The 72,089-nt window shown below is 36.4% G+C and overlaps 2 protein-coding genes and 1 long non-coding RNA gene across 3 annotated transcripts; all 3 read right to left on the bottom strand.

Annotated features, from left to right (window-relative positions):
* Window positions 1-39,061: 39,061 nt before the first annotated feature.
* On the bottom strand, window positions 39,062-46,862 carry LOC104884299 (cytochrome P450 78A7). The gene is made up of 2 exons (XM_010668924.4): window positions 40,913-46,862; window positions 39,062-39,949 (listed from the first exon to the last, which is right to left on the bottom strand). Exons 1-2 carry the CDS (start codon window positions 41,933-41,935, stop codon window positions 39,335-39,337), a joined length of 1,638 nt encoding a protein of 545 aa, XP_010667226.1. The 5' UTR covers window positions 41,936-46,862; the 3' UTR covers window positions 39,062-39,334.
* A 1,468-nt stretch (window positions 46,863-48,330) lies between these two features.
* Window positions 48,331-50,414, bottom strand: LOC125497582 (probable chlorophyll(ide) b reductase NYC1, chloroplastic). The gene is made up of 3 exons (XM_057392964.1): window positions 49,854-50,414; window positions 48,758-49,052; window positions 48,331-48,666 (listed from the first exon to the last, which is right to left on the bottom strand). The coding sequence occupies exons 2-3, from the start codon at window positions 48,991-48,993 to the stop codon at window positions 48,366-48,368; spliced, it is 537 nt and encodes a 178-aa protein (XP_057248947.1). The 5' UTR covers window positions 48,994-49,052; window positions 49,854-50,414; the 3' UTR covers window positions 48,331-48,365.
* A 5,073-nt stretch (window positions 50,415-55,487) lies between these two features.
* LOC130590497 (uncharacterized) lies at window positions 55,488-59,197 on the bottom strand. Its single transcript, XR_008968402.1, has 2 exons — window positions 58,825-59,197; window positions 55,488-55,643 (listed from the first exon to the last, which is right to left on the bottom strand). It is a non-coding gene; the product is annotated as an uncharacterized LOC130590497 (long non-coding RNA).
* Window positions 59,198-72,089: the final 12,892 nt, after the last annotated feature.

Below are 72,089 nucleotides of genomic sequence, written 5' to 3'. Positions count from 1 at the left end.
CATTCTCTGCGATACCTCACAAGCGCTTTATAGCCATGCGCATTCTTTGGGTCTAATAAGTGCTCTAGAAAGACAACCCAGTCATTCGTAGAAGGCGGCTTAACCTTCACATTTACGTAGGTAGTCCATAAAGTGTTTCTCAATAACACCACCCCGGAGGGTTATGGAACTATTAAGAGCAAAAGCTTAACCTCTCAATGTATATCCATCAAGTACGTCTCAGTAGCACCACCAATAGGCTATCGATAAAAAAGCACTACCATGCGTCATAAGGATGAGAGATGTAGTGCAAGTTAAGATTTTATGGCTTCGTTTGACCTCAAACGGGTATCCACCTTAAAATCTCAACTAATGGGCTTTAGCCCCATCCCTGCGACGACTCTAGGACAACTCTCCTAGATAACCCCTTAGTAAAGGGGTCAACAAGATTTCTTTCAGACCTCACGTAGTCCAAAGAAATTACCCCATTTTTCAGGAGTTGTTTGACGTCATGTCTGATTCATATGTGTCTCTTCTTACCTATTCTCCCCATAAAGGAACATCAGACAATAGATTTCTCAACCATTCAGCTTCTTGCCTTGCCAACTCGAGGGAAATGAACTCAGACTCCATGGTGGAACGTGCTATACAAGTCTGCTTCGAACACTTCCACGATATAGCACCACCACCAAAGGTAAACACATAGCCACTAGTTGAACTAATCTCATCATTACCTGTTACCCAATTTGCATCACAAAATCCCTCAAGAACAGCAGGAAATTTAGTGTAATGTAGACAAAAATCATAAGTTCCTTTTAGGTATCTTAGAAGACGATGAAGAGCACTTCAGTGTTCATTACTATGGTTATGGGTATATATACTGAGTCTACTCACCGCATAAGCTATGTCAGGTCGAGTACAATTCATGAGGTACATTAAACTACCTATGATTTTCGCATATTCACCTTGAGAGACACTTTAACCTAAGTTCTTGGTCAAATGAATACTAGAATCAGAGGGAGAACTCATTGGAACAACATCAAAGGAATTAACCTTTTTAAGCACCTTTTTCAAATAATGAGACTGACTAAGGGAAATGCGACTGAAGATTCTCTTAAGTCTTACTCCTAAAATCACACCAGCTTCTCCCAACTCTTTCATCTCAAACTTTGAAGACAAGAAAAGTTTAGTATCATTAACCACCTTTAAGTTGTTACCAAAAATCAGCATGTCATCCACATAAATACATATAATTACACAATCTGATCCTATCAATTTTGAATACACACAGGAATCAGAGTTGTTTACAATGAAGCCATTTGACACAACAGTACTATCAAATTTTCATACCATTGTTTTGGTGCTTGTTTGAGACCATATAAGGACTTCCTCAACTTACACACTTTATCTTCTTGACCTAGCACCACGAAACCCTCAGGCTGAGACATGTAAATCTCCTCCTCTAAGTCACCATTCAGGAAAGTAGTCTTAACATCCATCTGATGTATAACTAAGTCATGATTAGCAGCAAGAGCTAGCAGGGTGCTAATGGTGGCTATCTTAGTCACATGACAATAAGTGTCAAAGTAATTTAGTCATTTCCTCTGAGTGAAGCCCCTGATGACAAGCCTAGCTTTAAACCTCTCAATAGTCCCATCAAGTCTCAACTTGTTTTTATAGGATCCATTTACTATCTATGGTATTTGATCCCTTAGGTAAGTTAGTTAACTTCTAAGTAGACTTAGACACTATGGAATATAACTCGCTCTTAATGGCCTCTTTCCCAAAACTATCATCCATAGATCTCATTGCCTCTTCAAAGGTCTTTGGATCCTCTCCTATCATGAAAGTATAAACTAGTTCATCACTCAAAAAGTCAACACAAGAACTTTCAGACAGAAAAGCAGTAACAAAGTTAGAGCCAAAGTCTTTTGCTAGCCTAGGTCTTTTACTTCTCCTAGGCTCATCTACAACAGAGGAACTACTGGCATGCATGTCAAGTAAACTACTACTCAAAGTCAAATCAGCAGGAATATCACTAGTAGGCAGAACAACATCATGCATAGAGCAAGTAGATAAATCAAAAGCAGGAGAAGAACAAGAAGGAACATATGCAATATCACCCTTTTTCAAAGGAAAAACATGTTAAAAAAACTCAGCATCTCACAAATAGACCTATCACTCAAAGACATGTATCTATATGCAGCATGAGCATAGCCAATAAACACAACATCAAAAGTCTTGGGTCCAATGTTTGACTTCTTATAATCAAGCAGGCCAACTTTAGCTAGACACCCCCACACTCTAAAGAAACTCAAGTTCGGAGGATATCCCTTCCATAGTTCATAAGAGGTCTTATCTAACTTTCTGTGAGGTACTCGGTTAAGAACATGACTAGCTGAAAGAACAGCTTCTCCCCACATTTCATCAGGCAACCCAGAACTTACAAGCATATCATTCATCATATTTTTCAAGGACCTATTTTCCCGTTCAGTTATACCATTTTGTTGAGGTACATAGGGAGCACTAAGTTCATGAATGATACCCAATTTCTCACAATTGGTCATTCAAGAGAAGTTCTCATATCTCTACCCCTATCAGACCTAACCCTCTTGATTTTCCTATCAAGTTGGTTTTCTACCTCGGCCTTATACTTTATAAAAGCTTCCCTGCCTCACTTTTGGCCTTAAGAAGGTATAACTTAGTGAACCTCGAGTAATCATCAACAAAGGAAAGGTACTAGAATTTGCCTCCTATACTTCTAGTGTTATGAAAATCAGCTAAGTCCGTATGAACCAATTCTAGAAGTTGGCTGATCCTTTGAGTCATGGTTTTGCAAGGAATCTTAGTAAATTTTGCTTCAACACAAACCGGACACTTAGAGAACTCTATTGAGGATAGATTAGGAATAAGGTCCTTAGTCTCTTAATAGAAGCAACATTCACATGTCTTAATCTACCATGCCATAAAGTTAGAGACTCGGGAAAATATGCAGAACCACAAACAATTTTATTAATAGCAGAAATAACAGAAGAAGCAACATTCAAAATAAATAAACCCCCCACTTAAATACCCTTTCCCCACAAACTCCCCACCACGAGTCATTATAATCTTGTCAGCCTCAGAAACAATTTTCAAACCAACTTTGTTTAACAAGGCACCAAGCACTAGGTTACGACACATAGTGAGAACATACAAGACATTTGAAAGGGAGAGGGTTTTTCTAGAGGTAAGTTTTAGAGTGACCTTTCCTTGTCCAAGCACTCCAGTAGTTGTTGCATTGCCCATGTAGACGCACTCACCTTCTGTTGCATCCTGGAAATCATGGAGCAGCTCCTTATTCGAACAGAAATGCCTTGAAGCCCCGGTGTCCAGAATCCAATCAGAACTGTTTTTGATCAGGTTTGCTTCAACAACCACAACAGAAATGACATCATTAGATACATCAAGGTTAGCCTGAGGTGTTTCCTTTTGGACAGACCCTTGGCGTTGAGGACATGGATAAGCCTTATGATCAGGCTTGCCGCATACATAACAAAGGACAGTCCTCTTCTGAATATTACCATTCGGTTTGTTGAATTTCCCTTGCTTCTTACCTTTATTGATGACCTTCTTACCTTTACCTTTAAACTTATCAGAACCTGAAGAAGCAGCATCATATTCCACCAGATTAGCTTTGGTAACATTAATGAGAACCGAGTCTTGATTATCTTTGATCCGGTTTGCCTCTTCAATTCTCATATAACTTATTAGTTCCTGAAGAGACAAGAGCTCTTCCCTATGCTTAAGATTGTTACGGAACTCCCTCTAGGAAGGAGGAAATTTTTCCAGCAATAAATTAGCTTGAAAAACTTCGCAAATTTTCATGTCTTCATTTAAAACATCAGCACACAAATTTTCGTAGACATGAACTTGCTCCAGAATAGGTTTGTCATCAACCATCTGGAAAGCCAACCACATTCCGACAACATATTTTTGTTTCCCAGCATCATCAGCCCCATATTTTTTCTCAAGGGCCTCCCAAATCAGTTTAAATGACTTATACACCATAAATAAATAAATCAGATTATTTGTAAGGAGATGGAAACAAACAGTTTTATTATCTTTTTCATCTTTTAAAATTTGGCCCTCATTCTGCTTAATAACAATAGGAGAAGGAGAAGAAGATGAGTCACATGTAGCAGTAATAACAGTAGGACAATCCTTAAATAGAACATAGTCAATGTCCAACTGTTCGAAAAACATGAGCAGTTTATGAGCCAAGCATTTGTAATTGTTTCCACTAAGGGACTCAAGTTTGGACAGATGAGCCATGGAGTTGGTTGAACTTTCAGCCATTACGAATTATAGTAATTGCTTTCAAATTGTTAGAAACTGACAGTTCTCAATGGCAGAAGGGAAAGATTTCAAGGCTGTGACGTGGTAGAAGACCACTGACTTGTAAGCAATTACGACCTGACAACGGTGGTAATCGATCTGGCCGAAAAGCTCCCCAAGGTTTACACAGCAACCTAGACTGCCACCACTAGCAGGATAGACTTTGGAGAAAAGCAGGAAACCCAGGAAAGAGGGAGAAGAGAAGAGAATATTTTTGTGTGTCCCTTAAACTGATCAGAAACACTGATTTTATAGGAGAGAATCAGGTCAAAAAATGAAAGGCAGTAAATGGACGGATAAAAAGGGATTGCCATCAAACATGACATCGAACTACAAAAGCATCTCAAGTACCAACTCAATAATAGGAAGGATGGAGGGAATATAAAAACAAGGAGGCATTCACTCCCACAACCAATGTGGGACAAAAGAATAAAATAAGCTAAGGCTTTTCAAGCCTTAACTCCAACACCTAATCCTCACATACCCTTTGGAAGCTGAATATGAGTTTTCTTCTTCCAGTAAATAACTTTTGACTTATCTTGTTTGTAAATTTAGCTGGTATTTTAAAGACTGCTAGGACATGGTTGATTGAGGCCAAGAAAATCGAATTGATGATAATCATCTGGCTTGCTTATGAAAGTGGTCGTTGACTCCATGGTGTAATTCTTAACAAGATCACGTCTAGCAGGAAAGTGAATTGTTGGACCTTATTTACATATATGTCTATAGGCACTCCTATATAAGCTCTCATGTTTTCTTTTGAATCCTTTCTCAGAATTTTCTTAAAACTATTTTGTTGCTCGGTAGTAATATTAAGACTGAATCAGATGAAAGATTTTTTAAGTTAACACTTGTCCCAAGATCTTGCAAATCTGGAGATGATATTTTTGAGAGCCTGACAGGATTCGTTTTTTTTATATATTATTATTAGCATATTAAGTCAGCCCAAGGGCTAATCCCTTACAAGGCTACTAGCCTGTAGGAAACACCAACACATTGGCTGGTAAGGCATGCATAGTATGCTAAGGAAATACCCCAACATAATGCTGGGAGTAAGGATCGAATCCCTGACCTTAGGGGCCAAGGCGGAGCACTCTACCCACTTGAGCTAACTCCTATCCTTCGATTCATTGTTTACTTGGAAGTAGAATAATGCATCGTTTGCAAAGAAAAGATGTGTTACTAGTTACAACCCAGAATTTCAAAGCAGAAAAAAAGAAATAATAATAATAATAGTAGTATAGAATGATGGCGTACAAATCGTCTTATGGGAATGTCACTACTACAAGAAATGCGTTTCAATATTTAGGTGATAAAACCAACAAAAATTAAAAGTATAAATAAATTAAATTATAGATTAATAACCAAAAGAGAAAACTAACTCTTAAATTAAGAGTATAGGCCTAAAACATCTAACATTTTAGTGCTCACATCTCAAGCCAAGCCAAGAACCAAATCAAATTCTCATCAACATAAGCTACAAAAATATACAACAATTATCCACAATTAGTGGGGAGTAACTAACAACTCTCCCAGCTCAATTAGGATCCACATAGAAGTCATCAAGTATTAATAATTATGTCTCAATCAACATAAAATATCAAACTGAACCAAGTAACAACCAAAAGACAGTTGACAGTTTAACATGCATAAAGAAAGTAAATCATAAATAGTATATTTAATATAAGCATACAAGATCAATAACATAACTCTCCATAATTATAGAACAAAATAATATAAATAGCGTTTGAGAGTAAGCAGAACGCCACTGGATCGCAACCCACTTCCTAAGGTTTGTCAGATTGAAATCTCCACACAGCCTACAAGCTTACGTTCTCTACTCCATGTGTCTAAGAATAGCCAAACTCCTGATACAGGATAGTACCCAACTCAGTACTTCCCAATCTCTCGAACGACAACAATTAACCCAAGTGATACCCCTAAATTGCAACCTAGGTGGTTGACATGCTCTTCACCGGGGACTACATCTATCCTACTGGATATCTTAATCTCAATAAAATATTTCTACAGATAAATACTATAATTTATTTATCAAATATAAATAATAAGGATGCCATTCAGGCCTTACACCTAAAATCAGCAGAAACCAGGATCGCAATTCAAGAGTCTCAATTCAACAATATTTATTCTTCTCAAAGTAATAGAAATAATAATACTAATAAAAATCATTTCGGCTAACTAAGAAAAAAACTCTTTAAAACTAATTATACACCAAAACACAGTATAATCAAATACTCCAACTATTACACCCTCGTTGTCTGAGTTTCGGTACAAGGTTAATTACAATATTAGTTATAATACCCCTGGTACATAACTTTTGGCGAAACGGTACTAAAGACAGTGTTATTCTCCCTCAAGTTCTGTAACATCGACGACTTAGATATTGATTTATAAAAGTACAACATTATTATACTCCCAATTTCATACAAACAAACCAGACCATCATAAAAATATATAAGACAATCACAATATAACTATCAGTAAATATATCATTCAACTCATGTAAAAATATAACAATAGTAATATATATTTATATATATATACTAATCAACAAAGGTGGAAGTAATTCCCTCAAACAAATCATCTAACCATTCTACTAGAATTGAACTACTATAGGACAAAGATGTGTTATATCTATTATAATTAAATAAAGTAGGAGTAATTCTCACCACAAACAATTTGCCTAATTATAATTCAAGAAAGTTCAATGACAATATGGTACAGACCAAGGAATTCATCACAAAGAGAAAGGTATTAAGGACATCTAACCTATTGTGTGCAGACAAACAATACTACAATATAAGGAATAAATGAACTGAAATTCTCATGAATAATATATGCCATGAAGTAATCAAGTACAACTCACCAACAAGGAAAACAAAAATAAATATCAAGCACATCATACAGTGACATCAAGCACCAACACGCACAACACACAACATATATAACCCTCAAAATAATACACACCAAGTATCCAAGTTGGTGCAACCATGTTTCATGAGGCAACGACAATCATACAACTAAGCAAACTGCATATAATCATTACCCAACACCATGAAACAACATTCCACCACTAACTTGCTATGATCTTCACTAAGATCATGCTTAAATATAATTGTCAAAAATAAATCCATGATACAAAAGTTTCCTAACTATTTACTTACTTACATGTTTTTTAACACTAAAAACACAATATAAAAATTATCAATTTACACAACAACAACAACAACAAACTCGTATAGATTCATATAATTCCATGACATGAAATTTTATCGACCCCTTAAACTTAGCATAAGAACTACCCATCTTAGATATTAAAACTAAATAATTCCTAAACGGATACTAGTCGTGCAAGGTTCTCCATTAGTTACCTTTATTTTCGGTGGAAAATAATGCGAGATAACGGCGGAGAAAGATAAGAATAACATTGTTTCCAAAAACTTCAAGAAAACCGGATCACTCGTCTACTTAAAACGCAAACTATGAGCAATTCTTCTAGTATCTTCAGAAACTTATGACACCACAAGTAACATCTCTCCAAGTAGATGAATTTCAACTACTCAAACCCCCAATTACAATAAGAAACAAAGGAGACACGACGCAAACAAAACAGGTGTTCAGAAATGGCCGAAACTGGGAAAGAGAAAAGAAGAAGAGTTGTGAAGCACGTTTTTTCCTGATTGTTTACAACTTTTGGAGGGGGTTAAAGTGCAGAAAGTAATGATATTATTCACCTCACGAAGAAAATATTTAAGGGTGCATTAAGGTGAGTTAATGGAAGGTTAATGGTGGTAATTGATGGGGGGTTTATGAAGGCTAGACTCCTCATCTCTTGGTGATATGGTGTATAAAATGGAGATGTTCATCCAATATTTCTACAACCAAAATTTTGGACCATATGGTGTATAGAATGGGCTTGAAATTTCGTTACGTTGGTCGGTCCAAACTATATTTAAACGCTTAAAAAAATCACACACTAGTTATTATATAATTACTAACCATATGATAAAATAAATACACACATTATATATATAACTATTGAATTTACTAAAAAATATATATATACAATTTAAATTAATAATCATAACAATATAATACAATAATTAAATTATTACATACTTTCAAAATATTATTTAATAATAAAAAATTTCATTTTAACGAAAAACATCATTTTGATATAAACAACGCCAAAATATAGAGTGAAAATTATGGGGTGTTACATTATGTAATACCCCTCATGATTGCTTTGAAGGAATTTAGCATGCTACTCATTCCAACTGTTGACCCTTGAGTTTTGAAGATGACCTAACCACAAAAGACATAGTATATTTTATTTATGTTGTTGCAAGGTAATTCATGCTCGAGCTAAGAGAATACTTGATTGAAGATTAAAGCGGAGAATTAATCAAGATCGAAGTAAAGATGTTCGAGAAATGAAGAATCAAGCATGGAATGAAGATTAGAATACATTAGGGTATTTATTAATCTTCTTGTTAAGGTTGAGTAAAAGCTTTATTAAGTTCGTGGTGAATTCTCAAAGGAACTTGGTTCTGTTCCCATGAAAGGAACAGACCTGGCACTATAGGAACAAGACTTAATAATTAGGGAACAAGACTTTAAAACTAATTTAGGAACTTCTAAGTAACTAATATTGTGCGCCTAAGGTAATTGTGTGCCCAATATAGTTGTTAGAGTTTTTAGGGATATTTGACTAAGATCCATTATTTTAGGAAGTTAGTTTAAGTTTGTTAGGAAAAGATTTTAAAAGATTTTCTGATTTTAAATAACTGATTTTCAAATCTTATCTTTTTAAAATATATATTTTATCTTTTATATTTTATTTAAAAGATTTAGTTTTCGAAAATATATATTTCCGGTTTTAAATGTTTCGGATTTTTGAAATATAAAAATCTGTTTTCCGGTTTTTATAAAGATTTTGAAAAAGATTTTTTCCTAAAAACTAGCTAAAGGATTTTTATTTATTTATTTCCTAAATTCTAGCTTACACGCCTAAATGATTTACTGCTACAGTTTATGGAGTTAGTGGATTTAGTGGCTAAGTTAATTATCCTCCAAGTATTTAATTAAATTAAATAAGATTAATTATTCTCCAAGTTTGCAAAACCACGTACTTTGTTACTGCTTCTATGAAGTGAAGTAATGGATTAGTGGATGATGTACATGACATGAATAATTAATTTAATTTAATTAATTAATTAGAAATCATGGAGAACATGTGATAATGGTCTAAGTTAGTGGAAATCATGTCTTGTCTTAAATGTCTATAAATAGGCGCCTAATTCATTTGAGAAAAATTGTGTCTGACTTAGTTAATTTGTCTTAAGTTATCTAAAGTGTCAGTGCCTTTCCTTAAGAGAATTCATACTTACATTAATCGAGTTTTATTACTCTTCCATTGTTTTACAAAGTGTATTTTTGAGAAAAAGGGTTTGAGTGAACTCTTGTAAGTGTGAGAAAGCTTTGAGTGAAGCAAGAGAAAGAGAAAGAGAAAGAGAAAGAAAAAGGAACTTCGAGTGAAGTTTGAGAGAAAACGTCAGTTGTTGGGAACTGTCGTTGGGAACTTGAGTTGAGTGACTTAAGTTGAGAATCGAGAGAAAAGTAATAGGTTGTAATCAGAGTTGTTTTGGCCTATTATAGTGGAAAGTTGTTTAAAATCCCTTGTGGTCGAGGTTGTTTCTTCCTACTAGGCCTAGGAAGTTTTTCCTCGTAAAATCTCTCGTGTTCCCATTGTTTGTTCCCAAGTTTACTTTTAATTCCGCAAAAAGTAGTGCTTATTCTCTCACTATAATTCACCCCCCCTCTTATAGTGCTCATATTATACAACAGTATCTCTAATATTCAGGAAACCCTGTTGAGTTCAAGATCTTGAAAAATATGAATACTAGAGAGAAACTGGAAGAAGGGTACTCTACGCAGAGGCCACCAATGTTCAATGGTAAGTTTTACACTTACTGGAAGAACAGAATGGAGATCTTTATCAAAGCCGACAATTACCAGGTATGGAGAGTCATAGAGGTAGGTGATTTTGAAGTCACTACCACTAATGACAAGAATGAGGTAATTCCTAAATCTATATCTGATTTTGATAAAGCTGATTTCGAAAAGATGGAAATTAATGCTCTTGCTATAAAATTGCTTCATTGTGGTCTTGGTCCTCATGAACACAATCGTGTCATGGGATGTAAAACCGCAAAACAAATTTGGGATCTTCTTGAAGTCACTCATGAAGGTACGAGTGAAGTTAAGAGATCAAAAATAGATCTTTTGATGAACCAATATGAACTTTTTCAAATGAAATCAAAAGAGTCTATCCAAGACATGTTTACACGCTTTACTAATATAATTAATGAGCTAACATCTCTTGGTAAAGTGATTACATCTGAGGAACAGGTACGAAAGGTCCTAAGGAGCCTTCCTAGGGATCGTTGGATGGCTAAGGTAACTGCCTTCAGGAAACTAAGGACTTTACTAAGTTCAATTTGGAACAACTTGCTGGTTCCCTCATGACTCATGAGTTGCAATTGGACAATGAGAATGGAGACATGTCCAAGCAAAAGTCGATTGCCTTAAAAGCTGATGAAAGTGAAGGCTCAGAAACAGATGAAGAAGAATCTGCTCTCATGGTCCGAAAATTCAAAAGAATGTTTAGGAACATGAAGAAAGGTGATTACAAAGGTAAGAATAAGAAATATTCTAACAAACTTGTTTGTCATAAGTGTGGCAGTTCTGAGCACTTCATCAAGGATTGTCCCCAATGGGAACAAGAAAAAGGCAAAGGAAGGGAACAGAGCAGAGATAGGAACAAAGAATACAAAAACTCCTATACTCGATCTGACATGAAGAAAGCTATGGTTGCTGCATGGGGAGACTCTGACTCTGAGGAAGAAGATGATCCTCAACCAAATGAGGAGACTGCAAACTTCTGTCTTATGGCTCTTGACAATTCCGAATCTGATGAAGAGATTGAATCTCTTGAGGCAAGTCTAGACACCATCAAAACTCGTCTTAATTCTTTAAGTAAAGAAAAATTATTTGAGTTTATTGTTGACGCTGTAAATGATTGCAAAGATGAAACCATTAAACTAAAACAATGTCAAATGCTTTAAGTGTAGCAAAGGAACATACCTCTTGGCTTAAAAGTGTTCGATTGATATTGAGAAAAGATTTTTCGAATTTTTGACAAAAATCTTAAATTAAAAGAGGATTTCGAAAATCTTAAAAATGAGAACTACTTGTTAGCCTTGAGTTTCACAACTAAAAGAGTTTGTTCCTGAAGTAAGTTCATTTGACATTAAGTCAGTTCCCTTGCAAAGTTTCAAATCTGAAATAAACGAATTGAAAAATCATGTTTCATTTTTGGAAATTGAAAATAAGGAACTTTAGGGGAACTGCACCAAATGAGAAATGAAAAGAAAATGCTACCTATTCCAAACTGGATTAAGAACCCTCAAACAAAACGAACTGAAGGTCTTGGTTTTAATCACAAAAAGAAATTTGAAAAACCTAAAAAGAGAGTTGATTTACCAAGTGATAAAGTTTGTATGTTTTGTGGGAACACTGGTCATTTTAGGAACTCTTGTCCTAAAAGACTTGGTCGCATCAATGAGAACTTGGAAACAAGTAAAGTAATTTGGAAAAAGAAATCTATTGTTCCTGAAGGAAAGGAACCCAAGAAAGATTGGGTTCCTAACTCTAACAATTAGTTTTCTTGCAGGTTGGAGTGAGGGGGAACAACACATGGTACCTAGACAGTGGTTGTTCTAAGCATATGACTGGAGATAAATCAAGATTTCTCTCACTCTCAGCCTACAATGGTGGAAGTGTGACTTTTGGTGACAACAAGAAAGGTAACATAGTTGCCATGGGCAAAGTTGGTAAGTCATCGTCACATTCCATAGAAAATGTGTTTCTAGTTGATGGATTAAAGCATAACTTGTTAAGTATTTCCCAATTCTGTGATAGAGGGAACTGTGTGAAGTTTAATAGTGAAAAATGTTTGATAGTCAACAATAGCACAAAGGATATCATTTTGGAAGGAACAAGGAAAGGGAACACATATGTTGTGGATCTCAACCTTGTTCCCAAAAACAAATTCACATGCCTTAGTGTTATTGATGATGATTCATTCTTATGGCACAAGCGTCTAGGTCATGCTAGCTTTTCCTTGCTTGACAAACTGCGTTCTAAAGAACTAGTTTTAGGTTTACCCTCTACTAAGTTTCATTTAGATCATGTGTGTGATGCATGCGCAAAAGGCAAGCATGTTAGGTCCTCTTTCAAGTCCAAGAATGTGGTAGTACCACAAGACCTTTAGAGTTAATACATATGGATTTATGTGGACCTATGAGGATACAAAGGGAGTGGAAAGAAATATGTGTTAGTAATTGTAGATGACTTCTCTAGATTTACTTGGGTTATTTTTCTTTCTAGCAAGGACGAGACTTATGATGAGTTCCTTGTCTTTGCAAAGAAAGTACAAAATTTGAGTGGTCATAAGTTACTTCACCTTAGATCCGACCATGGTAAAGAGTTTGAAAATTATAAGTTCGATGACTTTAGCAGAGACAATGGATTAGATCACAATTTCTCAGCCCCTAGAACACCTCAACAAAATGGTGTTGTTGAAAGGAAGAATAGAACACTAGAAGAGATGGCTAGGACTATGTTGATAGCTAGTGGACTTCCTAAAAACTTTTGGGCAGAAGCTGTGAATACTGCTTGTCACATTATAAATCGAGCCATGGTAAGACCTTTATTAAATAAAACGCCCTATGAGCTGTATTTTGGTAAAAAGCCCAATATTACATATTTCAGAACATTTGGATGTAAATGTTTTGTTCATAATAATGGGAAACAAAATATTGGAAAATTTGATGCTAGAAGTGAAGAAGCTGATTCTTAGGATATTCTTCTAGTAGCAAGGCTTATAGAGTGTATAATAAAAGGTCTATGTGTGTAGAAGAAAGTGTGCATGTTATTTTTGATGAAACAGATAAATTTGATGCAAGCACACAGGTTGAAGATGACTTCGAAATAGGATTGACAAAAGACCTAAGTCTTATTGATGAGACTTTGGAAGACGAAGTCATGGGAACAAAGCCAAGGGAACAACATCCTGTTCCTGTTCCCAATGAGGAAGAAGAGGAACTAAGTGATGATGCACTAGTGAATGAATCCACTATTGTTGAACCTGGTTCCCAAGTACAGGAAATGAAGATGATCAAGGAAACCAAGTTTCCATCCAGGATTTCCAACCAAAGCCTTGGAAAACTCATCGTTCCCATCCTGTGGAACTAATAATCAGTGACATAAATAAGGGAACTCAAACGAGATCTCAATTGAAAAATTTTGTGCTTTTCATGCTTTTCTTTCTATGTTGGAACCTAGGAATCATGAAGAAGCTCTCACTGATGCTGATTGGATCGTAGCAATGCAGGATGAACTTCATCAATTTGAAAGAAACAAAGTTTGGCACCTTGAACCTAAGCCTAAACATAACAAGGTTATTGGTTTAAAGTGGGTGTTTCGAAACAAATTAGATGAGTTCGGAACTATCATAAGAAACAAGGCCAGGTTAGTTGTGAAAGGATACAATCAACAGGAAGGCATTGATTATGAAGAAACTTTTGCTCCAGTTGCAAGATTGGAAGCAATTAGAATCTTCATAGCTTTTGCTGCCTTCATGGGTTTCAAATTGTATCAAATGGATGTAAAATGTGCTTTTCTAAATGGTTATCTTAATGAGGAGGTATTTGTAGAACAACCTCCAGGTTTTGAAAATAAAGAATTTCCTAATCATGTCTTTAAGCTTGACAAAGCTCTTTATGGGTTAAAGCAAGCTCCAAGAGCATGGTATGAAAGACTTTCTAAGTTCCTTCTTGGATCGAACCTTGTTTTTAAAATCAAAAGGAAAACATTTATTAGTTGTTCAAATATATGTTGATGATATTATATTTGGTGCACTAATGAATCTTTGTGCAAGGACTTTGCTAATCTCATGAGTAAAGAATTTGAAATGAGTATGATGGGTGAGCTCAACTTCTTCTTGGGGTTGCAAATCAAGCAAACAGAAGAAGGAATCTACATCCATCAACAAAAGTACATAAAGGAACTATTGAAAAAGTATGGTTTGGAAGCATCCAAAGTTAATCATACACCTATGGGAATCTCAACCAGATTGGATGAAGATTCTATAGGAAAAGTGTGGATCAAACCAAATATCGAGGTATGATTGGCTCATTACTATATCTAACTGCAAGTCGTCCTGATATTGCTTTCAGTGTAGGATTATGTGCAAGGTTTCAAGCCAATCCAAAGGAATCTCATCTCACAGCTGTAAGAGAATCCTAAGATACCTCAAGGGAACAGATGATTTAAGCCTATTCTATTCGAGGAGTGATACCTTTGAATTGAAAGGATTTGCGGATGCTGACTATGCAGGAGATCTGGTCAATAGAAAGAGTACATCAGGTATGGTTCAGTTCCTTAGTCATAGTTTAGTTTCTTGGAGCACCAAGAAGCAAAACACAGTTGCTTTATCTACAGCAGAGGCTGAATATGTTGCAGCAGCAGCATGTTGTTCCCAAATGCTATGGATAAAACAACAACTACGTGACTATGGAATCTACTTTGAATGTGTTCCCATCTATTGTGATAATACTAGTGCTATTAGTATTTCTAAAGATCCCGTACACCATTCAAGAGTCAAACACATCCATATTAGGCATCACTTTCTGAAAGATAATGTTGAAAAGGGTCTTATTAAAATGGAATTCTGTGAGACTGAACGTCAAATTGCAGATATCTTGACAAAACCCTTAAATAGAGATAGGTTTGAGAAATTGAGACTTGAACTTGGCTTAATAAATTGAAATGATTGCTACATTATTCCCCTTTGTGTTAATTCTTTGGCATTATGTCTTGATGTGCATTTTTGATGTTTTTATTTGCTTAAATACATCACAATTCTTATATGATTATTTCATATGTATAAGTAAAAATGTCTGAAAACTGCTCACCAATGTCCAATAATATTCCCCTTATTGTTCATAGGACAATTCTATGCCTTAAGTGATAACAAAGGATTAAAAGAATTAATGGAGTTCCAAAGTAGCAAAATTTCATTGTTCCCATTCACTGTTCCCAATTCCCAGCGTATTAGAGTTAGATTTTTTTTCTTTTCAAAATTCGAAAAACCAAAAATATTCTGTTCAGATTTTATTGCCTAAAAATCTGATTTTTCCTTATATCTCTCAAGTTAGTTGAAGATATTTTTTTAGAAGATTTTTTTTTAAAACCGTGTAAATACACGGTTTTAATTATTCTTTCCTTAAACAAAACAAATTTTTTTCCTTCCTTCTCATAAAACCGAAAATTACTCCACAAAACATGACTACCAAAAACACTATCACTCTCTCTCCTCCCACAAAGCCGAAAAACCCTCTCCTTCATCCTCTAAAATTGAATCACCAACACCCATGGATATTTCTCCCAATTCTTCATCAAGAATTCTAAGGAAAAGGAAGAAACAAGAAGAATCGGTTGAAATGGAGGTTGAAGAAGCTCATGCAACTAGTGAGGGGGAATCAGATGTTCCCGAGAGAGGAACAACTCGGTTGTTCGAAAAAATTCCACGGCAACTAGGTATGTGCATGGACTTTTTATTGATGTTTCTTGGTGCAAAAGAGTAAACTTTCGTCAATTCTTAATATGATTAAGTTTCAAGGTTGGGAAAATCTTTTTGTGAAATGTTATGGAAATAGTTTGATTCCTAAATTGATGGACGAATTTTGTGAAAACTTTTCCATGGATGAAGAAGGAAATTGTTCCACCTTGGTGAAAGGAACTCAAATTGATTTTAATGCAAAAATTGGGTAAACTGCTTGGTGTTCCCGTGAGAGGAACAGATGTTTATTTCAAGAAACAACGTGGTTCATATCCATTTTCGGACATTTCCTTTGATCAATTGATTGTTAAGTATGGTGGTCAAAAGGGAAAAACATTTCTTGATCACTAATCTTCTTTCCCCTTATCACAAAATTTTGTTTCACATCCTCAAGAAAGCTTTATTGCCTCGTCTTTCCAAACGTGCTCAAGTTAGCATGTTGGATTTAATTTACATTCATTGTCTTAGCTTCTCACAAACACATAAACTTTCCTTCGTTAATGATTCAACATTTGAGTCATTGCATTGAAAATGGATTTGTTGTTGGCTATGGAGCCTTAGTAACCGAAATTCTACTTAAGTTTAAAGTGAAAATTTCGGGAACTCAGTCCATAAGTGTGTCCACGGGAAATATGTTGAATGTGCGTGCCTTGAATAACTTAAATGTTTGTGTTGTGAATGGAGAAGTTATTAAGGGACGTGCTAATCTTGATGATGATGAGGATGATGATGATGTGGATGATGAAGTGGAAGAAGAAGAAGAAGAAAAAGAAGTTGAAGAGAAGAAAATGAAACGAAAAAGAAAAAGAAAAGAAAAATCAAAAGAAAAGAAAATTGAAAAAGAAAAAGAAGAAACTAAAAGAAAGGGAAGAAGGTGGTTGATGAGGTGGTGAAACCGGTTATGAAGAGCACTAGAGCTAGTCAAAGGGTTCAAAATATGAAAGTGCTTAATTTTCCTATTCTTGATGCCGAAGAAAGTTGTGAGGAAGATGAAGTAAAGGTGATTGATAGGGAAGATTATGAATCTAACCTACCTCCTTCTAGGGAACCGACTCCTGTTCCCATGGAAACCAATCCTCCTTTTCCTCCATCTCCACAAAAATCTGCCTCACCCTCTACCCTAGCACCACAAGATGATACTATCCCTCCCTCTACCTCAAAACCCTCCTGTTCTGTTCCTAAAGCTAAGGAAACAGTTGGTGTTCCCATTCTAGAGGAACAACCTGCTGTTCCCAAACCTAAGGAACAAACCGCAAACCCAAGCCTTCTCAAGCTCCCTCGACTTCTCAAAATCCTACCATTGGTTCTACATATACTCTAGCTCATGCTAGAAGGTTGGATTCTTTGTTTTCCTTGGTTATGGGTCATTCGGAAGCAATGATGGAGTTTGCTACGGAAGCTAAGGATTTAAATGGGTTGGTAAAAGGGGTTATGAGCAAAGTTGACAAAGCCTTGGATGGACAACAAGAGATATGGCTCGGCTTGGTGAACTTTCTTCCTCATTCAAGCTATGAACTCAAGATTGTTGAAGTTGGAAGACATTGTGCTCAAGGGAAATGATACATTGGCCGAAAATCATCAAGAAGTGATGGCAAAGCTTCATGATGTGGTGGAAGAAGTAGAACAACCTCCCTCTCCTAAACATAAACTTTTCTCATTTAGCTTGTTTTATTTTGTGTGGGAACATGAACTTTGTTTAATATTTGTCTTTTCTATCCTTCTCCTTTAATCATGCTACAATGGAACTTCTTGGTTTGCTTAATTCTAAGTTTGATCTTTTTGCATGTGTGCGTCTAAATGAATGGCTAATATTCTTGGATTGCGGTTTTTGAGAGTTGAATGCTTTATTTGCTTATACTAACCAACTTATTTCTTACAAGTTTGGTGGTGTGATGTGTTTAGTGAATAATATTCATCTTTTGAAATCGTGGACTATGTTTTTGAAGATGCCAAAGGGGGAAAGATAAGGCAAATCAGAGTAAATTTTTTTTGTCATGAATTATGTTCTCATATTTCGACTTTACAAAATAAAATAACGAGTCTATAATACTTAATTTAACTTGGTTACATACTTTGTTAAAATTATTTTTATATGACTTATATGTATTATTTTAGTATATGCCTTTTGTTGCCATCTTCAAAAAGGGGGAAATTGTTGACCCTTGAGTTTTGAAGATGACCTAACCACAAAAGACATAGTATATTTTATTTATGTTGTTGCAAGGTAATTCATGCTCGAGCTAAGAGAATACTTGATTGAAGATTAAAGCGGAGAATTAATCAAGATGAAGTAAGATGTTCGAGAAATGAAGAATCAAGCATGGAATGAAGATTAGAATACATTAGGGTATTTATTAATCTTCTTGTTAAGGTTGAGTAAAGCTTTATTAAGTTCGTGGTGAATTCTCAAAGGAACTTGGTTCTGTTCCCATGAAAGGAACAGACCTGGCACTATAGGAACAAGGCTTAGGAACAAGACTTAATAATTAGGGAACAAGACTTTAAAACTAATTTAGGAACTTCTAAGTGACTAATATTGTGCGCCTAAGTAATTGTGTGCCCAATATAGTTGTTAGAGTTTTTAGGGATAATTTGACTAAGATCCATAATTTTAGGAAGTTAGTTTAAGTTTGTTAGGAAAAGATTTTAAATAGATTTTCTGATTTTAAAATAACTGATTTTCAAATCTTATCTTTTTAAAATATATATTTATCTTTTATATTTTATTTAAAAGATTTAGTTTTCGAAAATATATTATTTCCGGTTTTAAATGTTTCGGTTTTTTGAAATAAAAACTGTTTTCCGGTTTTTAAAAAGATTTTGAAAAAGATTTTTCCTAAAAACTAGCTAAAGGATTTTTATTTATTTATTTCCTAAATTCTAGCTTACACGCCTAAATGATTTACTGCTACAGTTTATGGAGTTAGTGGATTTAGTGGCTAAGTTAATTATCCTCCAAGTATTTAATTAAATTAAATAAGATTAATTATTCTCCAAGTTTGCAAAACCACGTATTTGTTACTGCTTCTATGAGTGAAGTAATGGATTAGTGGATGATGTACATGACATGAATAATAATTTAATTTAATTAATTAATTAGAAATCATGGAGAACATGTGATAATGGTCTAAGTTAGTGGAAATCATGTCTTGTCTTAAATGTCTATAAATAGGCGCCTAATTCATTTGAGAAAAATTGTGTCTGACTTAGTTAATTTGTCTTAAGTTATCTAAAGTGTCAGTGCCTTTCCTTAAGAGAATTCATACTTACATTAATCGATTTTATTACTCTTCCATTGTTTTACAAAGTGTATTTTTGAGAAAAAGGGTTTGAGTGAACTCTTGTAAGTGTGAGAAAGCTTTGAGTGAAGCAGAGAAGAGAAGAGAAAGAGAAAGAGAAAGGAACTTCGAGTGAAGTTTGAGAGAAAACGTCAGTTGTTGGGAACTGTCGTTGGGAACTTGAGTTGAGTGACTTAAGTTGAGAATCGAGAGAAAAGTAATAGGTTGTAATCAGAGTTGTTTTGGCCTATTATAGTGGAAAGTTGTTTAAAATCCCTTGTGGTCGAGGTTGTTTCTTCCTACTAGGCCTAGGAATTTTTCCTCGTAAAATCTCTCGTGTTCCCATTGTTTGTTCCCAAGTTTACTTTTAATTCCGCAAAAAGTAGTGCTTATTCTCTCACTATAATTCACCCCCCCTCTTATAGTGCTCATATTATACAACACCAACAAGATGCATCTTTCTTTTGAAGAGCTCATTTCCTTAGTTACTCCACAGTTAAGCTTGCTTGGCTAGGAGTAGTCCAGGGATGGGTGACCTCCTAGGAAGTTTTTCAGGGTGTGCATGAGTGAGGACAAAATGCGCCAAAAGAACTTGTGTTGGTTATTGAGGACAATTGTTGGCCATGGGTGCGCATTGTTGACGATATACTCGATCTGTATGGGTCAGGGTGTTACAAATGGTATCAGAGCAACCCTGGAGCGTGTGTTAGGGCGACAGTAAGGCCGAATATTAGGAGTCCTCAAGCGCCTAGTGGGCGAGGATTTTGGGGTTGCATTGTCATAAAGAGCAACCCAGAGATCATCAAACCGAATATCTGGAGTCTCCATCTCTCAATCTTCAGGCTGGGGCGACCCAAAGGTCGTATGCCGAATATATGGAGTCCTCAGGTGCAACAAGGGCATTGTTGTTCTCAAGTGGGGGTGTATTTAATACCCCTCATGATTTCTTTCAAGGGATTTAGCAGACTACTCATTCCAACAAGATGCATCTTTCTTTAAGAGAGCTCGTTTCTTAGTTACTCCACAGTTAAGCGTGCTTGGCTAGGAGTAGTCCAGGGATGGGTGACCTCTTGGGAAGTTTCTCAGGGTGCGCATGAGTGAGGATAAAATGCGCCAGAAGAACTTGTGTTCATTATTGAGGACAGTTGTTGGCCCCGGATGCACATTGGCGATGATATACTCGACTCTGTATGGGTCAGGGTGTTACACTAGAGGCCCAACTTTTCTTATACGGATCTCTTGTAACAAGGGAATATCATTGCCATCGAAGTCATCTTAGTTAACAAGTTCATAGATAAGAGAAAGAAGTATGGTGAGAGTGGATCGCCTTGTCTGAGATCGCAAGTTGGTCTAAATTTTTCTGTAGACGAGCCATTAACAAGGATTTTATATGAGACAGTACAAATGGATTGTTGGTTAAGGTGGACCCAATGTATCGGGAACCCATAAGGTATTAGGATTTGCAAAACAAAATAGCTACCTGACCCTATCATATGCTTTGTTCATATCTAGTTTACGTGCTGCTAAATGGCGTGACGTTAGCTGTTGTTTGTTGAAAACATGCATTAACTCATGACTGATAAAAAAAATGTCATTCATTTGTCTTCTTGGAATGTATACATTGTGGTACTCTGATATCAGGGTTGGCAGCATGAGTTTCATCCTATTAACCATAAATTTGGATTCACATTTGTAAATGGAGTTGCAGAAGCTTATTGGCCTTAAATGGTTCACCTCCTTTGGAGGGTCGACTTTAAGAATGAGTTCTAACAAGGTTTGGTTCCATTCTTTTAGCTAGTTGTGAACAAGTGGTCATTGCCTGGATACTAACAAGATTTCTTGAAAAATGCAAAAGTATACCCATCTAATTCTGAGGTTTAATCATCATCATTAATATCCATCATTGCCTATTTAATTTCGTAGGGTGTAAAGGGTGCTAGAAGAGTATCTTGATGTGAAGCTGAGAGTTGGGGAAGATCCAATTCTTGGACATCAAGATATATTTGTTCCCCATGTATACTTTACTCTTTTGGAGAATGAATGCTTAAGCTTGCATAATGTTCTTTAAAATGTTCCAAAATGGTTTGCTCAATTTTCTACTGATTGTCCAACTATTCTCCTTTGAGACATTTAGTAGGAAGATTTTCCAACCATGGCCTTATGCGGTTAAAGAAATATTTAGTAGGAAGATTTTCCAATTGAATATTTTTTCCTTCATCCTTTGAGACCAACAGGTATAGCCAAGTTGCGTTTCATTAATGACATATGTTTTTGCTTTTAGCATTACTTGGGCCCGATGGAGCGTGGAAATATCCAACCCTAGCCAATTTATACTCCAAAAAAAATTCCTATTTAGGCACTAGGATTTTAGCCGGATTCTGAGGGTAGAAAGTCGCCTAGTTATCATATAGGTAGGTGAACCTTGTATTTTCAGTTCCAAAAACACTTCTACCATAGCCCGTAATTGTCGCAGTGAGAGGCACCAATTTTCTATTTTATGCGGGCGGTGGCCAGTTATTACCCTAGGTTCTATATACAGTAGTATTAGAGCATGATCCAAATGTAGGATTGGAAGATTTTGAATCATGGAATTTGAGTATTTAGATAGCCAGTTAGGGAAAGCATATGCTTTTTCCAGTTTTTTCATTATCAAATTATTATTTTGCGTATTATTAGTCCATGTAAATTTCGAACCCGACAATGAAATGTCTTGTATATTTAGCATATGTATCCATTATGTGAAGATCTCCCAACCCTTTATAATTGGATTTCCTCCCAACTTATCTTATAAATTAGCAACTTGATTGATGTCCCCTATTATTAAATAATTTGTATAATTCTAAAGTACATCCCAAAGACTTTGACGTTGCTGATGACTCGGCTCACCATACAAGAACAAAATGTAACTTCATTACCATTTTTAGCACATGTTTTACATAAAATATAGTATTATGATTTCCTAACTAGCTTAACGTTGAAGGGGCCCCAACAAAAAAGAGCCAATCCTCCCCTTAACCAGGTGCATCTATGCCGTAAATACTAGTAGGTCAGTAGCTTGTAGAAGATTTAAAACATCTAATACATTATTTTTAGTTCCCTATAGGAACACAAAGGTGGGATGATACTTGTTTACTAGCCAGAAAATGTAAGGAATGGTCGGTATGTCACTGGAGCTAATTTCCCGACTATTCCATGACAATAGATTCATGATTCACTTGGTGACTGATCTTGGTCAGCCATTACCCTTCCGTTATTGGTAGAGTAATAGAAAAATGGAGGTCCATTCCATCCCTTTCGAGGATGACAAAACCTGGTCTTCGAGCTCTGTTGTTGGGTAGTGTTCCTTTTGTCTTTTTGTTGGCCATGATCCGGAACCTGGATTTGCTAGGTGACGTGATGTTCTCTCTTTCCTTAGGGGAGAAGTTATCTCTTCCCATGGAACAACACCGATGGTGGCTTCCATCTCCATATCTATTAGAGCTTTGATTTAAAGGACAATACTCCGTCCCCAACCAAAATAAAGAAGGCCCTTTTCCCTTCCCATGCTTCTACCTTGTTTCTTGTCCTCACCACCAAATAATTCGATTAGGTGCTGTCATCACTGAGTTAAGTGGTCAGTGACTGAGTTATTTATCAGTGGCCCTTCATGGCGATTCTTACCTGTAAAAGCTACATCATCACACTTGACAGACAAAACATGTTGTTGGTTTTATTATGGAGGTAAGAGGTCTTCTAGCTCTGGTGACAAAGTGAAAGGTGTCAGATGTAATATGACTTTCATGATTATTTATTGGGATGGTAGTGTTGGATGGCCAGGGTGTACATGATCTAGATCAAGAGGCTCAGGATCCTGTAGGTGTGGGATAAGTTGGAGAATCAGATTTAGTGGGTCCACATACATAGGGGGAAACCTTAATATGTTCAGTTGTCGAAACATTGTGTGGGTCCAACTCTTGCTTGGGATTAGGGGTCTAGAGGTTTCTGTTATCGAGATGGGCTTATGTTAAGATATGTGGTAGACGGGGAGCGAAGTGATTAATAAGTGTATTTGAATATTCTAGATGACTCAACTCTCTTTGCACCCAATTACTTGAACCCGCCTCAAAAGGCCCTGGTGGTTGCAGTGGGCCTGAGGCGTGAACCGGGCATCGTTGAGCTATTAGTTCTTGTAAGGTATCGCGACTTGTTTTGGGTTGTATCATTGGGAATTTCGCGTACCCTAAGTTTCTTGATGTTGAGGTGGATCCAATGGGGATTGAGATGCAGTCCTACAAAAACCCAGCGTCGCATTAGAGACTATCTAGCCTAAGTAGTAATTCTTAGTGGCTAGAAGATTGTCCAGTTATGGGCTTGTGTTACATTTGTTCAGGCACTTTGGGCTTTATCCTCTTGTAAATTATTGTAGCTGTTTGGTATATTGGTTTGGGGGGTAATGATAGGGATTTTGTGGTTACGTTGTTTGGGTTTTGGCTTGGTTGACTTTCATCGTTGCCTTTCCTTCTGATTTTGGACCTTGACCAAATCGACGGCCCGATGACAGGAAAGCTTGCCTTAGTTGCGACATTGTTAGTTGGTTGATAGATTAGTTTGAAAAATCAAGTGGTGGGTTTGTGTGTAAAGTATAATTTTGGCATTGCAAGGGTGCGTATGATCGACGGTGGTATGATTCATCCTTTGACGATGATGGTGAATATGAGAGGTGACATTCATTCCCCATCCTAAAGGGAAAGATGTAGGGGTCATTTTATGGTTGGTTAAGGTTAGGTAGGACTTCCTATAGATCAATTCTTGTGTTGCGGTTGATATATCGGTAGTTGAGACCCCTTATGAAGTTTGTCTATAATGGATTAGAGCATTTCCGACACCATCTAAAACCATCATGCCCCTTGTTTCAAACACATGCATACATTAGTTGAGTCATCTTCTGATCTCATATGTGGAGAGGTCACATCTCCCGGTGTGGTGTCCCACCCTACCACACTCCTTAGAGAACTTATCTACCCCTTCATATCTAAAATAGACCCAACAAATGACTCGATCCCCTTATAAAGCTCATCAAGGACTATGACTTAGACATACAATACCATGAGGGTAAAGCATATGTTGTTGATGATGCATTAAGTCTCAAATCCAGCCATAGCCTGAACACCTTTGTAGTTGCCGACAAACTTTGTGAGGAATTTTGAAAACTCCAAATAGAGGTAGTTCATGAAGGGAAAGTAGAAAACTTGTTGAGTGCCCTAACCATCTAGGCCAACTTCCTAGATGAAATAAGACAGGGTCAACCTGTGGATGTAAAACATGAGCGAGTCAAGGCAAAACTTAAGGAGGGCACATCATGAGGGTTTGAAATCTATGAAGGTGGGAGTATACGCTATAAGGTTTGGTGGTGTGTACCACAAAAATGTGAGGAGTTGAAGCAAAAGATAATGAGTGAAGGTCATAACACAAACTATTCCATCAACCCAGGGGGATAAGTTATATAAGGATCTTAAAAAGATATTTTGGTGGGCTGGGATGAAGAGGGCAGTAGTCGAGTTTGTTTCCAAATGTTAGAAGGTTAAGAGTGAACATAAGAGACCTCAAGAAAAAATTCAACCTCTAGACATTCCAATATGGAAGTGGGATTCGATATCCATGGACTTCATTGTAGCCTTACCTAGGAGTCGGGGAGGCAATAACACAATATGGGTAATAGTGGTCAGACTAACCAAGACCGCGAGGTTCATGCCCATTAAAGACATGTGAAGTATGGAAGCCCTAGCCAAAGCATACGATAAACATGTCATTCGATTGCATGGAGTACTCACGAGTATATTGTCGGATAGGGATTCGCGATTCCTTTCAAATTTCTAGAAAAAGGTCCACGAAGCATTTCGTAGTGAGCTATTGATGAATACATCCTTTCACCCAGCTACACACGGTCAAACAGAACGAACCATTTAGACCTTGGAAGACATGTTAAGAGCATGTGCCTTAGAATACTAGGGATCATGGGAAGACCATTTGGACGTCATAGAGTTCTCATACAACAATAGCTATCATGCTAGTACTAAAATGGCTCCATTCGAAGCACTGTATGAGAGAAATTGTCGTAGTCCCTTGTGTTGGAAAGACATTAGTGAGAGTGTGGTGTTAGGTCCTGAAATGATTCAAGAGACAGTGGAACAACTGCAATTCATTCAAGAGAAGATTAAGGCTGTACAGGACAGACAAAAACCCTATGCGGATCAGAAGAGAACGGAAGATAATTATGAAGTTGGTGAAAAGGTGTTGCTTAAGGTGTCCCCAATGAAAGCAGTAATGCGATTTGGGAAAAAGGGAAAGCTAATCCCTAAGTTCATAGGACCATATGAAATTTTGGTAAGAGTAGGCAAAGTATCTTATCACTTGGAATTACCCAACGAATTAAAAACGGTCCATAACGTGTTTCACATATCCCAACTCTGAAAATACGTACATGATGAACGAGTCACATGTCGCGGAACCTGAAAATATAGAGTTAAATGAAACCTTGTCCTATGAAGAGAAACCCATCAAGATCCTAGACCACAAGGTGCATAGTACGAGAAATAAGGACGTCAAAATTGTGAAGGTATTCTGGAGAAATCAAAATATTGAAGAAGTGACATGTCTTAAGTACCCTGAGCTTGTTTTAGAGGTAGGTGAGTTATGGGGACGTACCATTTCTTTTTTGGGGGGGGGGGGTGGAGGGAGAATGCAATAGAATTTCACGCTTCGACCTAAATTCTATTAAGTCCGCTAAGTATTTGTATATATTGCTCATCTTACGTGCAACTGTTAGAAAATGCTTGTGAAATATTGGACATAGAAGTGCAAAAGATTGTCGTTAAGACTGACTACCTCAAAGTTTCTTGACAAAACTTCCTTTAAGGGGGAAGCCGGTAATATTCTGTATTTTTGGAGTTATTCTTTTATAAATAAGAAAATATAAAGAATAAAGGGAAAGTATTTTAATATTATTTACAAAGAAATACGTTTGGGTAAGCCTTCATTTATAACTTAAATATACAACCTACTTTTTATACCTAATTATAGTATGGGTTGGTTTTATTTGATTTCGCAATAAACAAAATAAGAAATAGGTAATTAAATTGAAAAGAAATCCTATTATACCTAGATTGCTCATCCTATAAATACGAGAGAAGAGGAAAAAAAAATAATAAAAAAGCAACAAACCCTAACTTCAGCCGTTTTAACTCCAAGAGTATTTTTCTCTCTCTCCCTTTCTCTTCTTCTCTACCTACTGCCCTACCACACTGATAAGAAGTTTTCAGTGTTTCATTAAGCCACCAAAAATCACATTCAAACAATATTTATAGAATCTATCAAGCAATTACTAAGAACGTAGCAAAGGCAAGTCAAGGGTTGATCCACAGGAAAAATGGGACTAATTAAAGTCTATCAAGCCTAATTACTTAATTCAAGGTTTTTTTTCCGGGGGGGGGGGGAAGGGGGGTTGAAAAGAATCGATAACAACTATGACTAGCTAATAACAAGAAGTAGCAAATAACACGAATTAAAATATCAAATAGGAAGACACTAGAATTAGGGATACTAGTATGAATAAGAATGGACAATGATTGTTAATGCGATTGTGAAGCAACGGAGACGATTATGCAAGGTTTTGTTTTCCTCCAAAATACTCGAGTCCTCTCTGGAATGGTCCTTAAGAATAATCACTTAATAAATCAACTAAATCCTCTCTCGAATGGTATTTAGTCAATTGATTAAGAGATTCGATCAATTCGAAAAACCCCTAATTAAAGATCACCTTATTTTCTACCCAATATCTTGGCCTAGAAATTAAGTTGATTCTTGGGGATGATAAAAGAGTTCAAAATTCAATTTAAGAACATTTGAATCCAAAATACCAAAGCATAAATGTGATCAATATCTATCCTAAGGTCTCAAAACACCAAGATCAATGCATAATCTTCTTTAAAACATCATAATCACATCAACAAAACATTTAAACCCTAATCCATACTTTCACCCTAATCCTAGATAATAAACTACTCACTAATCATGGATTCTAAGCAATTAAACATAAAAATTATGACAAATCTAAGGCTAAACATGATTAAGAGATTTTTTTTTGCGGGGAAAACATGATTAAGAGATAATTAATATAATCGAAAGAACAATTATAAGACTATAAGAATGAAGAACTAATAATAACGAAGAACAAGAAGAAACACGAAAAGATGAAATAAAAACTGAAACTTCAAATTAAATTGAATGAAAAGTACATTTAATGTTGTAGGAATAACAAATTCTGATCAATGAATCTCAAATCTAGACAAAACTAAAGTGTTTATCTCTCTAGTACGAACCCTAACAATACTCTCTATACACTAGAATATTAAAACATAATGAAAACATAAAGCAAAAACTCACATTTTTAAGCAGCCTCGAGTTTTTTTTTCTTTTGCAGATCCCAATGGTGCGGGCGCACCAGAACCTTATGGCTGGTTGGACAGTTCAACTTAAAACGAGCATAACTGCTTTGTTTTATATCCAAATCAAGCTTATGACCAGTCGTTCGAAAGATATCAAAATAAGCTTTCACATCCAACTGTAATTCCCTTCATCTGATTTGTGGTTTGAAAGTTGTATTCATTTGAAGTTCCCCATACAAGATTTGAAGGCACTATGTGCTCCTTTGTGCCAGCGAACATAGGGAATGGTTCAAGCACACCATTTCTAAACACGTGCTCTATTTTCCTTGCTTCATTATGCAAACTTTATAACTCATATCCATCTTAGATAGTTCCACCTATATTAAGAATATAAAACAGGGTGAAAGCAAATGTACTAGAAATTCGATTAAAAATGACTGAAAATCTAGCAAATTATAACTATTATCAAGAATGATCAAGTGAATGAAATAGAAGGGGAAATGATGAAGAATGATGGAAGAAAGGGGAGAAAGAGGGTCGAATGAGCTAAAAAAAGTCCATAAAGTGCCTTTAAAAAGCACTTATCAAACTCCCAGAGTTTACCATTTTACTTGTCTTCAAGTTAATCAAGAATGATAAAGAATAAAGATAAGAGGAGAAAAGGTTGAAAAAGAAAAACCATGAAATACACTAGCGTAAATGCTCTATGTGCAAAGCTACAAAAATGACATGGAAGCTAAATGAGTTCATAACAAGATTTAGGAGACCAACCTAACACAAGAGGGAAGATGAATAGGAAGCACAAGAGTGACGTAAGAGATCCAATCCCTCGATCAACCGAATCTCCTTGAAAAATAGGCTTTCTATGAGTGATTTCTCACTCCTCTCTACTTCCAAGTCCCGAGTTTGACTCCTCCCTAGGGATGCTCACCCATAATAGCTCGCCTCTACCACATTTTGAGGACCCTCATTATGACTTGCACAAAATCTCACCCGCCACTACTAAATCGACCAATTCCAATATGGAAGTCAAAAGAGACTTTATTAACGTTGTAAAGGGGCTAGGTTAAAGGTGTGGATGGAAATTTAGGGATGTAGTGCACAAAGAGTAAAATAGAGTACAAACTACAGGTAAAAAATCCCCCAAGCTATAATCTCAAATCAAAATCTCACAGATAAGCTTGATTTTTACTTTGACTTTTTCACTTTTTTCACTTTTTCATTTTTGTCATCAATGTGCTCTTTCTTTCCTTTTCAATAGAAATCCAAAATGAAACAATAAGAGCTTTCTTTCTTCCCTTTCTTTTGCCTTTCCATTTTTCAATTTTATTTAACTTTTGCAATCATACATACAGAGTAACTCACTTTCAACCAAGACTTAATATGAAAACAACTCAACTCAACACAAAGTAGACATGTACTCCACTTTGGTGAAAGTTAAACCATGACTTATTACGAGGGTTAAGAAAAAATAGGATAGAAAGGCTTAGATGGGTTGAGAAGCGGATAATTATGTAGGTATTAAAGCTTTTTGGCTTTTGAGCTCCTATTTATGGCAAAAAGAAATGCCCTAAATCATTATTTTATAGGTTCGGTCTTATGCAATCTTGGGGAGCTAAAATGTAAGTCACAAGTTAGGCGATCAATGGTGAGGGCTGCAAATGAATCTTGCGAGGTTCTTGGCCCTACTTCGGGGTTCATCACACAAGGGGCAAGACAATCCAATCAACCAAATCGCCTAATTTCAAAAGACTCTACCAAAAGTTATCATTCTTAAGGATCATTTAAAGTCACAACAATACTTCCAAAACCTTCAAGTCTAATGTAGGGAAGGTCTTCCAATTAAGTTATGAACGCTTTAGCAATAAGTCATGCATGCAACCAAGCTATCCTAAAAGGAAAAAAAAATTGTGTTTTTTTTTATACAAACCTAACATGCAAAGGCAATAAAAAGAACCTAAATACAAAGAAGTGGAAAAAAAAGTTGAGATGGAGAGAACACATGCTAACTCCCCCATGACTAATACACACTCCGTCCTCGAAGTGTACAAGCAAAGAGAAAGTAAGGGATGAGGTAAGGATATAATAATGAAAGTTTCACGAGAATCCTGGAAAGTATGAAGAACAAACATCAAAAAAAAAAAAAAAAATCAATTAGTTCTCCTTTTGACGGTCCTTGCAAATTTTAAGCTCAGACATATCCTCGATGACTTTCATTTGGGTCTTGTGAAGGTTTAAAGAGGTCAAAGGCTCTTCCAATGGTGAAAGTTTGAGGAAAGGGAATAAGATGGGGAAGGAAGGGACTAAGTCGATTTTCTTTGAAAAGGGAATATGAAGAGAACGAGTAGAAACAAAAGTCTCATCAACTATTTGGTCAACATCATTAGCCTTTATAGTGTAAGCTTTCTCAACAAATGATTCCTCTACTATGGGTTTCTCATCCATGTCCCAATCATCATCTGCACTGGTTATAGTGATACAAGAGTGATTTTAATTTGATAATTCGACCCAATGTTTCGATTGATATTTTGCTAGATTCGACAATGTTGTCCATCATAGAATCACACTCTTTAACAATGCCATATTTTCTTTGAGTAAATTGAGAATTTCAGAATAAACATGACGTATATAGCTAGAGACATCTTCTAAATTTGAGAAAGTTGTATTTCCATTGTCTCACTCACAAATGTCTCTAGACAACCACTCAAAGAAACTTCATGCTTCATCAAAGTGTTGGGATCGAAATTCACCATTAAACATAGACTCCACCATTTCTCTTGTATGCATATTTAAACCCTTATAAATAAACTCAAACATCTCCTGAAACTTAAGTCTATACTTAGTTTGAAGAGTGTTCTCAAATCTCTAATAATAATTCCAAAATGGTTCATCCGCATATTGTGGAAAAAGAAGTTGTAATTTTTTTGGAATTCTCTTTAAAAAAATTATGTACAAAATCCTAGACTCATATAAACAGCACTTACCACATAAAATAAAAAGAAGATAAAAAAAAAAGATAAAAAAAGATCAATTAATTAATTTCAAACTTAAGAAAACTTCAATCTACAGCACAATTTCCCCGGCAACGACGCCATTTTGATAAGAGGTTTTTAGTGTGTCGTTAAGACACCAAAAATCACTTTCAAACAATATTTATAAAACCTAACAAGCAATTACTAAGAACGTCGCAAAGGCAAGTCAAGGGTCGATCCACAAGGAAAATGCGACTAATTAAAGTCTATCAAGTCTAATTACTTAATTAAAACGGTTTTTTGGGGGGGGGGGTTGAAAAGAATCGGTAACAACTATGGCTAGCTAATAAGAAGAACTAGCAAATAACACGAATTAAAATATCAGATGGCAAGACACTAGAGTTAGGGATACTAGTATGAATAAGAATGGACAATGATTGTTAATGCGATTGTGAAGCAACGAAGACGATTATGCAAGATTTAGTTTTCCTCTAAAATACTCGAGTCCTCTTTCGAATGGTCCACAACAATAATCACTTAATTAATCAATTAAATCCTTTCTCAAATGGTCTTTAGTCAATTGACAAAGATATTCGATAAATTTTAGAAAACCCGTAATGGAGGATCCCCTTCATTTCTGCCTAATATCTTGGCCTAGAAATTAAGATGATTCTTGGGGATGATAAAAGAGTTCAAAATTGAATTTATGAACATTTGAATCCAAAATACCAGAGCGTAAATGTGATCAATATTTATCCTAAAGTCTCAAAACACCAAGATCAATGCATAAACTTCTTTAAAACATCACAATCACATCAACAAAACATTTAAACCGTAATCCATACTTTCATCCTAACCCTATATAAGAAACTACTCACTAATCATAGATTCTAAGCGATTAAACATAAAATCTATGACTAATTTAAGGCTAAACATGACAAAAAGATAATTAATCTAATAGAAATAACAGTTTTAAGACTATAAGAATGAAGAACTAATAATAACGAAGAACAAGAACAACTATAAAAAGATGAAATAAAAACTGAAACTTCAAATTAAATTGAATGAAAGTACCTCAAATGTTGTAGGAATCACAAACTATGAATAATGAATCTCAAATCTAGACAAAACTAAAGTGTTTATCTCTCTAGTATGAACCCTTACAATACTCTCTATAAACTAGAATAATAAAACATAATGAGAACATAAAATAAAAACTCTCATTTTTAAGCAGCCTCGAGATTTTTTTCTTTTACGGATTCGAAAGGTGTGGGCGCACCATAACTATCTGATCTGGTTGGACAGCTCAACTTAAAACGAGCATAGCTTCTTCTTTTTATATCCAAATCATGCTTATGACTAGTCATTGGAAAGATATCGAAACGAGCTTTCCCCTATAACCAGAATTACCTTCAACCGATTCATAGTTTTAAAGTTGTTTTCATTTGAAGTTCCCCATACAAGATTTTAAGGCATTGTGTGCTCCTTTGTGCCAACGGACATGAGGCCTAGTCCAAGCACACCATTTCTCAACGCGTAGTCTATTTTCATTGCTTCATTTTGCAATTTCTATAAGTCATATCCATCTGGTAGTTCCACCTATATTTAGAATATAAAACAGGGTGGAAGCAAATGTACTAGAAATTCGTTTAAAAATAACTGAAAATCTAGCAAAATATCACTATGATCAAGAATGGTCAAGGGAATGAAATAGAAGGGGAATTGAAGAAGAAAGATGGAAGAGAGGGGACAAAGAGGGTGAAAATGAGCTAAAAAATTCCATGAAGTGCGTTAAAAATGCACTTATCACACACCGTTCTCTTTACTGGAGTCCGCTAGTTGTTGTCGGAGGTCGCACGCGAAGTACGAGGTTGCGCTTTCGTTCGCACGAGGTTCGAGGGTGTCGCATAGTGGACAAAGTCGGGTGTCCTGGTTCATTTGGTCGCGCGAGGAAGAAATGTCGTGAGTCGAGTGTTGCGCGTTGCGAGGACGGTTCATGAGTCAAACGTTGCGTGTTTCAACGACAGTTCGTGGGTCAATTCGAGGGGTGCGCGAATTGTGGTTCGCACACTGCACCGTGGTTTCGGAGTTCGCAAAGGGTGGTTCGAGCGTGCGTGTGGTTGCGCGCGAGGTTCTTTGATGGGTTCGTCGAGTAGCGGTCAAGAGCATGTGTGTAGCACAGTCCAATCGACCAGTCGGAGTTTCGAGTAGTGGTTGGCGGCGTCGTTGGTCGTCGGTTGTTATCCTTTTCTTTTCTTCTTTTAATTATTATATATAATATGATTTTGTAATTCTAATGTAATTTGATTAAGTTGTAAGTTGATTAAGTTTTGTAATTCTAAGTAAGTTGTAAAATAAGTAAAGGAAATCAAATTTATAACTAAAGTTGTAGTTCTTATGATAATTTTATTATAAAAATCTGTTTTTGCAAGACTTGTACATAAAGGTAAGTGGTTTTGTAAATAAAGTATAGTAAAGGTTTTAGAAAACAAATTCTTGATTACTATTAGTTTTTAGGATGATTTTAATTCTCAATTTTCATTTAATTATTATACCTATGTATACGGGGTTATGTTTTGATATTATGAATAAGTATATTATGAGTTAACTAAAATCACATTTTCATAATATTATTAGTTCCTAAAGATGTTAGTCTCAATAAAGTTTATGAAAATGAAAGATTAAATAACAAGCTTGCTTATTTTTATGTTTCGAAACATGCACTAAATTTTACATAGTTAGTTAAGCTGATTTTTATTTTAACAATATCAAGGACTTAGCACTGAAATATTTTACTATACAATTAGGTCCCAATTTCATAAGTGGAACGTTTAAATAGTCAGCAAACATTCTTTGTTACAAGGTACATACGTGTACTAGTTTCATTGGATTCGTTAATATCATGTTAGGTTATGAACTCTTTCATTGGAACCTAGAATCATGATAGGTATGATTATGATTGATGAGGTTGTTTGGTAGCATGAAATCAATTGGAAATCAGTATGTATTTCCTAATGGTATGCCTTGTGAATGGGATTGCATTATTATTGAAATACATACTTCTATCGTATCACAAGCGTGAAATGTATTGGATTGGAATCCTTTGATTTTATTATGTAGTAAGAATATTACAAGAACTGAAGAATTGAGCAATGTATCTAAGAAAATACATTAAATGATTACATGTTTAATGTTATGTGAATGGATAATATTAATAAAGGATATTTGGTAGTAAACTTGTAGTCGAAATCCCTACAAGTAATGAACAATGGAGGGAGTGTGGGACTTGTTCTACACTCCTATGCATGCCTACTCTGACGAAAGTAGTGTCCTTAAAAAATTTAATAAATCAAGTAGGCGGAAGGTTACGTACGATCTTTGGGGGTATGCATGCTAAGGTGATGGGTGTGGGACGTATGAAACAATATATACATTTCATATAATACTAAAGTAATAAATGTAGTAGTCTCGTAGTATCATGTCAGGAATGTTTCATATTGTTTTGACGATGCTTAGTATATTATTTAACTTTTTAGTACATATTGAGCATAGTTGATTGGTTGTTATTTGTGTTTGTTTGTTGACCTGTGATCAATCATTGATGGCGCAATAGGGAGCAGATTAGGTATGCTGGTGATGCTGCATGAGAAATGACATGCGGGGGATATTCTCTAGTTTATTAACTTTTAAATTTTTTGGTTGAACATATAAAATTATTATAATTTACTTAGGCTATGGTTTGATAAAAAGTGGTCAATGATGATTCCCAAGTTGTAGTTAACATCTTATTTCCGCTGCAGTTTAGTTTTCATAATAACGTTTTAAGTTAATATTTCATTTCAATAAGCCTTGTGTTTCACCGTGACGATAACACTCCCAAAGTCGATGCGACGTAGTTTAGACGTGTATAGAATTTTGGGATGTTACAATTAATTTTATGCATCTATAGTACCAAAGTATTTATATACATTAACTATAATAATATAACTAGTTGTGAGTAGGAGCCATGTTTCAAATAATTTAGTAAGACAATTGTGATGTATTGTTTCGAGTTGACAATTTGCCATAAGCATAAGTGATGGAAGTTGGATAATGACTTACCAAGTGAGAGGCTAAGAGTTCATAATCTATTAGGGTTTTTCTTTTCACCATAGAAAGAAAAATAAGTTTGAGATTTAATAAGTCCAAATAATTTTAGGTAAGTTAAGTTAATATGTTTTAACACCTTAAAAAAAAGAAATTTCTATAACTGTCAATAAATTCGGATAATTTTAGTGGAGGTAAATTCTAGAATTTGTGGGAACATGATGGACCTTTATAAGTAATATTCTTTATTTTATGAGTTTCACAAGAGTTTTTTTTCTTAAGAAATGTCATATCACTTATGTAAGCATTTTAATTTAAATGTCTTTGCGCATATTTAAGTTTTGCCAAGAAGAGTTCCAAGTTCCTTTTGAGTGTTGGTGACAGTAGATTGTCACCTTCGATGTGGAATCTGAATTCCTTTTCATATGGCAAAGAGTATATTATAATGTAGAGTAGTCTTCTCATCTATACAATCTCTTGTAGTCCTGAGATTGTAAGCACAAGCTTTGATGAGGTCGTGTGATGAATTGCGGATGATGACGTCAGTAGTTGCTGAGGTAAATCAACCAAGCTCGTTAAAGTGATGAGTTTGATGGAGTGCAAGAGGTGGCTTATAGACTATGAAGATAGAATTTGGAGGATGAAGAGGAAAGGAGATGGGAGATCCCCTTAAGGGTCGGGAGTGCCCATTTCCCTAAAAAAATCAACCATATTTCTCAAAGCCTATTATTTGAGATTGAATTGAGCTCTATTAAATACTTCCTCCGTTTTGTTTAGATGTCCCATTCTGACTTTTGACACTATTCACAAATCTAAATTTGACTATCATTTATGATTTATACTTAAGTAAAAATATAGTCTTGTGGAATCTTGTTAGATTCGTCTCAATGTATATTATCCAAATATCAACTTTTTGAATTTTTTGCTTATTGATAATTGAAAATATAAAGATTCAAAATAGTACATTGGCAAGTGCGCCTAGAGAAAACGAAAACTAGAAAAAATAGTGAAAGTATTTTGTACAACATGAGGTTTTACATCCGAAATTTAAGAAAGAATTGAATTTTGGATGTTTAACTACAATAATAGAAACTTTTGCTCGTTTTCTCACAATAATACACACTTTTGATTATTTTTAAATAATACAAACTTTTATCTAAAATTCCTCTAGTAGGGCAATGTAACCTTTATCCTGTAAAACATGTAAAAGAAAATTTTAAAAAACCCAAAATCTCTTTCTCTTTTCCCCTCCTCCTCCCCACCCCAACCACCGACAACACCACATCTCCCCACCTCCACCCCAGAAAACACCACTCCTCCCCTTCCCTACCCACGAAAACACCATTTCTCTCTCCCACCCCCGAAAACCACGCCCACCACCTGTTCACCCTCGAAAACCACCCCCTCCACTCCTTCACCCCGAAAACCACAAAAACCAGCCACCTCACCCCCGAAAACAAAACCACCAATCTGAGCCACCCCAGCCTCGAAAACACCCCCCTCCACTCCTTCACCCCCAAAATACACAAAATACACCCATAACCACCATGATCCCAACCCACCAAATCCTATCAACACCACACTCACCACCACGAACCCCAATTCACCCACATAATAAAAATCCCAAACAACCCCAATAAATCGCCAAAGCAAAACATCACCACGATTATTTCTGGGTGGGGCTGATTTTGGGGTAAGGCGGTGGGTTTTAGGTAGGGGGATAATTTCTTGTGGGTGAAAGGTTGTTACGGGGTGGACGATGGGTAATGGATAGGGGGTCTGATTTAGGGTAGGTGAGGGGCTGTTCTAAGTGTTGCGGTTGTTTATAGGTGGTTGAGGGGTTGTTTCGGGGTTGGAGGAGAGTTGATTCGACTGGGTGAGGTGCGATTTGGTGTTGGTGATGATCAAAGGATAGGTGGCAGTTGAAGGAGGGGGCGACAACTGTGGGGGGGGGGGAGCAGAGGGCCCTGTTAGGGGAAAAGGGCAGTGGAGGGGTGGGGGGTGGAAGTGGGGTTTGGGGTGGGGAAAGGGAGAAAGATAATGGAGGGGGAGTAGGACAGAAGAATGAAATGAAAAAAAAAGTGGTGGAAGAAGAACTAGAGTAAACAAGGAAGAAGTAAGTGACACGTAAGCAATTTACGTGCACTAACAAGTGACTAACCAATCATGCCGTACTTGGGAATTTTGGACAAAAGTTTGTATTATTTAAAAATAATCAAAAATTTGTATTATTTTAGTTAAAAAATCCTTGTATTTTTGAATATATGTGTACATCTAACTACTTTCGCCGCTTATCATATTCCCTTCACCTTTATAATTGTACCGTTTTCCCGAACACAATCCTATTTATAATTGTTCAGGCTTAACTGCTTGTAGCTAGAATAGTTATAGATGTTTCCTTAAACAAACAATTCGAGGCAAAACTTACTCGTTCGTTCAAAGCAGTATTAATCTTAGAGATGCAATTTAACATCCGCCCACTTTCATGAGCTATGCATTACTTTCTCCTTCTTTTTCTAATTGCTATATTTTACCATTTAAACATGTTTCTTTGTAGTTGCTACATTTGCCAAATATTTATACTTTTAGTATGTTGTACCCACATATTATTTACCTTTATACCATTATTTTTGTCTTTATCACACAAAAAGACAACTACTTTATGCTTTATTGCTTTATTATTCAATGGTCCCCACATGTTTTCTTGATTTGTGTGCTAAATTAAATGTAGCAACTAAAAATAGATACAAGAAGTATTTAGGGAAAAGATTCCCTAAACAAGGGGAAAATATTGCTCGTCGTATTTAATCCCGGTTATTGAGTACCATATTCTTTGACTTTAACCAACATCCACCCTTTATAAAATATGGAGCTTATGACAGGAACGAAAATAATTACTAGTTTCAAAAAGGGAACATTTGCATCCCCTACATCTTTACTAGAGTATTTCACTTATTTTTCAGTGAATTTAAAAAGTCATGCACTCGCCTCCGAGAATCATCATCTTAGTACTCAATTTTGATGTCAAGAGAAAACATCAATTTTGATGGTTTTGTCACTGCGTCCTTTGTTAGCCAGCATGACCACATAGGAGATTATAAGAGTATGTGTTGGGGTGTCAACCACAGTTCTACATTGAAAATTTAGAAAAAAGTTGTCCTTCTAAATGTATGTGTTCAGTTAATAGCACAAATATGAGGTCTTTTGGAAGATATTAAAAAATAAAGAGCATACGACTTAGGCCTGAAGGTCAATATCATAGTTAATATGTGGTTGTAGTCCTAACAACTGGTATACAAGCCAGGTTCGAGAGTTAGATCAGTGGTATTGAACTGCATTTGCCTTCTAAAGGAGGCCCTCATTGTGACCTCATTATTTAAAATTAAATCTGTGTTTGGTGCCTCGTTTTGAAAGTCCTCCAGATATTGTGGTGGACTAGTGGTCAAGTGACATGTCCTACTAGCGACTGCAGTGGTACAATGCAAGATGATTTGTTGGTTCAAATTGATTAACATTGGACAAAGGGTCACAAGATTTGTGGTTCGTTTTGAGGTGAGGATAGTTAAGATAATGACATCTCAAGTCCCAGATTGAAAGATAAAAGAAGGTGTCTCCCTATCTCGGTGAATATAACTATCTACCTAACTCCATTAGTAAGAGGCCTTTTTGAAGGGCCCCGAAATCAATTTCTGCAAACTCATCGTAAAGCGGATAATATCATATATACTAATATCATAATTGATATGTGTTTGAGGTCCTAACACTTATGGCAACCGCTGCTCGTGATTTTAAGATACTTTTTTCATTCCCTTAGCTTGAACGATTTAAGAAGTTGACTTACATAATAATATTACTATTTAAAGAGAAAATGAATTCTAAATAATAGCCCTAGGATTGTTCAAATATTTTTTCTAGTTCTTTACTGACTTTTAACTGTGGATAAACTATCAGACGTAAACAAACACTTCTAAATTACTCAAATTTGATATTGCGTTTTCTTTCTATTTCTAGATGGTTTAGTTTTCATATTTGCAAAATCAGATAAATTTTGAAGAAAAACAAAATTAGCAATTGAAGTTGAAAATTAAGAATAATATTATTATTCTGATACTTGAATAGTATTGTATCTTCCTCAAAGAAAAGCCTAAATAGCGAAGCACTTTTTCTCAATTGACTACTAGAGATCATGAATGTGGCCAATACATAGGTATGAACAGCAGCCAAGCACAAGACCAAAAGTTCAAACATATGCTTCACAACAAAACTTTTATTATCGATAGTTATTGGGTATTACACTTGCACATCAAACCAGACTGACATTTTTATATAAAAAGAAAGTACACACTTCACACGCTTACATAACACAACACTTCGAGGTTGACATATCTATAACGGTGCTATAAAGTATTCCAGGCATCATTTCCATGCAAACTATATTGTATATCGTGTAACGTAATAACACATTAAAGGGTAGTAGATCATTGTACTTTACTATATATTTTTTTACGCGTATCAATTCCTTGGAATAGCCACGGCTAAAAGTGGGTATTTCATTTCACAAGACAGCTTCAAAACTTCACTAAGAACAACAGGTTGAGCCTCATGTGGAATCCACTTAAAGTTGTGAACCAACATTGCCACCCATTGGCTCACTGTCACAAGCGCTAAGTCTTTTCCAGGGCAAACCCTGCGACCTGCCCCAAAAGGGGCAAGTCGAAGGTCACTACCTCTAACATCAACGTCTATACCACATGCAACATTTTCTAAAAACCTTTCTGGCTTAAAAAGCTTAGGATTGTCCCATATATTAGCATCATGAGTAATAGACCACATGTTAACCATTGTGGTAGTTCCTTTAGGTACCACCATGCCATTGGTAAGGTTAACATCAGTTATGGACAGTCGAGCCCAGGATAGAAGTGGGCCTGGAGGGTGCAGGCGTAGGGTTTCCTTTACCACGGCTTGTAGGTATGGTAACTTGGCTATGGTAGAGTTTGTAGCTCCATTTGCCATGGCGTTGCTGATCTCATTTTGTAGCTTGGATTGCACCTTTGGGTTCAATATTAGTTCGGCTAGGATCCACTCAATTAGCAGTGCAATTGTGTCTGTTCCACGAAAAATCATTTCCTACATAATACGAACAATGTTAGTGTGCATTTGCATGTTTATAGCTGCATTAAAAACCAAGCAAAAATGTTTCCTCAAAAAAAAAAAAAAAAAAAAAAAAAAAAAAAAAAAAACCTAGCAAAATGACTAACATATGTTAATGTTATTTGAAGTAAAAAAACCATAGGATATAAATACTGATATGTCGTGTATATTGCAAACATTTCTCTCAATTTGAATCTTAAAACATAAACTAATTTTGTTTTTAAATAATTACAATGCTTTGATTGTTGCACTATTTTTTTGAAATTAACGTTCATCGGAAATTTTTTAAATAATCTATCAATCACATTTTAGTACCCTTTTCGTCATTCCTTATTGATGTTCCTAGTTTGATTTGCACATTTGTGAATGCAGATTTTTGATTATATATGACGACATATATTTACGTATTTGCTAAGATTATAAAAATTTGACATTATCAAAGTGTTAAAATGAGACGATCAAACAAGATCGCATATAACTACTTTTTTATCTTTTATACTCAGAAAACATTGGAAGATTATTATATGTTATTCCTAATAGTGCCAAGATTCCAACTAGACATATCAATAAGGAACGAAGTGAATATGTATAATATTACATTTAGCTCAATGTACATTTTTAAAATATCAACTTTTTATAATTTTGACTTGAAATAACTAAATATATTAGTGAAAATGATGTGTTGGAAAGAAGTGCTACAGCTTATAATATTTGAAGAAGTACTACTAACTATATATTGGAAATTGATACTGTATTATTTTGCTAGTATTTCCATCTAACTACGGTAGTTAAGTGGAAATTAAAAAAACAATACTAACACACTATAAATAAAAACTTATTGATTAATTTAGTTCTATACTTTTTTTTTCGACAAACGTGGAAGACTTATTTAGAAAACATTTTAGGATAAGCCTATTATTGCATGAAATATGAACATACCCACAAAACGGCGACCATATCATCCTCTTCTAGCCTTTCTTCACCATCCAAAGAGAGTAACACATCAACAAAGTCAGAATTTTCAGATGAATAATCACCATTATTGATCCGTCGTTCTCTATGTTCATTAATGATTTTCCCTACTAATTTTCGAACACGAGGAACAAGGGCAGTGCATCGGTCAATGATCCTAGAAGGATCACAAATATGCCTCAACCAGGGCAAATGATCACTCCAGTTAAACGCTCCCAACAACTCAAAACCCTCCTTAACAACCTCATCCAACTCCTTCGCCTCGTCGCCTATCATATTCCCTTCCCCTTTAAAATTATATCTTTTTCCAAACACACTCCCCATTATATTGTTAAGGGCAGCTGCTTGGAGATGTCTCCTTACAGAAACAACCCCATGCAAAACTTGCTCGTTAAAAATAGTATTAACCATAGAGGCGCACTCTAACATCCGCCCACCTTCATGGGCTGAAATGCGTCTAGGGGAAAATAAGTGTGAGGCAGCTATTCTCCTAAGGAGTCTCCAATGGGTTCCACTCGGGGCGAACCCGATGGCTCGGCTAAACATAAGCTGCTTAGCCGACTGTTTGATCGGACGATCAGCAAAATGAGGCGATGTTAAAATCTCACGGGCGATTTCAGGGTCGGAGGTCACAACCACAGGGGTTGAGCCGAGGCTTAGAGCCATAAGCTGTTTATTGGCTCGAGATTGAGCCATGAAGGCTAAGGTATGGTGAGCCAAGCCGTGACTCAAAGTGAATAAGCTGCCAAAGATGGGAAGGCCTCGTGGGCCCGGGATTGGCACACGGCCCATTTGGGTCCGGCCCTTTTTCCAGGCTGGCCCACCTGGTGAAGAGAGGGCCCATGAAAATAGACCAAACGTAACGAGTCCAACAAGGATGGCAAAAAAAGGCAAACTTGTTAAAACAGTTAAGATGTTATCAGAGGTGATGATTGGTGGTAGGCTAAAAAGTAACCAAAGTGCTTCATCACTTGTGATTGTTGCTGCCATTTTTCAAGGTATGAGAGAGAAAGAGAAATGTAGAGAGAGAGAGTGTGAAAACGAGTAGAAAGTAGTGAGGTGAGGGAGGGAGACAGCACTACTGGTCTCCTTATATATAGGCCTTAAAGGTAGAACGAGGATGTGATTAGGGTCACTTGGGAGGAGAACAATATTCTAACATATTCATGTAAAACTATATATGTAACATGGTGATCGAGAAAAGAATATGAAATAACTATTCCTCATTGGTTCGAAACAAACATTTATTGTGTTACTTTTTCTTTAATGTACATACTCTTTCTGGTTACCTGATTCACATATTTCATTTTTATCATTATCCACTAGTGGAAAAATCTTATCTATTACTTAGTAACATATGCAGTTTTTGTAAAATCGCATGCGAAAATCAACATTAAAAATGGGATGGAAAGTTGGTATGACAATTTGATGCAGTCCTCTTGTGGACCGCATTAGATTAAAAGCACTGATGCGGTTTTTCAAAAATATGATGCAACTCAAAGGACCCCATCAAATTTTTGTTATTTTTCTCTCAAAATCCTCGGCCCAGCACGCTGAACTCGGATGGCCCAGCACGCAATCTCTCAAAAGTCCTTGGCCTAGCATGCTGAATTCGGCCCATGCAAGAACGCTGAATGCGGATCAAAACCGCAATCTCTCAAAATTCTCCTTACTTTTCCCTCCTCCAAACCCTAACACTCCTCTCTCTCTCTCTCTCTCTCTCCACTCTCACGCACGCCACCAGTCTAACTCCTCATCACCCTAACTCTTAACACTCTTCTCTTGAAACAATCGAATTTAGACTTGAAACAATCGAACCCTAAATAATCGAATCCACAAGCGCCATTAAAGAAACTCGAAGAACGAAGCGCCATTAAAGAAGATCGAAGGAAGAAGCCCCCATAAAGGAAAAAGGAGCAAACGCGAAGGAAGAAGCGCGAAGCGAATTGAGATCTGAAACAAGTGATTTTTCGTTTAATTTCTCTATTTTTTGTTTAATATCTCTAGTCTTTTTCGTTTAATTTCTCTAGTTTTTTCATTTCATTTCTTCTTATTTTTTTCATTTATATTCTCGTTTTCTAGTATTTTCGTTCAATTTTTTTTTTTAATTTCGTTTTATTCTGTTATTTGTTCTTTGTGTAATTTATTTTCGTTTTTATTTTGTTATTCATTTTATTTTGTTATTCATTTTATTTGTATTTCTTTTTCGTTTTTATTATTCTGTTATTAGTTTTTTTTTGTCATTTATTTTTCGTTTTTCTTCTCATTTTCTCGTTTAGATTTCCGTTATTAATTCACTTATACATTTATTTGTAATTTTTTTCATTAGTTTTATTTGTATTTTTTTGGCAATGATATAAATATTGTAGCATGTTTCATTGGTTTTATTTTTGTAATTTTCTTGTTGTTGTAACATTGTTGTTGTTGGTTAAAATGAAACGTAGTAGTGCAGACCTGTAACTTGCAGGTCTACACTTGTTTTTTGACATTATTTTAGACAATCTGATGCGATTCTTAGGTCAATTCCCATCAGTTAATATTTTCGACCTGCTGCGAGACTACTTGATGCGGATCAAAACCGCATCAGTAGGTTCGATTTCGACCGCATCAAATGGATTTTTTCCCCACTAGTGATCTATACTAGTATGCAAGGAATGATGCATGTTACGTGGTGCCATCGGTTAAAGTGTTTTATGTCATTTTATGCAAGAAAATACATTAGGTAAGATTTGATCCCGTGATCACAAGCATATGTACCAACGTCTTCACCACTAAACCAAGTAATATTTGATGTTATTATTTCAAAGTAAAATACTAATAAATGAAAGATATAATTACTCGGGGAGTAGTCTGGGCCTAAAAACTAGTTATAATTTATACACATAGAACATTTAGATATGATCGAAGAATCGTATTGAGTTCTTCTTGACAAATTATTTTCAAATGTTAATTTTTTCGGTTTTTCCACCAAATATCCATGAGATATTTTTTTATTCACCGGATACCCCAACTTCTTTTCGAATTCACCATATACTCCTGACTTTTTAAAAAATACGTCTAGATGCCCTTAATGACTAACGACAGTTAACTTCGTTAGTCATTAAGCCTAAACAATCCTAAGTTACTCTAATTAATCCTAACTAAACCCAATTAACCCAAAGTAACCCTAACTCCGATCCCTAAACCCGTAGCCCAGCCCCACCACCTGACCCTACCACCACCTGAGCCCCACCAGCCCCCAGCCCACGCAATCATGCCTCCTCCCCCATAGACTTGTCTTCCCCTCTCTCGTAGCTCCTATGCACAACAAAACACAGAGCACCACCGCTAATATCACAGAGACATCAGCGCATAGTAAGGAGGCGCGGCTGAGGATTTCGGGAGGCTAGGAGGGATACGAGGGATTTGACCGGGAGGGTGGATGCGGACTGGGGTGTGGTCGGAAGGGTGAGGTGCAACGACAGCGGCGATAAAGGGAAATGCGGAGGCGGAGGGGAGAGGGAGGGGATCGGATTGGTGGGGTTGGAGTTGTTGGGGTTGGGGCTGGTGGGATGGGGGTGGGTTAGGGGTAGTTAAGGTTTTTAGGACTGGTTAGGGTTTTAACATTTTTAGATTTAATTAAGGTTAATTAGGGTTTTTACGATTTTTCAAGGTTAATTAGGGTTAATGACTATTAGAGTTAAACATCATAAATCATTGAGGGAATTTAGATGTATTTTTTAGAAAGTCGGGGATATATGGTGAATTCGAAAAAAAGTTGGGATATCTGGTGAATAAAAAAATTTGTCAGTGGTATTTGGTTAGAAAGCCATAATTTTTTATAACTTTTACATTTAGGTAACTCAATATATTAAAGGTTAAATTTTTGCATAGATAAATGTAAAATTCATATTGTGTAAGTTGAAATGGAGTAAAAGTAGTAAAAATAAAAGGAAAATGATATACATAGCCCTTAGGGCTATGTATAAGGTGCTTAAAATGGAAATAAAATATTAAATCAAGCATTTATTACCTCAATTGATGTGAAAATATGTCTTGAATTCTTAAAGTGTTTCCATTTAAAGAAATGTATTTAATGCTTATATGTAGCCCTAAGGGCTACATATAACATTACCCAAAATAAAATCCCTTTCATAAGATATAATAAATTTTGTTACAAACCATTTGAGGCATTGTATCTACCAGTCAGATGAAGTTACACAAATATTCACTAGTCGCATACAACGCCATCAATTAAATGTATAATAAATGTTAAACAAATGCAAAAATGGTTACTTTATCACAGGAGTGAGTTTTAGAGAAAAAAATATTAAGAAGTGTTCATCTTGGATGTAACATGTTACACAATTACTTATATTGTGTAACAAAATCTTATATGTGCAATCTAAATGTTACATGTCGTTTATAAAAACATTGTACGTCGCTATTAGTATCTTTCATATCATTTTGGAAGTGTTTCATTTCAATTTTACATTTGTTTTATGCAATCATCATTAATATACATCATTTTTAGACTACCTTATTTCATTTTTAAAGCTGGTTCATGCCATAATTAATATGCTTTATATCATTTTGAATTTTTTTTCCATATCATTTTTTGATCAACCCTTAGTGTTTGTCCTCTAACCACTTCTAAAACCTCCCCAAAATACTTTCTTTCTCATTTATCACTAGCTAGGGGCCCACCTTAACCATACTTCACCTCTATGCTCTGCCTCTTTCTCCCAACACTTACTGCCTTCTCTGATCTCCTTCATCACACAATCAAAGATGATGGAACTTTTATTAAAGGCGTCAAAATAATGGAGCTCACTGCAAGAAAGTGACCCCACACCAGTGCGATAATAAAGTCACTAGTGGAAAAAACATCAAGTGCTCCGATTAAAAATCATACAAGTGCTCCGTATTTGACCCGTAGCACACCCCATACAAGCACTTGAGTATTTATCAAGTGCTCCGGTTGAAAACCCGAGCACTTAGATTCACAAGTGCTCCGGTTGTCTTAAAAACTGGAGCACATGTGAATTTTATGTTCAAAATACTTCAAGTGCTCCGGTTTATAAGAGAAAACCGGAGCACTTGTGAATCAAGTGCTCCGATTTTTTCCTAGCAACCGGAGCACTTGAAGTATTTTTTTTTAATAAAAAAAATGTTGTTGTTGTACAGCAGCAAGCATACAACAACAACAACAACAACAACATTAGTTGGAATAATAAGCAAGCATATAAGCAGAACGAGAGAATAACAATAATTTTTTTTTGATGTGTCTCATTGGGACATGGTTGACTTTAAATCTTTTACATCATTACTCAAACAATAGGTTGGTTACTTCAAATGTTTTAGTCCTTTGGGTATATATGACATCAGATCAGAAGTCGAGCATCCTATTATCTATTGACTTCAGTCTTTCTGAATTTAGCAGATGATCATTAAGTTGGCAAGAACCTTCAAAGGATCATAGAATAGCAAACAAAAATGACAATACAAGTACAACACCGAAAAAGTTCATCATAAAATGTGAGTTATATTGGACATCAGTTAGACACAAGTATTGCATTCCTACATGTAAAAAAAAGCTAATATATCTCACACCAGTACACCACAATGATTGGTGCAAGACACACTCGAAGTTTACTGAACTCAAAGTAAGCTAGGTAGACCATGCATCATCCCCTGCTAATCTAATCCATATAACTGCAAGTAATAACTAATAAGAATATAGAAAACTGTATGTAGGTGTCATTCAGAGTTCAGCATAAATTAAGCCAGATCATGAGTTCTGTATTAAATTCTACAGGTGCAAGCCACAACCAAAGGAGTATTCAACTGGCTACAATTGTGCAAGCATAGGAAAACTACAATTGTGTAAGCAATGCCACCCACACCAATACATAACATAGTTGAACATAAGATATATATACATAGTAAAACATAAAATCATTATCCTACTCAACCTAACACGAATATATAACCTTTCTCTAAATTAAACTCATAAAATAAAGCTAGTTACCTTGTGATACTCTAAGTAGAAGATGCAATCTCCAAGTCTCACTCACCGCCGACCATCGTCTCCTTAGGTCCAATCCAAGTCGCAAGACGATAGTTCAAGTAACGAAAAAATTCATAGAAGGAATAAGATTGGATAGCTTAGACAACCCAAAAGTCGCCAAAATTAAGCAAATAAACAAATAGTCTACTGTTGAAAAAACCAAGTAAAGGGTAGAAGAAGAAGCATATTAAAATTCTAGGAAAGTTAAGGAGAAGAATCGAGTATAAAAAGGTTGCAAAAAAATCCTTGAGAGGGAAAGTGATAAGTGCACCATAGTCTATAGTTTTAGTCCCTAATATTAGCTTTATAATTGTCTTTAATTTTTTATTTTTATGTTATAACTTACTATTCTTAAATAGAGAGTAGTTTATTTTCATTTTATAATTTTAATGAACAATTTACTTAAAAAGTGTATTATTTTTGTATAGGTTGTTTAAAGATCAAGAATAACTACAAGGAAATAGAGAGTACGAGTCAGTCAAAGCCAAAAGGACTAATGTTAATATGAAGACAAAGGATTCAATTTGAGTAAAGAAAAAGTTAAAGAGGAAGTTGGGCCAAATAATCTCATGTGCTATTACAAAGTTGGTGGGAAAAAAAAACACAAAAAGACAAAGGGGAAGTCAACATGCACCAAAATACCTTCTTTGAGTTCATTCATATCAATATACAGCACTCCGTATCTAGTTTTCAAGCAGTAACCAGCAAGGAAAGCTAAGTTTAGGAAATCAGATCTCGATCTATTAAATTAGAACACATTAAAGGAAGTAAAGCATAAATGCAGCTCCTTTTTACATATTAGACCACATTTATAATGAAAAGCCTATGAAATGACAAAGTAATCACTCTAATAAATCCCCTACTAGCCGCATGAATGATTATATGATTGAAAATGAAATATACGTTATGCTAATTTTCAATAAATTCACTTAAGTTCTGACTCATCCGCTAGCTTATAAAATTTGTTGAGTTAAAACATATTTCTCATTCTATTATGAAATAACAAGTGTCCACTTAATATGTATTCTAATAATATAGCACTACATAGCAAAGGTTAAAGGTAGCAAATTATACTGAATCTTTAACATGACAGTAAGTGCCGAATAATTTTTTTTCTGCAGTATTAATGATGATCCTACTATACAAGTTTAGTGCATCCAATATGAGCAATATAAGTCAGAAAGTTCTGGAGCAATTCAATTAAAAGTTCAGAACAATTCTAGGAAACCATTCAACAAAACAATTAAGCAATTCATTCCTATAGTTGTGTATTCAAAACTGAACTTATAAATCAACGTTAATTATCTTGTGCTCACTGAGATTAAAGCTAGAAACACACATCCGCTGTCAAGATGAGTCATTTTTTTTCCATTAACCAACTTGTTCAAAGTACAATGTCAGACCACAAGCATACATCATGCAAAACGTGTGATACAAAACATGTGATATACTTGTGTTTATGCTTATTAGTAAGAGGACATTACTCACCCAGATGTCAACTGAGCCAAGTTCAATTACAGAAAAATCAGCTAACTTCCTCACATCATCAGGGTCACAAACATCACTTGGTATGCCTATCACTTTCGCATATCCCAGACTTTTACCATTTATAGCTTCCATTTCTCTTAGATTTTCTTCAGGCTCTTTGACAGTTGTATTCACATAATCAACACTGCCACAAAAGAGAGTGCAGCGTGAGTTTAAATTTTTGAAAAATATTTTTTAAATAATAATATGATGATGCTTAATTTCCAGTACACAACCTGCATGACGTTACAACCACTCGATCTCCAGAAAGAAGAAATTCTCTACCAAGTGCTTTACCAAGTCCCCTAGTACTGCACCATAAAATGAGAGAGTAAGAATAACAAAGTGGCATGTGAAAAAAAATCATGAAAATAACCATGTGAAAAACAAAGGCACAGGAGCTCCCAGTTATTACAACATTCCTTGCACCCGCTCGGCTATGCTCGTCCATAACCATCTTAGCCCCTATCATAGTCCCAATTATAACTCTTCCAAGCCAACTATACCAGATCAAGTCCTACATTCCACCACCTTTACATCATGAAAATATTATAGAATTAGCCCATAAGAATTCCTTGAACTATGAGGTATTTGAAGCATATGTATCACATGTAAAAGAAATGTAACCTGACAATTGAAATCTAGTTAATAGAATGACACCATTACTCTTCATGGTTACAAAGTATCACTCGACATGTAGAGCAACCTATTTACAATGTATCTATTGACATGTAACTTTTAGTCTAGAATCATACAATACACACTATTATGCACAAAGATCTATAGAGAACTTTCCACAAAAAACATTTTAGAACACACTCATCAACATTGAACAACATGCCTCATAATGCACAAATGTAATTCAATCCGTCACAGGATTAACAGATAAAATTGAAATGCAAAAACTAATATTCGAGACAGCCAATACCACATAATTACTCAAAATTACTTAAGAATTACTGAAAATTACTCGACAGTAACTCAATCATACTTTCATTTGCTGAATCCAATTGCAGATCACTCAAAAATTTCTCTCGCAACCTTCAATAATAACGGAATGTAACAAAAAAAATTAAACAAGTAAAACATTAGGTAATTGAAGCAAATGTATAAGTAAAATCCAAAGTTTAATGCAGAAAACTGGAATTCACCAGACTAAGATTAGAGTGACAAAAATGCAGAACATTAGGAAATTGAAAAGAACTCCCTTTGAGCTTGATCTTACACAAACCATCACTAGCAGATCGAAAATGAACAGCAAAAAATCTGATCGAAAATCCAAAAAAAAATAACGCATAATTCAAACATTATGCAACATTTAATCTCGGTTACCTCAAAGTAATATAAGGAGGATGAGTATAATTCCGCTTCTTCGCTTTTCCTCTAGCTTCTTCAGCGTCGTGAATCTCTTCCGTAGGAGTATCATCCGACGCCATAGCAGAGCAACTATTGCTCCGTAAGTTCAGTAATCAGTTCTTCTTGCTCCGCAGGTTCAACAATCTGTTCCTAAGTTGCCGTCATTGTAGCAAAATTGGAAGCACTTTTCTTCGCTAGGGTTTTGAAATGGAGAATTTTATGGAGAAGAGAGAAAAAGAAGATATCTCAATATAAGAAGAGAGAGAGAGAGGATAGATACGGCAATATAGAAGAACGACGACAACACAAAGGACAAGGAGTAATAATTACGGTTAGGGTTTTGTTCAGGCGGTGTCGTTGGCAATGGTTTTAGCAGAAAAATGCCACCATAGACGACTTTTGAGTTCTCATCCATGGTGGTGGTGCGATTCACGAACAAGGAATAGGGTTAGGGTTTCAATTTTTTCATGAAATTTGTGAGAGAAGGAAGAGCTAGAGAGAGAGGAGGGGAAACAGTGTACGCGGGTGAAAATGAATGGTTGGGTTTTATGAATCCCCAATCCTCAAGGGCTTCGGTTAGTCACATCCACCGAAGCACTAGTCATAAATTTTCTTTTTTAAAAAAAAAGGCTGGACTAAGTGCTCCGTTTTTAAACTAACCGAAGCAATTGATAAGTAGCAAAAGCATTTTTTTCCACTAGTGAGTTCTAGAGATGATGAAGAATATACCGGAGATCATCTCATTCCCAACACTGAAAGATTCCTCACAAGTTTCGTTCTCAAGAGATAAAATACTAATATCATCTCCAAGTTTCCTCTTGGTGCACGATATCGTATCGTGCATTGTAGCCATGGAAAGGAAATATGGAGATAAATCTCATGGGAAAACCATTGATAATGAAACCATGGAATGCTGAAATGGACATGGAGAAGGAGGAGCTTAAATCCTTTCCTATTAGGGTGCAACTTATGTTGAACATCAAATATTGGGAAGAGAAGGCGTTATTCAAGATTGGGAGTCAAATAGGTCGTCCGCTGAAAAGAGATGATGCCAAAAAAAATCGAGACAAATGTGAATATGCAAGAATCTTAGTTGAGGTTGCCATGAATTAGAAATTACCTGATTATTTGCATTTCATGAATAAACATGGGGAAATGACTGTAGTAAGGGTGTAGTATGAATGGAAGCTATAGCATTGTGATAATTTTACGATGCTTGTGCATATGTGTTTAGAATGCATGAAGGTGAAAATTGACAAAGCCTGGGTTCTTAAACAACCTATGAAACCAATTGTTCGGGAAGGTCCAAGACCTCGAGAGGTGGAAGAAGTATATAAGGAGGGATTTCAAAGATCTCTTTTGCCTATAAAGGTAAGAGTATCTCATGCAAAGCGATCTCAGGCTAATAATACTTTATATGCTCTTGCTGTGGATGAAATGGACCGGGAGAAAAGGGAGAAGCAAGTAGTTGAGAAGAGTGGCAATGAACATGGTGCCGCAATAGTGGAGGAGGGGGGGATGACATTCTCACTGTTAATCGATGGAATTTTGAGCTAGAATGTTAGGGGTCTCAAATGCAGTCAAAAAGCAGACTAATGTGAGTAATTTTCTTCATAAGTATGTAGCAAGACTAGTGGGACTCCTGGAGCATAAGGTAAGGATTGTTAACCTTGGTAATCTTCATCAAAGACTTTTTGCAAATTTGTGTTTTTCGTAAAATTTTAATTATCATGAGGGTGGTAGAATAACCATTGCTTGAAAACCTGGTTGTTTTCATGTTAATATCATAGCTGCTTCTAGTCAGTTTGTGCATTGCTATGTTGTTCCCGTAAGTGGTATGAAAAGTTTTTATTTTACCTTCATCTATATTTTCAACGATAGTAGTAAACGAAAGGAGTTATTGAGGGATTTGAGGGCAATCTACACTCAAGATATGCCCGTTGAAGAAAGAATAGGGGTCGTTGTTAGATAGACAAAAATGGTGGATATAGTAGGTTGTATGTATTGTCTTATAGACGACATTAAAAACACAAGGAACATGTACACCTGGAATAACGAGCAGAAGGGTGTTAACAAAGTGTTCTCTAAGTTAGATAGAGTGCTTGTTAATATTGCTTGGCAAGAGCTCTATTATTTAGCTGATGTATGTTTCATGAATGAAGGATAATTCGATCATTCAACTGGATTAATTAATGTATATTCCATGAATGCTGGAGGGAGGAAACCTATTAAATATTTCACAATGTGAAAATCTTCTCCGATTAGTGGGATAATAGAATTATTGGAATGGTGATACCATGGTGACTAAAATGTATGTGATTGTCATTAAATTGAAGAATATTAAGACTGCTTTGAAATAGCTTAATAAAACTGGTTTTTCTAATGTTGAAGCTGCCGATGTGAAAGCGTATCAATACATGTGTGCTGATTAGTATCATGCCAAGCATACAATTTATATGGATTTCTTAAGGCAAAAAGCAAAAAAAAGGACTGGATAAGAGCAGGAGATGAGAATACAACAATTTTCCACCAAAGTCTTAAAGCCAGAATAGTGAAAAATTATATTTATAGTATTCATGATATGTAAGGAATCGGATTGATAAGACTGAGGAAGTTCCGGATGGCTTCATATCTTTTTATACTTCTTTTTCGTTGGACCCCAGTCACTTAAATAGGGTTCATGTTGTCAGGCAAATTATTCAAGATGGTTATGTGGTTAATAAATAATACATAGAAATTATAGGTGCTCCTTATATAAGGGAGGAAGTAAAGAATGCTTTATTTTCTATTCCTAGTGGTAAGGCGCCTGGTCCTTATGGATTTGGTACTTTGTTTTTTACAAGGATAGTTGGGATATTGTAGGGTTAGAGGTTATTGTAGCAGTGTTAGATGTTCTTCAGTAAGACAAGCTATTGAAGGAGTTCTTTTTTTTTGTTTTGCTAAGTATTAGTATAAATCACTAAAAATAATTTACAACCTAAAGAGTTTTCATGCTCTGAACAGCCTAACTAGGTTGGCCCCCTCAAAAGAAGAGAAAAGCTAATAACAGGTTATACAAACAACTCATCACAAGAACACATTAGAAGTACTATTTTCACCCTCATCTCCAACTGCTCTTTCAACCTTTCTAAAGCCAACCTCAGGTCTCCAAACAACTTGGTTCCAAACAGCTTCATTATGAGCCCACCATAATAGGTAAACCAGCCCAGTGAACATAACAACCAAAATTCTTTTATGGACCCCAGTTCTTGTGCTTTTCTAAATAAAAAGAATCTTTCTCTGGAAAAGATTGTGTATAGAGTTTAGATTTAGCCACCCCTAAACTATCTTCAGACATTCTTTTGCATAATTACATTCAAAGAAAAGGTGGTTATGACTCGTAATATCAGTATCACACAACATCACCGGCCTATTAAAATCAATAACACCCAACTGGACAAGTTTCTCTACTGTTCTGATTCTTTGATGCATTGTCAACCAACCTACCAATACAGGTTCTGGAATAGCCAATATATTCCAAATAAATGTTTCCCAATGAATCAATTCGTTTCTCTCTCTCATCTTCTAGTATATACTCTCGATGCTGAACTTAGACATCTCTCTGAATTCTTGGTGAGTATAAATCATCTTGATCTCGTTCTTAATTTGCACACTTGTTTCCAGTACTAACAACAATCATGTGGTAGTTCATACTCCCACCATTGTTGGGTTTTAATATACACTTCATGAACCCATATCACCCACAACTTGTTTTGCTTTGTATGAATTGTCGATACATACTTAGCAAGAACAACTTTGGTCTAACTTTGAATCTGTCTCAAAGCTAGTCGACCTTCTTACCTTGGGGTGCAAACTTTTTGCCAAGCCACATTACCTGACTTTCTACTCCCTTGCTCCCCACCCCATAGACTTCCTGCTCCCTTGCTCCCCAACCCATAAAAAATATCTGCAGATGTTTTCTATTACCTTGAGGATGGACTTGGGCATTATGAATATCTGAGCCCAATAGATGTGTATACTCAATAAAACTGAGTTAATAAGCTGAAGTCTGGCAGCATAAGATAGATTCGTTCTACTACATACCTTGAACCCCCCCTCTTCTCAATGATCCCATTACACTGTGCAATTGTGATCTTCCTTGAATATATAGGAACTCCCAAATACTTGAAAGGAAGGTTGCTATGGTTAAAGCCATACACATTCTTGATTCTTTGAATGACATCCCGACTCACTCTAGCAATATAAAAATATGATTTACTCTCACTGATTTACAACACAGAAGAGGAAGAAAATGACTTAAAGGCTTGGGGAATACTATAAACTGTAGGAAAATTACCAGCACAACACATGATTACCTCATCAACAAAGATCATGTGGTTCAGCTTGATCTGCTTGCACCTTGGATGATATTGGAAGTGAGCATGAGTGTCTAACTTCTGCATCAACCTTGACAGATACTCCATACATAGGATAAAGAGCAAGGGGGAGATAGGATCCCCATGTCTCAACCCTCTCTTAGATCTAAAGAAGTCATTAAGTGAGCCATTTATCCTGAGAGAAAGTTTGGGTCCTAGCACACACCATAACAAGCTTAATAAACTTATCAGGTAATTTTAAAGCATACATCATCTCTTCAATAAATTCCAAGTCAATGGTGTTATATGCTTTTTTCACATCTAACTTCATTATACAACTTTCTTTTACAATCTTCCTACCATAGTGTCTCACCAAGTCTTGACACACCATTATGTTATAAACAATAAACCTTCCTTAGTACACATGACACAGTTTAAGTCCCCCACAATAATCCATGGCTTATTCATTTGCATAGCTAGCTTTTCAAGGACCTACCAAGCCAATTGTCTAACAATTGCATCATTTGCAGCATATATAATAGAACAAGCAAAAGATGTTCCATTCATGGATTGTATTTGATATAATAAATCATCTAACTAAAGCAAGCCACAATATATATTAACATGAAATTATTTAGGATTCCATGCTATAGCTATTCTACCCCCTTTATGAAATGATTAGTTAGATGTAAAACACCAACCTTGAAACGAACTAAGTTAAAGCTTACCCATATTGTGAGCTTTGAACTTAGTCTCCAGGAGGCCAACAAAACCAATATTCTTCTAATTAATTACTGCTTTCACCTCTTTATGCTTATGTTGGTCGTTAACCCGCCTCACATTCCATAAGATCAATCTATCCATTGCCTTCAGGATGTTGGCCCTGTAACAGCCCGGATTTCCCCGACCAGCTTACAGGGGATTAAGCACAGCGAAAGCGACTTTGGTCGAGACAACCCGAACTATTACCATCACACTCACCGAACTACATCGGAGAGTGTGGAACTCAATTCCCAACTCTATTCAAATAAATTAACTATTATAACTATGCTCTGATTCTCAGACTCTATTCTCATGAATTTCTACAGAAAATCCGGCAGAGTTTCCTTTGAAAATAGGACAACGCTAAAGCGAAAAATAATATGAACCTTTTACAATTTTAATAAATAAAATATTTTCAAATCCCAAAGCTCAACAATCTCAACGCTTTCGCGGAGCAACAACCGGCAGAGAATCAGGAGCACTTAGCTAGCGATTCTTAAATAAAGAAAATATATTATAGAAATTAAACGATTAACTATTACAAGTGGAGCGTCCTCACTTCAATAACAAATATAATACGGCATCATCTCGTATCAGCTTCAACTTGCAAAAGAATAACTCACGGCTTCAACCTGAAACATTTAAAATACTGCCACCCACCAAGTGACAGGCCACAGAAATGACAAAACAATGTACACACATCAGCAAAGCTGAGTACTAAACCCGTAAATAAGAATAACACATGCTTTGGTGGTTTTTACTTGAAAACGACTCAGCAGTCAACATAATCACATTGTCATAACATGCATCACATCAACTCATGTTGACAACATACTTATACATCTTTATCTGATTGTTCCTTTTTCTACTACATCGTCATTTACATAAAAGTAAACCCAACAACGTAACTCCAAACAATCTTGTAACTGATATATCTTATATAGAAACTGATTAGTTAACCTTTCAACAAATCACGATCCCTTATGAGGAATCTGGGTTACTAACTTTGATATAAGCAATATACTTTATTTCCTTTAATTAATTTCTTATCAGAAATCCAAACTTATGTTTTCATACTCTATCAATCACTTTCTTATATTCTATAAACAACCTCTTATCAAGCAATAAATATCATAACTTCACTATAACGATTCCTTATCGGGAATCCACATAACAGATATGATTCCTTATCGGGAATCCAACATTAGTATCACTTACCAGGATATGCCTCCTTATCAGGAAACCAATATCGATATTCGTATTCATATACTGAATAAACATTCATGACTTACCTGAGAGAATTCCTTATCGGGAATTCATTATCGAAACAACTTACCACGATATGATCCCTTATCAGGAATCTATTATCGATATAACTTTCACAACTTGAGATAACTTTCTTTTAACCAGGGGGAAAGAGAACGCGGCGGAGGAGACAAAGCTTACACTCCGACAGTGGGGGTCGTCACCCAACCATTTGCTTTACTTTTGGCCAATAACCGCGACTAGTCCGGAGTACATTTTTCCGCTGATTTCATCAGCCATCCACAGGTTTCACATTACCTGATATATCGCCCGATTATCGCCCCACAGAGCAATGGCAGTTTTCCCTGTGGGGCCCCCAAGGTTCACAGTCCATGGGGCACTGTTCATGTCACCTCATCCGTCGACTCAGATGAGGCTACTTTCCCCTTTCAGATTCCTTTCGATTATCGTTCATAACTCAATCGTCATTCTTAGAACTATTCATAGTTATAGTAATCCTTGACAATCATTGAACAACAAGTAAAGCTTCTTCTTAGATAGTTATAATCGCTTGAGTATTTCGAGGCCAATATAGATATGAATTTCGATTCAACTCAATTACAATTACAAAACATACTTACCACACAAGTAACCAATCATATTCTGTAAAATACCCAACCATAGTGACAATAGGTCTCTCAGCTAGATTTAACTAGCGAGAGTTACTAACCTGATTCCACACATCACATACTCTTGCATATAGATAGTTCATATTCTTTTTCACTTTACCAATATCTATGTAGACTCGTCTCAATAATGATACTAATGATTATCAAGCATCAACCATACTAGCAATAGGTCTCTCACCTAGAATTAACTAGGGAGTGTTAACTTAAACATCCCAACTTGAGGTTCTTAAGACAATATTAATATGAGGTAGTTACTATTAGTTAAACACTAATTACAAAATCAACGATGAATCCACTCACAATAGTGTACTCACAATCACATAGTGCCAAGTCCAATTCATGTCCTTAGTGTACTACTCAAATATATATTCGAGGCCTCTTTAAGGTATTTCAGAACTTATAGTTACTACGTAGTTGAACTCAAGCACCATTATTAACTAGTAGATACTAATCTGATAATCTGACTTTATTACTTTACTCCATCTATAGTCATTAAACGGAAATTCTTTATAAAACACATCCTTGAAACATTACTAGGATAGTTACTTCAATACTCTCCATTTCATCAAGATTGGTCAATTATATTAGAACTATTCCCAGCTCCAACCAACTCACATCCTTTATTAAAAGTAAATCAAACTGAATCTCTTACAAGTTAACCTTGATTAACTCAACTTTCAATCATGAAACAAAGAAGTGGATAATGTTTTGCCTTATAACCATCATAGGAATAGCGTACTGAACTACCAACTTTATTTAGCAAGTATTACTAAAAGAGTAGACATCTCAACTCCCTTTTAGTAAATTATAAATAGTGTTCTAACTTTACTACATTAAGCCGTTTATAGGGTATTCCCTCATCACATTAACTCGATTATAATAGGAGATGGACCTTGCAATAGAGTTTACTTCTAACAACCTTGATATTATCAATACTTAATTAATCCTTTTTCTTTCTTTAGTTAACTGAACTGACATAACCAATTCCTTCTTAAAGTTATACAAATAGTCATTGGCTAATCTATAATATATTAAGAACTTCTTAATCGTGATACTTTTAACTTACCAAGAACAATAAACTAAAATTATTACTATTCATGGCAATACGATAACCGTAGAAAGATTAACAACATTCTACTATCATTAGGACCAAAGGAACTTACATTACCCTTACTAAGTCATAACTTTTAAATCCTATTAATTCAATGACGCACATAACTCAACTTGTTCAATTTCCTTAGTTAACAATCATCAACACCACAACATTAATGATACTCGGGAACTACTCCCACTGATTTCGACTAACTTAGTTAATACAAACCATCCCATAAATCTTAATGGCAATTTCTAATTAAGAATATTAATCTAATTGTATAACTCACTATTTAATGTAACTAGAATAAAGCTTCCCATTAATCAAATGAAACTAGTAACTTTTATTGAGCTAACTTAAGAATTTCTAATCATACTTCTTTACCACAACCAACAACAAATCAACTATGTTTATTAATAAAGTGAAGGAGCTACTCCAATTTGAGTTTGTCACAACCAAATTCACAACCAAAGTGCCATATTTGATCAATCAACCAACATAAATACAATTCAAGTTGATATATCAATTCACCACAACACTAATCCAGAACATCAACTATAATTATCGCAACACTAACCACCACCACCACCACAACAATATCCCAACCACATCACAACAACACCAACAATTCAAGGGCAAAAATATAACAAAACTACCAACAACAACTCATGACTATGGTTCATAACAGCAGTACTAACACAACACAACAACAACCCATAATCAAATTGATAATTTGACTCCAAAACTAGAAATCAAATTGAAAATTGATAACAGCCGTAATAACTCATAACTAGGGTTAGTACCTTCGGTACTCGGTGTACCACCAACACCGAGGTGGCGACAGCAGCAGCGCAAGTCGACCGCGGCAGCAGAACAACAACGACAACGCGAGCAGGGGAGGGAAAAACCGACCTTGACGGCACCATGACCACAACCGGCAGCAGCACGACAACGTGCGGTGGTGGCGAAGCACCACCGAATAACAGCGTCGAGAGCAGCAGCAAAATCGCGAACAAAAAGCGCGACGAGAGAGAGAGTCTCGAGGGAGGAGAGAGAAAGACTCGAACACACAGCACCGACGAGCGGAGAACAAGCTCCGACGAGAAGGGGAAAAAAAAATTCCGACGGACTGCAGAGGAGAAGATGCGCAGGAGAGAAGAGGACGGTGGGTTGGGGTTTGGGTTTATCGGGGTCTGGTGTTCAGGTACGAGAGATGAAAAAATGGGGAATTGGGTTTTTGTTTATGAATGAACCGACAAAGGGTTTGTTGCCCAAATCTTCCAACCGACAACAAAATGAGACAAGGACCCAAATTTGAATACTATTGCCCAAATACCACTAAACTAATTCAAATCATTAAAATTCAAATATATATTCAAAGATTTCATAAAATTAAACTAATAGATATATTGCAAACACGACAGAATTAAATATTCAATTCTTAACTAAAATAAATAGGAATATTCGAAAAAATAATTAATTAAAATTAAAATTAGTTTTTAAATAAACGCTCTTAAAAACAGGGCTATTACATACTACTACCCTTATCAAAAGTTTCGTCCTCGAAACTTGCAAACAATTCTTTAAAGAAAATTAAAATCTCAAACTCGCAAGACATTAGGTGTCCAGCCTCCATTCTACCATCATCTTTTGACTCTCTACTTCAACTTGATTCGCGAAATCAAGGAGCAAAGAAAATCTCTACTTCGACTTGACTCGCAATATCAAGGAGCAAAGAGCAAAAGGGGCAAATTTGTTGGCATTGGATTTCAATCATCTCATTTGCAGAGATCTCGTTTGAAATTCATTTACTTAATCAAATCATATAAGTTTTCTCGAAATACCATTCGAATAAATAATATCATAAACAATCAAGTCATAACAAGATAACATTAAACATAGCAAATATACACTCAAGTAATACTTATGCATATAAATGCATCCATATAGTACACGCATAAGCGCAAACACTCATACGGCTTGATTCATTTATACCGAATTCTTTAGTCAATCCATTAGACCTATTTCCGACCCTTACACTATGATATGGAGATCACAGCGTATCCAAAAACTACTCAAGCTCTGATACCACTTGTAACAGCCCGGATTTCCCCGACCAGCTTACAGGGGATTAAGCACAGCGAAAGCGACTTTGGTCGAGACAACCCGAACTATTACCATCACACTCACCGAACTAACATCGGAGAGTGTGGAACTCAATTCCCAACTCTATTCAAAAATTAACTATTATAACTATGCTCTGATTCTCAGACTCTATTCTCATGAATTTCTACAGAAAATCCGGCAGAGTTTCCTTTGAAAATAGGACAACGCTAAAGCGAAAAAATAATATGAACCTTTACAATTTTAATAAATAAAATATTTTCAAATCCCAAAGCTCAACAATCTCAACGCTTTCGCGGAGCAACAACCGGCAGAGAATCAGGAGCACTTAGCTAGCGATTCTTAAATAAAGAAAATATATTATAGAAATTAAACGATTAATATTACAAGTGGAGCGTCCTCACTTCAATAACAAATATAATACGCATCATCTCGTATCAGCTTCAACTTGCAAAAGAATAACTCACGGCTTCAACCTGAACATTTAAATACTGCCACCCACCAAGTGACAGGCCACAGAAATGACAAAACAATGTACACACATCAGCAAAGCTGAGTACTAAACCCGTAAAAAGATAACACATGCTTTGGTGGTTTTACTTGAAAACGACTCAGCAGTCAACATAATCTCATTGTCATAACATGCATCACATCAACTCATGTTGACAACATACTTATACATCTTTATCTGATTGTTCCTTTTCTACTACATCGTCATTACATAAAGTAAACCCAACAACGTAACTCAAACAATCTTGTAACTGATATATCTTATATAGAAACTGATTAGTTAACCTTTCAACATATCACGATCCCTTATGAGGAATCTGGGTTACTAACTTTGATATAAGCAATATACTTTATTTCCTTTAATTGATTTCTTATCAGAAATCCAAACTTATGTTTTCATACTCTATCAATCATTTCTTATATTCTATAAACAACCTCTTATCAAGCAATAAATATCATAACTTCACTATAACGATTCCTTATCGGGAATCCACATAACAGATATGATTCCTTATCGGGAATCCAACATTAGTATCACTTACCAGGATATGCCTCCTTATCAGGAAACCAATATCGATATTCGTATTCATATACTGAATAAACATTCATACTTACCTGAGAATTGTCCTTATCGGGAATTCATATCGAAACAACTTACCACGATACGATTCCTTATCGGAATCCATTATCGATATAACTTTCATACTTGAATAACATTCTTTTAACCAGGGGGAAAGAGAACGCGGCGGAGGAGACAAAGCTTACACTCCGACAGTGGGGGTCGTCACCCAACCATTTGCTTTACTTTTGGCCAATAACCGCGACTAGTCCGGAGTACATTTTTCCGCTGATTTCATCAGCCATCCACAGGTTTCACATTACCTGATATATCGCCCGATTATCGCCCCACAGAGCAATGGGCAGTTGTCCCTGTGGGGCCCCCAAGGTTCACAGTCCATGGGGCACTGTTCATGTCACCTCATCCGTCGACTCAGACGAGGCTACTTTCCCCTTTCAGATTCCTTTCGATTATCGTTCATAACTCAATCGTCATTCTTAGAACTATTCATAGTTATAGTAATCCTTGACAATCATTGAACAACAAGCAAGGCTTCTTCTTAGAATAGTTATAATCGCTTGAGTATTTCGAGGCCAATATAGTTATGAATTTCGATTCAACTCAATTACAATTACAAAACATACTTACCACACAAGTAACCAATCATATTCTGTAAAATACCCAACCATAGTGACAATAGGTCTCTCAGCTAGATTTAACTAGCGAGAGTTACTAACCCGATTCCACACATCACATACTTTGCATATAGATAGTTCATATTCTTTTTCACTTTACAATATCTATGTAGACTCGTCTCAATAATGATACTAATGATTATCAAGCATCAACCATACTAGCAATAGGTCTCTCACCTAGAATTAACTAGGGAGTGTTAACTTAAACATCCAACTTGAGGTTCTTAAGACAATATTAATATGAGGTAGTTACTATTAGTTAAACACTAATTACAATCAACGATGAATCCACTCACAATAGTGTACTCACAATCACATAGTGCCAAGTCCAATTCATGTCCTTAGTGTACTACTCAAATATATATTCGAGGCCTCTTTAAGGTATTTCAGAACTTATAGTTACTACGTAGTTGAACTCAAGCACCATTATTAACTAGTAGATACTAATCTGATAATCTGACTTTATTACTTACTCCATCTATAGTCATTAAACGGAAATTCTTTATAAAACACATCCTTGAAACATTACTAGGATAGTTACTTCAATACTCTCCATTTCATCAAGATTGGTCAATTATATTAGAACTATTCCCAGCTCCAACCAACTCACATCCTTTATTAAAAGTAAATCAAACTGAATCTCTTACAAGTTAACCTTGATTAACTCAACTTTCAATCATGAAACAAAGAAGTGGATAATGTTTTGCCTTATAACCATCATAGGAATAGCGTACTGAACTACCTACACTTTATTTAGCAAGTATTACTAAAAGAGTAGACATCTCAATCCCTTTTAGTAAATTATAAATAGTGTTCTAACTTTACTACATTAAGCCGTTTATAGGGTATTCCCTCATCACATTAACTCGATTATAATAGGAGATGGACCTTGCAATAGAGTTTACTTCTAACAACCTTGATATTATCAATACTTAATTAATCCTTTTTCTTTCTTTAGTTAACTGAACTGACATAACCAATTCCTTCTTAAAAGTTATACAAATAGTCATTGGCTAATCTATATATATATTAAGAACTTCTTAATCGTGATACTTTTAACTTACCAAGAACAATAAACTAAAATTATTACTATTCATGGCAATACGATAACCGTAGAAAGATTAACAACATTCTACTATCATTAGGACCAAAGGAACTTATATTACCCTTACTAAGTCATAACTTTTAAATCCTATTAATTCAATGACGCACATAACTCAACTTGTTCAATTTCCTTAGTTAACAATCATCAACACCACAACATTAATGATACTCGGGAACTACTCCCACTGATTTCGACTAACTTAGTTAATACAAACCATCCCATAAATCTTAATGGCAATTTCTAATTAAGAATATTAATCTAATTGTATAACTCACTATTTAATGTAACTAGAATAAAGCTTCCCATTAATCAAATAAACTAGTAACTTTTATTGAGCTAACTTAAGAATTTCTAATCATACTTCTTTACCACAACCAACAACAAATCAACTATGTTTATTAATAAAGTGAAGGAGCTACTCCAATTTGAGTTTGTCACAACCAATTCACAACCAAAGTGCCATATTTGATCAATCAACCAACATAAATACAATTCAAGTTGATATATCAATTCACCACAACACTAATCCAGCAACATCAACTATAATTATCGCAACACTAACCACCACCACCACCACAACAACTATCCCAACCACATCACAACAACACCAACAATTCAAGGGCAAAAATATAACAAAACTACCAACAACAACTCATGACTATGGTTCATAACAGCAGTACTAACACAACACAACAACCCATAATCAAATTGATAATTTGACTCCAAAACTAGAAATCAAATTGAAAATTGATAACAGCCGTAATAACTCATAACTAGGGTTAGTACCTTCGGTACTCGGTGTACCACCAACACCGAGGTGGCGACAGCAGCAGCGCAAGTCGACCGCGGCAGCAGAACAACAACGACAACGCGAGCAGGGGAGGGAAAAACCGACCTTGACGGCACCATGACCACAACCGGCAGCAGCACGACAACGTGCGGTGGTGGCGAAGCACCACCGAATAGCAGCGTCGAGAGCAGCAGCAAAATCGCGAACAAAAAGCGCGACGAGAGAGAGAGTCTCGAGGGAGGAGAGAGAAAGACTCGAACACACAGCACCGACGAGCGGAGAACAAGCTCCGACGAGAAGGGGAAAAAAAAATTCCGACGGACTGCAGAGGAGAAGATGCGCAGGAGAGAGAGAGACGGGTGGTTGGGGTTTTGGGTTTATCGGGGGTCTGGGTGTTCAGGTACGAGAGAGATGAGAAAAATGGGGAATTGGGTTTTTGTTTTATGAATGAACCGACAAAGGGTTTGTTGCCCAAATCTTCCAACCGACAACAAAATGAGACAAGGACCCAAATTTGACATACTATTTGCCCAAATACCACTAAACTAATTTCAAATCATTAAAATTCAAATATATATTCAAAGATTTCATAAAATTAAACTAATAGAATATTGCAAACACGACAGAATTAAATATTCATATTCTTAACCAAAATAAAATAGGAATATTCGAAAAATAATTAAGTTAATAATTAAAATTAGTTTTTAAATAAACGCTCTTAAAAACAGGGCTATTACAGGCCCCCTCCTGCATCTTTCACCATCATAACACCACAATCAACCAATTCTACAATCACATCTACATTTCTACTTTCTTTTACAACAATATCATCATTTTGTACTACGACTACATTTCCATTCACCCTTTCTTCCTTCTCAGGCTTCAACAAAACATCAAAATTATTTAGAATGGCTGCTGCACTTGGACTAACCATAATCCTTCTTACAAGGTTCCTAACTCGCAAAAATTCACGTTGTTCCTCCCCAGAGTGCCCGAGTTTCTCCCCTATGTCTGTTGAAGCCCTTTGTGGCATTCCTCCATGCCTATTATTACCCTCTTTGGCATCGATTTGTGCCTCACTATGACCTTAGAGCATTTGGTCTCATCATGCCTCATACCCTTACATTGTTTACATTGAATCGACTTACATTCATAATGCACCTCAACAACGAACATTCAATATGTCCTTATCATTGATGAATTCCAGTTCATTTGGAAACTTCTGGTTAATTTGAACTTCAATCATTGCACGAGCAAATTGTAGTTTATCCCTCCTACTAGTGGCTTGGTCTAGTTTACTTAACCTAACTAGAGGTTTTACTATCTTTTACATACAAGATAATCCCCAATATTTGAAGTCAAAGGTCAATTGAATCAATATTGGGATGGTTTTGATATTTTCCTTGCATATTTCTACATCTGCAGTCCATGACTTCATCATCATTGGCAAGCTGTCAAAAAATGGGGCATTACTAGCCAATATCGCATCCCTCTTTTTTCGTGGATCGAAACTGCACCATATAAATCCCTTTCTTAGCTACAACCACATTGTCCACCCCTTGGTCCGTCCAAATCCTCCGTATGAATCCTTCATTGAAATGTATGGGAGGGTTTGCACCAACAATGTAACAGTAAATATCAGAGTTCCAATAGTCTATTTTCGATTGAATATCCTCCATCCCAATCTTACTCAGAGTCACATTCTCATTATCAATTTGATATTCGTGAGAAAATTATATAGGAAGAGGGTTTATTGTACCTTCCACCCTTTGCAATCGTCTCCCCTAGTCTTGCACCAAATGCTCTTCTGAGTTCTTTATGGTTTCCAGCCAAGTTGAGAAGTTCTCCCTCAACATCGAATCATGTTGAAGAGTTCGGAGTGACGATCGAGGTGAGAAAATTTCACCAACAACAACACATTCCTTTTCCGTCTCATAATCATTTTCTACAACATCAGACACGCCTAAAACCTCAGCACCATATTTCAAGTGTTTTGCCCGTGATTTGGATGGTCCAATCTTCCTTCCCATGTCCATGTTTGCCTGATTTGCCTTCTTATGATCCTTAGATTTCCTAGTCATGACGTCCGATGTACTATGTAAGTAGAGAAAACCTACAGAGAGAAGCGCGCAAACATTTATCCCTATTGAAGGAGCTAAATCATACAGTAATTAGTCTCATTCCAAAGGCCAAATGTACGAAGAGCATGAGTGAATTTATCCTCATTTCTTATTGTAATACATTATATAAATGTATCATAAAGGTTTTATGTGGGAGACTTAGATAAATTTTAACATGATTTAATTCTATAAAATTGGGGGGGGGGGGAATTTTTACATGATTTTATTCTATAAGATTGGGAGTGGCTCTGTGTATGGAAGATACATTATGCATAATATTATGCTTGTGCAGGATTTAGTAAGACAAAATGGTAGGAAATCAATGCAGCAAAGTTGTCTTATGAAAATAGATTTGCAAAAGGAATATGATATAGTTGATTGGTGCTTTCTTAAGGAAATGTTGGAGCATTTAGAGTTTACTAGTGATTTTGTGAAGATTGTCATGAAATGTGTCACTACTCTTATGTTCTGCTTGATTGCAAATGACGCAATGCATGATTTCATAAAATCTCAAAGAGGCTTAAGGTAAGGTGATCCATGATGAGTGAGATTTATCTCACTTTTAAGGTAGTATTTATGCTATATTACTTGATTTATTTCCCATTTTAGTTTCCTTTTTCCTTAATTTCACCTCTTTTTCTATCTAACTTTCTCTTAGCACATATATACATGTATTTGCATCCCCCTCCCCTACTCTTTCATTTGATGTGTAGAAATTCAAGATCTTAAAAGTTTAGAAAGGAGTACCCCTCCCCCAACATGTGCTCCGCCGGCAAGCCAGAGGATGGCAACAAAACCAAGGTCCCCACCCCCACTCCCCCACCCCTCTGCTAGTCCTGACCCTCTCCCCCCTTACCCCCCCTCTGTAAATTGAAGAAGGTGAATTTTCACAAGCCATAAATGCTTCTGCAAAAGAATAAAATCCTTTGTCCTTTAGAGATGCTTTATTATCATCTGTCTCCCTAAATCCAGGTGCATTGATGACTGCATCTATCCCTTTAAATCTTCCTGAACCCCCATTTGCGATTGAAGTGTCAGCCCCTTTAAATGAGGGGGAGGTGTTTATTCCTATCTCTAGAAAAGAATACCTTGACGTTGCTAAACCTTGGGAAATGGCTATTACATGCAAAGTACTGGGACGATCCTTCACCCATGATTATCTAAAATCTGAACTGGGCAAGGTGTGGAATTGGGAAGGTCTGCTAGACTTAATAGCGGTAGAAACTGGATTCTATATGGTTAAGTGTTCATCACCAACTCAAAAATCTTCCATTTTGGCAGGGGGTCCGTACTTCATTCAAGGATGCTTGGTATGGGTACAACAATGGATGCCCGGATTCCAAGCTAGATCAGCGACCATTAGAGAAGTCCTCATATGGATTCACCTGCCCGGGTTACCAATAGAATTTTTCCGAAGGGATATGCTCGAAAAGATAGGAAATGGAGTGGGGAAAACTATTACAATTGATTCCCACTACATAGAGGGTGGTAGAAGACGGTTTGCGACAATATGTGTCCTGATGCAGAAAGGTAAGCTCATGCCCAGCAAAGTGAGGATTGGAGGGGTGTCATAGGAAATGGTCTACGTCGAGGGGCCGTGGTGTTGTACTATCTGCAATCGAGTAGGCCACGCAAAGAGGAATTGTCCATCTCGCCAAATCATGGATAAGAAAGAGGTGGAGACCGCCGGAAATCCACAAAGCAGTGAGTCGAATGAGGAGGAACAGTGGACGAAGGTGGTAAACCGGAGTGATAAGATCCGGAACAAGAGTTCCAAAAGAGGGAGTAAGCCCCAAATATCCAATAGTACTTTGACTCCCGAAAATCCCGCAGATTCAAAACAAAAAAAGGCGGCTGCATTAAATGAGGAGTTGACAACTCTTGGAAAGGGAGCCGTAATTCCTGCAAATCACGAAAAAATAGAAAATCTTAACTCTTTTTCTCTCCTTCAAAATGTCGGATGTTCAGATACAACTGAAGAAAATCCTTCCCCAGCCCAAAATCTTCTTCGGAGTTGTTCTGTGGATTTGCTAGAGCCTTCTCACATCGTACCTTTCATGTCCCCTAGTAAGGCTACCCTCACTTCCTCTGAGAAAAAGTAAAACAGTGGAGTCATGTCAACCCCTCCCTAAAAAACCCTCCCTCCATGTTATAAACCCAGCTCCCTCCTCTTCTATACCTGTAAACACCCTCCCCATTTCCTCTAAACAAAAAGAAAATAACAAATATGGATCAGATGGAATCCTACACCCCCTCCGCAGCCTCCCCTCCACCAATCTCCACTCCATCATCACCCCAACCCTTGAAAATTCATATTGGGAAGGACCTTTCATTCATAAGGTATGCCCGACCAGTGAGATCCCTATTGCCCGAGTTGAATCCGGGCTATGCCGACTTCCTGCTCCCGGAGTCACCGGAGATTTATGTCAACATCAGTCTGAAGGAGGTCAAAGCTCTAATGCTAAACCCGAAACTGACTCCAGAAATATACAAACCCTTGATCATGTATGCGAACTCGAAAATAATGTTTCCTCACATCCCTCAGTTCCAAATGACAAAACACCTCCCACCCCTATTCAGAATTTTCATTCAGTGGGTTCTGTAGAGAGAAGTGAAAGACGAGGTGGAGGACCGAGAGCTCCTTATGAATCTCGACCCTTGGTTGGACCCAACCCCCATACATCCCGTGACTCGAACGGTGGTATTGATAAACCACATGCAGCTCCGTGTGCAAGCCATGAGTAACACAGATGCACTGATTATAGCCCGGTTACAAAGACCCATGAAGCAACTGGAAATGAATGTCTCTTGGGAAGAGGAAAAAGGGAGAAAAAACCCGCGCGAGGCAGAGATGGTTCTGTGGCCCCACCGGAAGCTTTGGATTTGTCCCTAAACTGGACAAGAAATCGATCCGTGGGAGCACAAAAATGAGGGGTTTCATAAGAGGATCATGGCCACCCCCAATTTAGTTAAAGGAATGTCGATCCTATTCTGGTATGTGCGGGGAATTAATAGCACATCCTTTGTGTCGAACTTTCGACTGCTTATGCATCATCACACACCTTCTCTCGTGGTGCTAGTTGAGACGTGGGTCTCCAGGGAGAGGACCGCGGTTATTCTTCAAGGGTAGGGTATGGACTCTTGGTTTCTTGTGGATCCTGTGGGTTTTGCCGGAGGCATCCTCCTCCTTCAGAACTCGCATGTGGTTGATTTCCAAAACATCGCGGAAGGTGATCAAGGAGTGCATGGGGTTTTGGAGGTACGTAATATGAAAACTTCCTTTCTTTTTTCTGCTATATATGCTAGCCCTAAATTTTGCATGTGTAACGATTTATGGAATAAACTTCTGTCTTTTCCCCTAAATGTTAATAAACCCTAGCTAGTATTAGGAGATTTTAATGAAGTGACAAATAGAAATGAAAAGCTTGGTCGCCGAAATATCTCGTATCATAGAACTAATATGTTTGTTAATACTATGAATAACTACAACTTGCTTAATATTGGATATAATGGACCTAAGTATACTTAGACAAATAATCGTAGCAATAACCCGATTTATGAGAGGCTTGATAGGGGTTAGGCAAATGATGATTGGATTAATGCGTTCCCGGCCCACAACCTTTGGCATCCCCCTCGTGTCACCTCCGACCATTGCCCTATCTTATTGAAGCTAGAAAATCATCGCCCTATGGAGGGGCCGAAGCCGTTTAGGTTTGAGCCAATGTGGACTCTAGATAGCAGAGTCTTAGACGTAGTTAGGCAAGCCTGGCCTAGTATCCCGACCCTCTTGGGGGAAAAAATTGATCACATCAGGACAACCCTGGTGGATTGGAACCACAACTCTTTTGGGAATGTTCATGCCCGAAAAAGACACCTCCTTGCAAGACTGAAAGGGGTCCAGCTATATCTCCAGGACCACCCGCTATCTTTGTTCCATCAAAATCTAGAAAAAGACCTTCAAAATGATATCATGAGAACCCTGGACCAAGAAGCGCTCCTGTGGCGCTCCAAAAGTAGGATGTATAAAATCGGGGAGGGAGATAAAAACACTAGTTTCACCGTAGTGTTACCATTTGGCGAGCATTAAATAGGATCCTTAACCTTAGAGATGAGGTGGGGAATGATATAGTCGATCCATTGGAGATTAAGAGACATATCCTTAGGTTCTATATCCTGTTGTACTCCATGGAGCAAGTTAACTGCCCGAGGCCGGAAGTAGTTTTAGACATATGATTAGGGATACCCCGTTAATGGAGGAAATAAGAGATGACCTATTCTCTATGGAACCCTTAAAAGCCCCAGGGCCAGATGGTTTCCATCCTTCATTCTTCCAGAAGTCTTGGGGAGTGGTGGGGAGAGATGTTTGCGAGTCTATTAGAAACTGATTTAGGAAGGGTTACCTGCCTAAAGGCCTAAGCCAAGCGTTAATTTGTTTAATCCCAAAACAGGAATCCCTTGAAACCATCAAGCAATATAGACCAATTAGTCTGTGTAATACTCGTTATAAGCTGGTCACAAAAATTCTTGTCAACCGGCTTAAACCCCACATCCCTACCTGGATTTCCATGTACCAAAATAACTTCATAAAGGGTAGAGGGCCGGACATTAATTTAGTTGTCGCCTTGGAGATTGTCCACTCGATGAACAAAAAGAAAGGTAAATGGGGCTGGTTTGCGCTAAAAATTGACCTAGAAAAAGCCTATGATAGGGTGGAATGGAGCTTTGTCAGAGAGTGCCTTCTTGATTGCAACTTGTCTTTAAACTCGGTGAACTTCATTATGGAGTGTGTCTCGAAAGCTTCCTCAGTTGTGTTGATCAATAGTAGGAAGTCGGACACATTCTACCATTCTCGGGGGTTGCGCCAGGGCGACCCTATGTCCCCTTATCTGTTTAATATCTACCTCGAGGCCCTCTCTAAAGCCATCCTAGGGAGCTGTGAGAGAGAAGAATGGACTCCATTCTGGGTAGGGAGAAAGAAGGTACCCATTTCGCACCTTTTCTTGGCAGATGATCTACTTCTCTTTGGGAGAGTGGACGAGGATACTGCTTTTGCGGTTCGACAAACTCTCGAGAAGTTTTGTCAGGTGTCGGGTCAGAAAATAAATGAACTAAAAAGTAAATTGATTTTCTCTCCTAACACTGATCGGAGCCATAAACAATTATTGAAGATACCATAAATGTTAGGGAGAGCCTGGACCTTGGGATATATCTAGGCCTCCCGATATCGCACAAAAGACCCACCAGAGCCCAGACACAGTTTGTAGTTGACAAAGTTAGAAGGAAATTAGGAATGTGGAAAACAAAATTCCTAACAAACGCTGGAAGGCTGTTTTTGATTCAATCAACCCTATCGACCATTCCTGCTTACTATATGCAGGCCTGTGTCCTTCCTAGCTCTAACCTTAAGTATCTAGATCGAATTTCGAATGACTTTTTGTGGGGGGACAAGAAAATTCATCGCGTGGGAAAGGACATGACTTTTACGCCCAAAGATTGGGTGAAAAGTATCCCAAGCCCCCCCAAACCTTGCTCAGGAGTGTATTTGGTCCAAATACATCCATGCGGATCACACAACAAAGTTTAAAAATGGATCAGTACTGTGGAAAAATATAGGGAAGGGGTGGGATATCTTGCAGAGAAATAATATGTGCACTGTAGGAAATGGCGACCGTGTTAGGTTCTGGATGGATAACTGGTTGGGTATTGGACCTATTAGAGATTTCATCCAAGGCCCATTGAGAAAATATGAGGAGGAAGAGAGCAAGGTAAAAGACATGGTAATAGGGGGAAAATGGGATTTAAGTGCAAACACTATTGAATTGCCCGACTTTGTTAGAGATAGAATCTTGAGTATCCCAGTTCCAGTTAGTGACCTAGAGGACTTACTTATACCAACCTTTGTGGATCACTCCTGATTCTCGCTGGCCAAAGTGTATTCGCATCTTATAGCTCAGCCTCAGGTGGATCTAAAATGGCTTTGGAAGAGTAGAATTGAACCCAAAATAACACTTTTTCTTTGGCTCTTATGCTGTGATCGCATTCCGCATAAGGCACTTTTAGCATTAAGAAAAATCACCCCCGATTGGGTTTGCCCCCGTTGTAAGCATCCGTACGAGAACTCCATTCATGTTATCCGTACTGCATTTTTTCGTCCCAGTTTGGAAT

Source organism: Beta vulgaris, chromosome 1 (genome assembly GCF_026745355.1).
Source record: "Beta vulgaris subsp. vulgaris cultivar EL10 chromosome 1, EL10.2, whole genome shotgun sequence".
In the NCBI taxonomy this organism is placed as follows: Eukaryota; Viridiplantae; Streptophyta; class Magnoliopsida; order Caryophyllales; family Amaranthaceae; genus Beta; species Beta vulgaris.
This window is presented reverse-complemented; position numbering and strand designations above follow the sequence as displayed.

Excerpts from the sequence above, each read along its gene's own strand:
- LOC104884299 (XM_010668924.4), bottom strand. The coding sequence starts at position 41,935 with ATGGCAGCAACAATCACAAGTGATGAAGCACTTTGGTTACTTTTTAGC. Across the intron at positions 39,950-40,912 it reads ATATGGTCGCCGTTTTGTGG|GAAATGATTTTTCGTGGAAC; the intron begins GTATGTTCATAT and ends CGTATTATGTAG.
- LOC125497582 (XM_057392964.1), bottom strand. The coding sequence starts at position 48,993 with ATGATAGGGGCTAAGATGGTTATGGACGAGCATAGCCGAGCGGGTGCA. Across the intron at positions 48,667-48,757 it reads GTGGTTGTAACGTCATGCAG|TGTTGATTATGTGAATACAA; the intron begins GTTGTGTACTGG and ends CTTTTGTGGCAG.